General features: G+C 39.3%; 1 protein-coding gene across 5 annotated transcripts; it reads right to left on the minus strand.

Moving 5' to 3' along the window:
- Nucleotides 1–4939: 4939 nt before the first annotated feature.
- Nucleotides 4940–58603, minus strand: EPSTI1 (epithelial stromal interaction 1). Of its 5 annotated transcripts, XR_009958478.1 has the most exons (14): nucleotides 58330–58603; nucleotides 47585–47643; nucleotides 45480–45563; nucleotides 41623–41696; nucleotides 40907–40990; nucleotides 34463–34536; nucleotides 20530–20623; nucleotides 17171–17254; nucleotides 14194–14267; nucleotides 12594–12703; nucleotides 10946–11038; nucleotides 9676–9729; nucleotides 7736–7776; nucleotides 4940–6204 (listed from the first exon to the last, which is right to left on the minus strand). XR_009958478.1 is itself a non-coding variant. In XM_062576246.1 (11 exons), exons 1-10 carry the CDS (start codon nucleotides 58524–58526, stop codon nucleotides 12634–12636), a joined length of 894 nt encoding a protein of 297 aa, XP_062432230.1. In that variant the 5' UTR covers nucleotides 58527–58603; the 3' UTR covers nucleotides 4941–6204; nucleotides 12594–12633. The 5 variants fall into 5 exon arrangements, 1 of the variants encoding a protein (XP_062432230.1); XR_009958480.1 differs by lacking the exon at nucleotides 9676–9729; XR_009958481.1 differs by lacking the exons at nucleotides 7736–7776; nucleotides 9676–9729.
- Between the last annotated feature and the right edge of the window lie 2345 nt (nucleotides 58604–60948).

Consider the following 60948-nt stretch of genomic DNA (forward strand, 5'->3'; position numbering starts at 1 on the left):
TAAAGGCTAATCTCCAAAATTCTCCAGCCGATCAAGTTGTTACTCTTCGACCTCTTTTCTCTTTGGAGAAAATGAAAAAAAGAGAGTCTTTTTTTCACCATTTTATTTGGAGTCAAAAGAAATTGGGCGCCTTCATAGGTGAAATTTACCTAAGAAATTTCCTCATGTATTACAGCTTAGCAGTTGCTATCAGTTTAGCTTAACCTCCAGTGAAAAGTCTAGATCAGTTCATAGTAATTAGTTTTTTTGATTTATTTAAATAGAGTTGGGGCAAGAGCATGAATGAAGAAGAGCAGTGAAGTTTCTAGGACTGAAAGCTCTAGAGTCTGCTTTGTTGTGCTGGCTAGGGCTACCTTCAGGATGTGCTACAAAAGCATCTGTTCTCCCACACTTTCCACAAAGAAGGTAGAAGTAGTTCAGTTGTCCCCCCCTCAAAAAAAAAATCAAAACAAAACAAATACAAGTCAAGATACAAGGATTCCAATAAGCCTTTTACACATAAAAAAAAAAAAAAAAAAAAAAAGCCAAGAAGAGCAGAATCTGCTCCCAAGAACAGAGCAAATCTAAAATCAAACAAGAATACTCTGTATTAGGAAGGAAACTGTAGTCTCAAGATGTGAAGTGCTTTATTTGTATTAAACAAATGCAATTGAATGAATCAGAAAACTCTGGCTACAACAAAGAAGATGGTAATTAAGAACAGAGCTAGCTGAGAGGTTCTTTTGGACCATACTATTACCCAAACCTTTGAAGTGACAGCTAGAAGAGAACTCTGGTGTCGTGGATATACCAGGACTGTATTTGCCATTTTTCTCTTTTCATAACTTTGTTTTCTCTTTTACAGGCTGGGACCAAACCTTCAGCTTTGGTAGAACAAATACGAATATTTGCTGCTAAAAGCCTAGCTACTGTTAAGAGCAAATTGTGCAAACATGTGGTACCTTGCCTCTCCAGTGGTCACCTGCCAAAGTACCACTGCTTGTATAAACAGACCCACCAGGGATTTCTATAACCTGAGAAGAATTTGGGAATCTTTGGCACTGGAGTATGTCTCCTGTCAAGCAGCCAGTGTCACCTGGGGCTGCTGTTACCAGGTGCCTACTTCCAGAGAAATATCCTAGATCAGGCAGAGAAAGGCAAGAAGCACTGATAGAGAAACCTTCACAGATTAGCTCAGTAATAAAATCACGATAAAGAGGAGGTACTATTACTTTTTTTTTTTTTTTTTTGATAGTAAAATAAATCTTCATTAAGTTTTGGGGAACAGACATATTGCTATTCCCAGTTTAGAATGGGGAAATACATTTCTTTATTCCATCATAGAATCGGTAAGGTTGGAAAGGACCTCTGGAGATCATCTAGTCCAACCCCCCTGCTCAAGCAGGGTCACCTAGAGCATGTTAGACAGGGTTGCATCCAGGCGGGCCTTGAATATCTCCAGAGAAGGAGACTCCACAGTAAAGCAGTAGGTTTCTAAATAGCAACACAGCAGAAAACTTGAACCGCTGTCTTTGATAGTATTGACTGAGGAGACTGTTAAACTATTTTCAAAGTGAGATATTGGGAATGTCCTTTGAGATATAGTGAACGTCCAAAAGATTGAACAGAGAAGACAGGAAACAAATTTTTCAATATTTCAAAAGGATAAAGTGCTGAAAGCGTAACTACAGGTCTATCAGTTTAATGCTTATCCAAGACAAAATCTCAGCAAGGCAAAACAGGATGCGTTCAATAAAGAATTAAGGGACAACAGCACAATTAATACCAGACAACATGACTTAGTGAAAGATAAAACTTTGAAGATAAACAGGAGGTATTTTTGGTGAGATTATTAGTCTGTGTGACAAAATGTTCATATGGTAAAATAGCAGAGTTATATAAAGTCATATGACATTCTTATTAAAAACAAACATAAAACCAAAGAAAAACACCATTCAAATTTCAGATTTCAGGCAAACAAATCAGATTTGTGAGAGTTTAAAATGAAATACTGAATGGAAATGATCTTTCAAAACGAACATTTCTGGTAGCGCTTTCTATCCGAATGTAGTTCAGTGAGTTCATGGAGCAGGCGGGAAGGGAGGAGAAATTGGTGGTAAGGTGGTACTGGCACAAGCTGAGTAAGAGATAAAGACAGATTCTAGACAGGTCCAGACTGCATGAGAATCTGAGCTCACCTGCTTTTAATTAAAGAGCTGGGTGCCAAGATCAAACAACTAGGAACACGGTTTGTGTTCCTAGGGGACTATATGTGAAATAAAAAAATGAATTAATGTTGACAAGAGGAAAAAACTTTTTTAAAGACAGCAGACTGGAGGGAGTTCAGATGAGATGCCTGGAAGAATTTGAAATTTGGAAAGCCTTTAATGAGAGACTGAAGAAATTCAAGTGTATTTTTTTCTCAACTTCATGCTTGCATTACTGCAAAGTCCAAGTCACAGCAAAAGCTTCCCCTCTACCTACAGTGCTGGCTTCTGCCATGTGGGTGCCCATGATTGCTGGGACTGTCCTTCAAGGCTAGGACAAAACAAAGAATTTCTTTCACATAATGAGGAACTTACAAGAGTCCTTCTCCACAGGCAAGGCAGGGAAATGAGCAGGTCAGATCTCAGATGCAATGAAACTGGCATCCAGTGTCTTGCAGACCTACCCTGAAGTGTCTGAGGGAGCAACCAGGGAGAAGGAGGTGGAGGCGGAGGAGAGCCGCTGTGGGCAGAGAGGAACAAGCAACGGGGCTAGCTATTGCTAAGAAGGAAAGAGGTTAAAGACAGAGTGACAATTCCAAGGCATAGCAAAAAAGAAATCATTGAGATTTTGATTAAAATCACTGTCAGATACAGAAACCAAGAATGACTTAAAAATACAGAATTACTTCAAATAAGCTACAAAATGAAAAAGGAAGTTGTTGTTAGTAGTTAAAATAAATTGGAGCATGAACTTTTTCTTTCTGTAAAATCTTTCTTGGATTGTGAGATGAAAGTGGAAAATGTGGATTAAAGAGAAAAATGAGTGAAAGCAAGAGATGAAAATAGCTGTGGACAGTTTAAGGCATGAGGAAGGATGGGTAAGTAGGGGACCTACAACGGAGCAAGGAAATCACATCTCTGAGAAAGGAGAGAAGTGACTGTAAAACAAAAAAGGTAAGTTGAAGCAAAAAATGACAATCATGTTTTATACATTAGCTCTTGGACAAGATGTAGTAGATGACTGCATCAAGAGTGCCAAAAACAATCTATAGATTACAGGCATCTGATTCAATCCAGCTGGTGAAATAGAGATATTTAATGTGAAAGGTGGTTTGACTGAAAAGGAGGAATGCATAGCAAAAAGATTTTTGTGAGAAAGAATATGTTCTCTGGGAGCAGGACTAGAGAAAACAAATATCTGGAGGTAAGTGGAGAAGAGTGAGTGAGCCACAGCTACATAGACATGCCCCTTCTCATGCCCAGAGAACTCTGTTCTTTTGTGTAAAGCAGTGTGTATGTAAAGAGCCACCAGAGCCCAAGCACTGAGAAGTACCATAAGGAGCCCGATAGTTGAAATATTCTCCAAGGTGGGAGACAGGGATTTGCATTTTTTCATGCAACAACACTGTAAATCCTTATATGAATATTGCATTTCTTCCCAGGAAGGTATTTTCTGATTTAGACAGCCCATAAAATCTAGACACAGGAATCTTGCTGTCTGGTTGTATTGGAATTCAAAATAGCTGATCGTAACAGTTTAGCCATTCTGCTGAAATGAATTTGTATCAACATGGATAAAGCAAGGGTGGTTTCTGTCCTAAATCCTAACCCCATACTATTCCTGTTTGTAGTATCTAAGAAAGAAATCTTACTAAGATCATCATTGCAGATCATTTTTTAAATGATTAAAATTAACCTGTTACCTTTATTTATTAAAAAAATCTTTTCTCATATCACTGAACAACAAATAATTAATTTTGGTGGTGCAAGTTTATAGACAAGGGAAAACTATTTATGTTCAAAGACTGTCATCGAAAGCTGTTAGTTCCTAACTGTTGATTGACATGAAGCCAGTTTTCCAGTCTACAGCCAGTCCATTTCATTATAACCCCTTTAAAATGATGTCATACTATCCCTTTACTTTCAAGTTACTATTTAAAGTCTTGGCAGGGTGTGCGTGTGGGAAGGGGGCAATTCTGAGATACTGGAAGTCTTCCAATAGGGTAAGAAAAGCTGTTTCTAGACATTCTTGTAACATCAGTTCATGGATGCACGTAACTTCTTATCATCTCCATTGCAGGCCATGGCTCTCAGAGGTATTGCCCAGGCCACTGATCATATAGAGTTGTTTGTTCTGTTCAGAAAGATAGCATAGGGAAAATTTAGATGCTTTGCCATTAAAAAAGGCTGGAATAGTCAGTGTCTGAAATAGCTAAATGCTGTGGAGAGTATTTCAAATAAGAGATTGAAATGTTGGATAAGGGAAAGCACTTTGAAGGTTGTGATCAAGTTTCATCTTTGAAGATGGTCAAAAGAAAGCAGGCAATCTTAATGGAAGAGGTTGCCCAAGGTGACTTGCCATCACTGTTCCTGAACGTGAAAGTAGCAGGTTAATAAAAAGTTCATTTTTCCCTTTAGGTATAGAAACACAGCAATGTGATCACACTGAATTTTAACTTGTCAGTGACTTCCCCTCCCACTCAGCCTCCTCAGCAGGATGTACAGGTATGGTGCTCCAAGTGTGGAGAAGCTGCAGGTTCACTGCTTCAGAAAGATCACCTGCAAGCCTTAGTCTGATTAGAGTACAAGTACCTGATTAAAACAAAGATACTGCCTTTAAACTATACATGCATGCACGCACATATATCCCACGCAGCAGACACAGGTCTAGACCCTGACATCTATAAAAGGAGGTTGCTGAGGGAAGTCTTGGAGGGAGATGTGAATTTAATTTTCAAAGCAGCATTCAGATAGCACAGTAAAGCACTACTGGTAATACAGTGCCATTCTGTAGGTATGCACAATTTTTCCTGAGTTCCCATTGTCAGATGTTAAAAAAAAAAAAAAGGGGTAAAACACAGAGCATTGTCAAAAACTCTGGTATTTCCAATCAACACCAGCTAGCTACTAACTTGTAAGAGGTAAGAGTAAATCTCTCAGCCAGACATACCTAACGGCAATTATAGAGAGCCCCAGAGGGAAAGCAAACATAGCAATATCCATGCTTCAGAAGAAAACTTAACATCATTCATTATGGAATTGTCATATTGTAACAGTGTTGGAAAAACATCATGGCACATCTGTGGATTGAAAAAACTACTCAGGAAACCTTTAACTTTGCATAAAGTATACTTGTAAATGCAGCAGATTTGTTTTATCTACATGGTTTATGTACCATGTGCTACAGATCTTCCTTTTTCATTAGACATATTTAGGTTGTGCACTGGACTCTTGGAAAGCATTAACATGTTCCTTGCAGAAATAGGGATATAAAATTCAATTCCACGAGACTACAGGGAAAAAGAAAAGTAAGAAACTAAAGCTAAGCTTGCGATAGTATTCCTCACTCATGTAACGGAAGTTACCAAGGTAAAACTGACAAAAGGAAAAACTGGTCTATCACATCACAGAAGATAGGGGAAAGATGAAATAACATTGAAATTTATTCAGTTTTATTTCTCTCATGGATGTTATACCTTTTTAAAAACATTTGAAAGATTCTATCTATAATATATACACTTGCTTCTTGAGCCTTTACTGTTAGATGTAATAGCTGATAAACAACAACATGAATAAAAACAATATTCATTTACTCCCCTCCTCCCTAAAATCATCAGCTACTTCAGTTCAAGTCACTGGAAAATTTTTGCCTGGGTATAGAACAGAAAAAGTACACATTGATATTCCTGCAGCTTCTGTAGGCACTAACGTCTTCTTTTTTTCCGAGATGCCAATAACTGAGATAATTGCATTCTGGAAGAGTCAAAACAATTTATGAAAAAAATGACACATTCACTTATTAAAAATTAAATAGGGCTTTCATAATCAGCTGCTTCAAATATGCGTGAATAATGACAGCTAGAAACCAGTCTCTGGAGATTGCTCGTGTAGTGGGTGTGAAGTTGAAGTCAGAGTAAGGAAAAAAATAAACAAACGCTGTGATAAAAGAGAGCTTTCTTGAAGCTTTTACAAGGTCATTTGGCCAAGGCTGGATAAAAGTGAATATTCCTCCAGTACCCTGTAACAAGAAGAAGAAAACAGAATTTAAAATAATCTTTTGCAGCAAAATAAAAATCAAAGTCACACTGCTCCAAGATTAAGTCCACTGGAAAATAAGTCTCCCTTTTCTTCTGACAGGTTTTAGCTTTTAATTATGTAAAGCACTCATGAAAGGATTTCTATCTTCTTGTAAATTTGATTCACAAAATGTTCTAGTTATCTACAGACATATTAATAACTCTTTGAACAATATATTAATGCAGTAAGCTGAAACATGCTTTTAAAACAACAGCAAAACAAAGCTTAGAAAAACTACACTCATCTATAACTCTTATGCAGTTCACATGTAAATATACAATTGATGTTGTAAATATTGCAGAAAACAGCAAACAAAAAATCCAGTGAGTTGAAGTTCCTTCTACTGGCCCAGGTATACAAAGCTGAACAGTACTGTGTGCTGTGCAAGATGGCTGTTTCTTCCCTCATGGGGAACTGTCTTTGTCTGCTCATTGTCATCTGAATTTAAGTTTATTTTTGATAATACTTTACTCCTCCTAAAACTGAAATGACAGTTCATGAGAGGCCAACAATATTATTTCGATCTCATCTTCAGAATACAACCCTGCTGCAAAAATATTTGTTAATAACAACTATTGGAACAGAAAGCAAGCAAGAAAGAAAAAATTGAGAGTATCTGAATCTGTAGGAAAACGGCTGAAAGGAAGATTTGTTTAAGCTTGATTTTTTTCCAGTTCTTCATAAAATTCTAGCTTTTAAAAAAGAATTGTCAAAGCCACCTCCTAAGGCAAGAATAGCGTGTGTCAGGACCTGCATTTGCTTCAAAATTCCAAGAGCCTAGAAGCAGCAGCTCTACAGAAATTTTAAAATGAAAATTGGGAATTATAGCAGGGAACCCATTTGAGAAAAGGATGTTGGTGCAGTAAGGCTTATGAAAAGGTCATCTGAAAACAGAGGGCCTGATTTCCGTCACTCAATACTGGTGTTTGGCCAAAGGACTCTATCGATAGGAATCCTCCCTTTTCTCTCACAGGAAATAGGCAGAAGAATGTAGGCCAGAACAAAGTCTTTTTCTTTCACTTATGACCACTGGAAGTTTACACTAACAAGTCCTGCATTGCCAGCTCCATTCCTCAGCTGCCTAGGATTTTGGGTCACAGTCTGTGAAAAAGTGAATGTGACCGTACTGAGCTTTTAGCATCAATATCACCATACCTGGAGCAGATGCTTTCAACAGCATCAGCTCTTCTGATAGAAACACACATTGAGCAGTTGTTCTTTAGAAGAGAACACTGTTGTAGCCATTTGGCCTTCAAATACCCAGAAATGAACAGGACCATCTGATAATTTCGGAATTAGTATGTTTATGAGGCTATGTAATGACAGAGTTGGATACCTCTTATTTTAGGATCCCCTTTCATAATACTTGAGGATAAAACCACACAAGCTATCATAATGAAATATCAAACATGAAGTTAAATTAACATCAGCACTAGTATTAAAAGCAACTAAAACAGATTTATTATTCTTACCTTTGGGCAACACCAATCCTTTATTCCGAATAGTTTGACTCCTAGATTAAAAAAAAACAAAAAACAAAGACCGCCTTAATACAGTACAAATAGATTTACAATGACGTATTTATATAAGGAATTATGGCTATCCATATGGGTGGATTTTGTCTCTTAAGTATTTGGTTCCCTTTGCTGTCTTTTGAAAGTCCACCTAAAATAATAATTAAATCCTTCTGCAAGATTCCAGTTCCAGTAATAAATATTTTCCTCTGATTTGAACTGAATGTGAATGAAAGGATGTATAAATTCAAAAGATAAACCTATCTTGGTTTTGCTGAAAAAGTTAATCCAGAAGCATTGCAAATACCTTCAGATGCCTTGATCCTTTCTTGATCTCACACAAACTGAAGAGGCAAAAGGTTTCTTCCTTTCCTCCCCAGGCTCCCCCTATTCTCTTTTAGAATGAGATTTTCAAAAGGAAAGAATGATTGAGCTCAAAGTCAAGTCAGGCAGAACACATCTGCATATGCTGTTTGACTGGCTTTTCAGAGGTAAGTTATTAAAGTTAGCTAGAGTATGTCAGGACCCACTCAATTTTGGTCCTTATATCAATGCTTCTGTGGAGCAGCTTTTTATTTTCCTTCATCATTCTGGCAGGAAAGACGAGCACTTTACTCTCAGTAAAAATCCCAGTTTTAAGAAAAAAAAATGATAATCTTTCCAAAACAGATTGTAGCTCGACTAACAAGGTTAAAGCTAAGTTAGCAAAACACGTTCTTTGTTAAAACAAAAATAATCATGGTGGATTGCAATCTGGAGGCTTCTTATATAAATATTTCATTTCTAATGTTCCCATGCTAAATGAAAAGCTTTTTCTTTGTGCTGGGAAACCAGCATTTTCAGTGCAACTCTACACATGCAAAGGCTCATTGAAGTCTCCATTAAAATCTGATTGTGTATGGAAGACTGTGGTATACATGCTGGCCTTGAGACTTCATAATTTTGAGCTATGATTTTTCTTTGTACAACAATAAAATTCATGACATGTTCCCTATCAAACTGTAAGCAAATAATATAAATCCTGTGTTGAGGCTCCAGAGAAACATTCCAATGCAGCAAACTATAAAAACTAAACCAAGTGTTAATCCACTAACCATATTTATTTAAAATAGCTTTTATCTACTATCCACTGAGTTACTGTTCTACACATGGGAAAAAGAATGTGGTTTCCTGTCGCTCTGCACCTGTGTATTCAGGCCATAAGTTGTTTCTCCCTCTAAATATCTGGAATTATGCATCATCTAAAAGAGCAGAGTCAGCACCTGAAAGAGCACTCCTCATTCTTATGCATGACACGCTGTAATGGAGACATGAAACAGGAAGGTGTAATATGTCATACTGCCTTCTAGATCACGGGTTGATTATAGCTCAGAGAGTTTCAACAAGAAAACTAGTATTTCATTAAAGAAGAGTCAACACAAATTCTAGCTATTCGGCATATGACCTCTCTCCATTAATAGAACAGACAAAAGGGTCCTTGACAATGCTCAATTTCCACACACAAAAAAACCCAAGAGCTCTGCTACAAGCTTGCTATGTATTTGCACTTGGTCTCTGCAAATCCCTCAGTACTGGAGCATGGGCAAGTCTCATGAGGGAGTGAATATGTTTTTAACTGTTTAACTACTCCACAATTATTCTTTCATAAAAAATAGAAGTATTTTTATATTTAAATAAAACTGATAATTCATGTCACTACAGTGAACAGAAATTGTCTCAGTTACAGGCTGCAGCTAAGTAAGGATTAAATCCTACTGGTTAAACTTTGATGCTGAAATGAAAACTGTTCCCTTCCTCCCCCCCACTAATCCTAAACAGTTTACACTTATGTTAAAGACAACAGCAGTACAGGGGACATCAAAATTTTCTGTGCAGTCTATAATAAGATGTATGTCTACCTCAGGGGTGCAGTAGTCCACAGACAGAAGTGGAAGTTTATTAATTTGTCTTCCCTTAAAAAAAAAGAAAAAAAGAAAATGACATAACCACCCACAGAGAGCCCTAGCATTTATAACCAAAAAGGGATTACTTCCATGAAGACACTTCTTGAAATAACAGCATATAAATATTCCTAATAAAATACAAGATGTCTGGATGGCAGAACCTGTAAGACCTCATTTCCTATCAAAGGAAAAGCAGACAAAAGGGATGGCAAAGGGGACAAAATGATGGGCTGCGCAACTACTCTTCTCCTTGCTCCTCAAACCTACACAATAAATTCACCTCCCTCCCCCATGTCCTTTACGATATTCTTTTCCCCCTTTTCCTCTCTTAGCCCGCAGGAAAACACCGCCGAGCTGCAGCTGGTCTGGAGCCGTGCCCGTGCTGATCGGCCAGATGGCAGCTGCCCGACGGCACGCCAAGCGCTCCGTCTTTCCCACCTTCCCATGGAGGGGGGCACTGAGTTGCTGTCTCTCTCCTCTGCCCGGCCACTGCTTTTAACAAAGGACATAGAAACCTATTTATCTTTAGGACTTACACACCCTTGCAAATTCAGCAAATTGCATTGGTCAGCAGGCTGAAAAACCTTACTGCAACACAGACAGACAGTGCAATCATAAAAACTTCATTCTCTTAGGAAACCAGGCTAATATGAGTAATATATATATATATATATATATATTTAAAAAACAGCAGGTATATGGATAGCACAGTACAACATTTAGTCTCTGAAGTTTGAGGTCACAGAAGGAAAGGGCTCAAAATACTTGCAGGTCTTAACTTTGGGAACATCTTTCATTTCATTTAATCTGACCTGTTTCCATTAACCTCTTTGCAAAGACCATGCTGCAGACTATGTGACTTCTAAGCCCCACCTGGAGTTCAAGTCTTTTTGTTTAAAAACGCAAGGAAGAACTTCAATATAATCAAAGACACTGAAGTTGCAGCCTCCAGGCTATCTTTTGCGAGATATTTTTCTTTCTTGCTCTTGTTACTAATAGTCATTTTTAATTTTGCTCGATGATGTATTTTTTCATGCTTTATTCTTTCCTTGCTTTGTTTGGGCGCCTCATCTCAATTTACGGCATACAGGTAAAACAGATAATTTAGTATTATCCAAACAGAAGGCAAGTTCCCTGGAAACCATTAAGTAAACACCCAGAGTGGGAAATTTATCACTACTCTGACACAGAGGGTTTTGTTGCAGTTGTTCTGGTGCATTCTTACCATAGTTTAAAAAAGACAGATTGATTGTGTTCAGCATAGAGCTATCTGTTATTGAAACTGTGTCTGTGTCCAGCACACGCATTTGGTGGTGTCCTGTGGAAGAAGATGTATGGCATCTGATTAAAGACAAAGCTCCATTTCAACTGCACATAAAAGCAAAGTTTCCAGTTCTGGTTGAGATGCCGAAGTTTAGGATATTGGGGATCCTGGCTGTTTCAGGGTTTCTCAGGAAATAGTTTACAGATTGGGATAAAGGACACAAAATGAAATAAAAGGAGCCCTTGCTGGTCTTGTTTACCAGGCTCCATCCAGCAGATCTTACCTTTTCCTCCTTCCTAGGTACAGGTTAGCTCTACCCTTCCTGAAGTCTCTAATACTGCTGTCTACAGACACATCATCTTTTCGTTTCTGCTATACAGACCACTCTAGCTCACTCCTTTACAAGCCTGGATATCACTAGCCTGGCTTCCAGCAACTACTGGATTGCCTGGCATGCAATACTGCAGGCTGTTCCGTAAAGCCCCAGCCAACTGGTTTGCCCAGTGGCTACCACCAGACCCTATGGGACCTTCTGCTGGCAGGTCGGGAGAGCTTGCCTGAAGTTTGTAGTGATTAAGAGAATCTTTATCCAGTTCCAGTGCCTGGAAAACTCCAGCAGTAATAATACCTGCTTTTCCATCATGCCTTTTATGTTCAGGACCTAGTAGGAGATTGAGCCCAAGTTCTCCTGTCATTCATCTGCCAAGATACAAATCCACACTCCCGTGAATGTTTACATTACATGAATTAGATGGCTACTTTCACATATGATTAGGCAGATTTATACGTCTTCAGGACAGGGCCTCAAGTGGACAAACAATTCAACCAGTCCAACTCAAAAGTCCTTCTGGTTTCCAACTAAACATTTTTCTCTGTATTGACACATTCACTATGTTTTCTTAGATTCACATCCCTTTAAGACATCCTTTTTAAGGCTTTCACTTCTGCACTACTGTCCCCCTGGCAACGCAATTTCATCCTAATGGAATTTTCCACAATGACAATACTACAAAATATTTCTAAATCACTAAAAGAGTGCAATTATAAATATCAACAACCACATTTATGCCTCATAAAAACAGTGGAAAAAATCTAGTATCTAGGACTGCTTAATATGTTAGAGTCAAGATACCTTTTCTTCAAAAAAAATCTTGCAAGTGTTATATATTTTAAATGGATGCAGTTGGGTCTTTCTAGTCACAACTTTATACGGGAAAAAATGAACAGCTGTATCTTTTATGTGTTTTTCTCTCATTCACTTGCTGTATCATATTAAAATGTTCTTAGCAATTCCAAGCATCTTTCATTTAAAAAACTTTCAAAAATTCCTTAAAATTTTATGATCCTTGTTCCAAACTCAAGGAAGGACCTTGGATGCAGTACCTTGCATAGAAAGCAATATGCTTCTGCTGCTGTTACTCCCTCCCCCTGCATATGAAGGGCTTAAACTTAAGGCAGGATTTATTTTTAAAAGCTATTGCAGACAGCCAGTCAGGACTGTAAGTTCTACCACGCAGACTAAATGCATACAACCACATAATAGTATTGAGTGAAAAAATTAACTTTTAAACAATCTTATTTCTTTCATGTTCTGGACCCAGAAACTTACCCGGCAGCTGTTACTGAAGGAGTCCGTCCCGACTCCTACTTCATTCAAGTTGGTAGAGGCTATTAGCTTGCGTTTTGTCCAGTAGTCGGTCCAGAAAAGCATTATTTACCCTTAAAAACAATGAAACGGTAGCTGACTATGGGGATTTAGCATTCTGTGAGTAGCTTCCCCTATTCTAGGTTAAACACACACCTTTCTGTCTTTTAAGCCTGTGTTGAGTAACTAGAGACTGGCATAAGACAGGGTGGATTTCATTTTCAGTTCATCAGGTTTATTCCTACCCTGTGATCAATTTTTCATGATTAAAAAGCATCCTGGGGCTGCTGTGAGAAATGCACCAAAACCCTCAGCAGAAAGTCTATGTGCATAGCACTCACATTCCCAGTGAATCCAGCTTTTTAGAAAATCCACCTGAAGCAGTCTTTCAACCCTCAGTACACAAGGAGAATTTCTAGAAGTACAGATTTCATAATGCCAATGAAAAAGCCACTCTGATTTGTTAATAATAGAGACAAGTTGTGCAGCTGTCAACTTTCCCTACCCTCCAGCTCAGAAAGCACCTCCAGCATTTTCTTGTACTGCTTTATCAATTCTGGAACACATACAAACACACTTTCCCTCAGCCTGTTTTAAATATTTTCAAATTGGCTGAAAGTTGCATCTTTTTTCCCCCTTATTAATGCCTAGAACTGACAATACACGCTTAGAAATGACAGTCAGGTTTTACAATACTTTTCGTAAAATGGATGTAAAATGAAACATCCCAGATTATTTCTATCTAGGGAAACAGCGATGGACTCAGTCTACAATACTTCATTAATTTCTATGGCTAATTATCTCAATGTCTTTGCTGCAAAAAAATCCTCAAGAAATTAAAACAGTATGGAGAACGGTTGCCCAAAGAATTCCTTCATTTATTTATTTATTTTTTAATTTCTAATTCCTTGATGATAGAACAATTTCCCAAAATGAGGGGCTTTTATTATTGAGACTGAGAGGTGTTTCTTTTTACCTGCTGAAAATAAAGCTGAGAATAAAGCTATGCTTCAGAATAACAAAAAATTAGTGATAGAACTGTTAGATTAAAACCACAAAATACAGATATGGGACACCAGTGGGGTGCACTCTGGGACATGAAACAGCACAACTACAGAACTACTGCACTGTAGTTTATATCTGTAAGTTTATATCTGTATAAATACCTAAAATTCAGGTATAGCTCTGCCTGTTAGCTTCAGTGACAATGCAAGAAGTTGCATGGATAAAGCAGCCCATTACAAAATACATTTGTATACACACACACACATATATTTATATATGTATGCATATATGGGTATGTATGTATGTATTCGGCTAGTTTTCAAAGGTTCAGCTTAACACTGGCAGAACAAATAAAACGAAAAAGGCACTCTGTCACATTGCCTACTGTGAGCAGTTATAATGCTGGATATTAGTGGCTCATCTGAAGGCAAAGTTAATCTAGAGGCTAGGTCAGGGATCCTCATTGCAGTAGTTTTCTAACACAGTAATGGTGGCAATTTAGAGACCCTTTCTAGACAGGAATTCAAATAAAGCATATTCTCATTGTTTTGAATCCTACCTCCTCTGTTCATTTTGGTGTTCTCTTGTTCGGGCTTCCTCTCTCCGCTTTTGCTTAAACTCCATCAACTCAGCCTGGGAATGATAAAAATCAAAAAGCAAGCTTTTTTAATTAACGTGCCTATATTGAAAACCCATTTAATTCCACACGATGTTAACTTCAACCAGAACAACATGCCATTTCCCTCAACAGCATTTTATTTACATGACAGCACTACATTAAAAACTGAGCTCAGTTTTCTGTTCAGGGTTGCACTTGATGAGATATATCTGTGCCCAAAAGGTAGGAAACAAAAGAACTTGGGCAGCTGCATCAGTACATTTAAAGGGATATGCCAGACACCAATCCACACGCACTGTTCCAGTCAAGCCCCTAGCTTCCAGACTCTGCTCCTTCATGCCCTCAGCACCCCGAGCTCCAGATTGCCAAGCAGTACGATGGAGAAATGTGCAAAACCTTCAGCTTGAGACCTTCAGCATCCTCCCGCTCCAACCCAGAGGTTGGAATAACCCTGTAAGCAGGAAGGTGAAGACGATCGAAGTCCCTTCACAGGAGCCAACGGAGCCCAATGTGACCTCTGCAGGTGTGAAGGAGATAGGTCCTTTGCCTCCTGCCTCTGAGAAGCGTTTCAGAAAGCACATCTACTGCATCTTTCCCTCTTTTGCCCACTTCCCCAGATTTCTGCCCAATAGAAAACCTCCTCCAAAAGCATTATTCCAGTTGAGAACCGTAACAAAACAATCACACTTATACCCTATGTACAGTGATCTTGCTGTATCTGTGGATTTCTCTTCCCCTGTCAAGCTAAAAATTTTAGGATTGAAGCCTACAAACTTTACATAATGTAACATTAAGGTATATAAATAGTTTCAAAGGGACTTCTCTCAAGAAGAGAAATTGCCTATGCATTTTCAGGCTGGACTGGTAATGTGAAATACAGCTTATGACTGTGCTATGTATGTGTACTTGTTTGTTTGTCTCTTACTCCCTGCAACGCATCCAAGAATTGAAGATGCAGATTTTTCTGCAAAGAGAATTTGGCTTTCAGGGGGGAGGGGAAATGGATAAGGACAGATCCATCTTTCACATTTTCCATAGCAACTGCATAGCAGTAGGAATAGCAGGTAAAATAGAATGATGCAGTTAGATAAAAGCTTCAATAACTGAATGAAACTATGAAAGTTAAAAAAAAAGAATCAATTTAAGTAGAACATTAATAAAAACTATGCAATAAATGTATGCAAAAAAAATCAATAACTGCAAATGTGTTGTGTATCAATATTTGTCTAGCCCTAAAAGAAGAAAAAGGATTAAGAAATAAAGAAGTCACCCTTAATTTTCACTGTTTTAAATAACTATTCAACCTGAAAATTAAAATCCAGTATCTGACTTTCCAATATGCTGAGTCCCTCTCCTGGAGTAATGTTCTGAAATATATTGTGTGTATAGGATGCAGTGTTTAAAGTGTACTGAAAATTTTTAAATCAAGCAATACATACTAAAACCTGCTCTAAAAAAAAATGCAACTGACAATACCTATACGTTTTATAGCAACACTGTACTAGAAGGTGCACACCAGACAGAATTTACAATTACTATAATACATATTAGTTTGAAACAGAAATGAGCCAACATAAATCCGAGGGACAATCATTGGGCCTTTAAAATACTTATTATTTACGGTAGGTTTGTAAGTAGTACATTACTCTGTGCAATAGGTAACAGCAAATATAAAGGCAAGGAGCACTCTGGAATGGCACACCAATAAAGAATGTCCTTGGAACCAGTCAACACCTTCTTAACCTATGTTAACCGGTGAAGAGTGTAAGCTCTACACAAGTCTCTTAACCCTAACTTACAGGGCACAGGCATGCTAATTCACATTTGTATTTATTTTGTCTATTGTAGAAATATGCACAGTACAACAGTTGCAGGCCGTGTGCTTCCCATGACTAACTTTCAAGGATTTTTCGTGTATACGGTTCCTGACAGTAAGTACACATCTGAGAGGAAAGCAGTTAAGACTCTCTGGGTTGTTTTATTTTTTTCTTTTGTTTCTAGTATTCTAGTTACTACAAAAAGAGTACAGTTATCCCCAGCATTTAATGAAAGGCATCTGTGAGGGGATGAAGTAATTGTATGGGATTTGTTGAGCTACCTAAGATTCTACTATGGAAGTAGTTTAACATCAATTTGGATATAAGTAACAGCACAGACATAACACAAGGTTTAGTACTTGCCAGTGTTTCTTGAGTGATTTGCAGCTAATGTTGCTCTCCTCATACTCGCACAGTTAAAACTGGAGCCGAGATAGCAGTATAGCACACGGCTGTAGTCCTGTGTAGATTAACTTAACGTGCCTACAGTAGCCAAAATGCTAGAGGGACTGTAGTGGTTAGGACATGTTTTCAGACAACATCTTGCATATGCAGAAGATGGATTTCTCACCTGTAGTAATGGCATACCCACCTATTAGACTACTTAAAAAGATTTTGGTTTATGTGGTTAGCAAGCAAACACAGGAGCAGACAGACTGAATACCAAATTTGAATTCTTCCACACACTCATTTCGGAAGGCAGGGCACACAGGTCTTGATTCTCTAAAAAGAGACTTTATTCATAGTCTGAGATCATCATGAATATCTCAGTAAGATTACTTCTGCCTGAAAAGGAGGAAATTGGTTTCCTTAGAGTATGAAATTGGGCACCATGATCCAGAAAATACTCTGCACAATTGTTCAAATGGGAAGACAAGTAGAAACTTGTCATCTAGATGCAAATAACCATGAACTCAGAAGATAATTCAATCTATATCCAAATCTTACAACTTGGTTCATCTCTCTCAATATTTGAAAACAGTGACCAATCACTTTCCCTAAAGAGAAGCTCTGTGCATAGGCTACAGTAATCAATGTACTTAATTGGTTTCACAGCATGCAAAAATGATACAATATGCAACCTGTTAATGTATAATTACCTTCCTTCGTTGTTCTTGCTTCATTTCCTCTAATCTTCTGTTTTCATCCTCTCGAAGAGCTTTCCTGTAAGTATGGCTTCTAGTCTGTTGTTTAGCAGAGAATATAAAGCATATTGATAGGGAGGGGGGGAACCACATCAAAATCCCAAACCTCATTCCCAAATCATTATGCAAGTAATTAACACAATAGAAATGGTTGAAGGATTCTGGTCACTTAAGAAAATTCAAGTCTTCAAACTAATATAAGCTAGAAGCATTCAAAAAAAAAAAAAAAGTCCATTTATTCATTCAGATTGGCTAAATGTCCTGCACATCACAACAAACCAGCCACAGCAGCACATGTTATTGCTTGTCCTAATGATAAGCATAGAAACACCCTAAATAATCAGAAAATGCTATTGACATATACGATAGTGGGTATAGTGGGATAGATGGGGTATTTGGGGAGGAGAAAGGGCATGGAAGGAGAAAAGGCACGGAAGTATTACTAGGATAACAAAGCAGAAGGGAGACCTGACAAAAGAGGGTAACCCAGGAGTACCTGCATGGAAGTATTGAAAAGGGATATGTGGAGGAAGAGCAAGAAAAGCCAAGAGATCCTGCCTGCTGTTATTTGAGGGGCAACTAAGAGAAGTGAAAATCTGAATCAGACATCACAAATAAGATATTTGACTATGTAGGAGTCCCTTACAATAACTAGTCCAGCTCTTTCATAAGTTGTAGCTATGTGTGAAGTTCTAGACTAGCGTTAAGTCCTTAGGCATTCATACTGTACAGTCTCTCTGAGCCGGGACAGAGCCTATGTGAGGACACTAAATAATAAAACACAAAAAGTGTGCAGGTCTAGCTCATAGTTTGACTTTAGCAACGAATTTGATACAGGTCTACACAATGTTCTTCAAACTTGATATATGTGGTTCAGAATGACACCATTAAAATGACATGCGCATAATCTGCTAAAAGGGCTGAACAGAGAAAGCAATTATTAATAGCTCAATTTTGAGCTGGGAGGAGTTGTTACACGTGTCCAGGGGGACTCATTCTGGGTCCAACATTATTCATGACTCTCAGTAATGGCTTAGAGGATCGCGTGGAGCATATGTTAATCAAGATGGAAGAAAAAAACCTAGATAGGATTGTTAACACTTTGAAAGACAGAATTAAAATTAATTATGAACCTGATTAAATAAGTGGGCCATAAAAAGTCACCAAAGTTACTCAAAAGAAGGCAATTTTTTTCATATGCATTTGAGTAATAATTGACAGTGATATTTGAACTAGCTGTGCTAAATAAGTGTAAGTATCAAAGAAACAATGGGTGTGGGGAAAACAAAACAAAACACACACAATCAACATGACATTGTCCAGAACTTGCTTTAGAACATTAAATTAAAAAAAGTCAACAACAACACAAAACACTTAACATGACTATCAAGCACTTCTTAGATTTACCCTACTTCAGCATTTCAAATATTCAGTTCTAGTTACTCCAAACATGGGACAAATCCAAGATCATATCAAAATTAGGATATGAGTTTCCCCATAGGTTAAAGGATTTGGTATTATGCCAGTTCTATCTGGGCAACACATCATTGGTTATGTGCTTCATCCAAGGGCTGGATGCTCTTTCACAGCGCACAGAGGCTCTGAGTATAGCTAAAGATTATGCTATCCAAATTGGTTGGAAAGACATTTTGATAACTGCATTGCTGCATTACAAGCAAGTGATAAACTGAGTCACAAAGGTATACAAATGCTGTCATGCAATAAGCACATATAAAGTCAGCTGGTACTAATAAAGAACATTACTGATAAACTATGTATTTTATCTACTTGGATACTGGTTAAGCCAAAGATGAACTATGGTATGTGATTTAGCATAGTTTATCAAGAAAATCCTCAAAAACTGCAATGAGAATGGCACAAATAAGTGGATGAAGCGGTGGCAATGACTAAAAACAGGATGTGCCTTGACTGAAAGAATCTACTGTTCTTTCAGGCACCCACCCACTTCTGCACAGATATGCAGACACAGCACTAAAATCCTGAAATGTACATCAGTCCTAGGGACAGGTGCTTGCTTATCTTCTCAGTTCAATGCTCAATGTCCTATCAAAGGGTGAGGAGCAGGGTCTGCTTTAAACAAAGGACCAGCTCCCCACTGTGCTGAATGCAGGCTGCTTCAGAGGAAGGCAGAAGTAATTTCAAGACATCTTTTTTCTTCCCCTTCCCATAGTATTGCTTACTGTCTCCTCAGGACTAAAAAAGACAAAGCCACTCTCTTACTTCAGTATGCCAAACGTTGCTGGGCAGAATTTGGTTGCTTCAAGCAATAAATCTTCCTACAATACGCTAAGATTTCTTTAAATTTTTCAAAGACACAATATGACCTGAAGAATCAAAGGGGAAAGAAACCTACTTTCAGTATCATCTTCTCCTTTCATACAACTGAGACACAGGAAGAGATACTAGAGCAAGACAATAGACCTCATATATTGTTGTGATAATTTCTATACATGGAAATGTGCCAGACTTTCTCCCATTGCTCCTGAGAAAATATGTAAAAGAATAATCTTTTCTTCCCTTTCCCAAGTGTTGATGTTCAAGGCTCCATATAACAGAAGGCTGCCCAGGTTAGATATTTCTAAGTTTCTGCTGATCCAGGACTATTGTCTATAACAATAATTTCTGTTCATATAGCTGTCTTCTGCAGGTTTGCCCCTACTTAGAACTCCCCCTAAAAGAGAAAATTTCTGTCTCAGGGTTAATATGTGTCACTGCAGGTTTTTCCATCAGTGGGAAAGCTTGGTATAGACATGAAGAGACTAACCATATATGAAAAAGCCCTTTTGAAACAATTAGAATAATTAGAACTTAAGCATTACTTCACATCTTTCCTAATTACACTGACACTTACCAGGCTCATTCAAACAGGGACAAAGTCCCCATGCAGCCTATGAAATCACTTTTATGACACACAAAAATAAGCTTCTCTTCTGACTAGATTTTCAATGCAGTACAGCATCCACTGACATGAGCCAGCTGAGATTTCATAAAAGCATGCTACCAACCGATGGGTACAGACACATTTAAGATTCTGATCTGAACTTAGAATATAAATCTGCCTCTTAGTTATGAGAGAGAGAGAGATTGGTGAGTAATAAAGGTTGTCCCCTGCTATGTAGGATACTCTGCCAGTGTATAACAGAAAATGCAATCTCATTCACTCAGAAAGAATCCTTGCTATTCACTGAATTATGTCTGGGCAATTAAGCTCAATTAGAATACTCTAATATTACACTATTGACAGTATCTGGAAAATTGACAGAAAATATTTCACATTCCATGGTTTTACTTACCCATGCTGTAGCTTCTGGGCCATGATTCGCAATCTGACAGGAATCACTCTTTGGCAAACCCAAGTCCAATCTGTTCAATAATTCATTGGTTTTGCTATAAAGAAATCCAATCCAAATAGAATTGTTAGTGCTTTCATTAAAAAAAAAAAAAATACAGCTTTTTATTCCATCCTTGGAATCTAGCCTAGACATTTTATCATGCGACTACTGAAAAACATCACAGGTGGAACAAAAGGTTATGGAGATAGACAGAATGAAATGGGACAGCTGAAACAGAAGCTATATTGTGGATAAGACATTTGTTGGGAGGATTTTTAGGTAAACAATTATTGTCATTTCTGTGTTAGAGGTCCGTAGTGGCTGTGCTTTCTTTGCTCATTGTCAAGCTCCTCAAATACACACCACTTACACACCACTAGACTCCATCGGAATGCAATTACTTCACTGAATTTTTGCAAATCTTTATTAGATCCATAAATCTCAGATAAGTAATATAAAAGATTATTTTAAGGTATTTTCCTTCACGGTTAATGCAATGCCTGCTTACATTGGATTTCTTAAGTAACAAAACTTTGAAGCATTTTGTAGCATGAAAATTAACTCTCTTGTCTTTAGTTGAAACGGGACTGTACAACGTTGTCATTTCTCATTCAGGCAAGGACAACTTTATTTTTCTACTCATATCCCTTAAAAAACAGATTTTCAAAGTGGTATCAGTTCATTCACAGTTCAATCAAGTACAGTTTAATAAAGGCATAACAGTAACATTTAAACAAAAAACATTTAAACTAAAAACAGGAGTTGTGGTGCAGTGATCAAGAATCTGAGTTTCCTAATCTGCAGACCAAGGTGCATCTATTCTACCCTTCACTCATTCAGAGGAGCTGAGTTGGAGGAAAGAGGCAATTGTATTTCTGTACACAGCTTTCGATATAGTAGTTCACTGCCAGTTTGAAGAAAGCATGAAAGTACTGAAGTGAGAGCACAAAGAGTGCTTCAAAAGGAATTCAACACAAAAAGACTTACTTTGCCTACAACCAGCGAACTCTGTGGGGAGAAGAGGCCAATACTAAAGGCATCTTAACCCTGGAGAAAAACCCTAGGCAGACATCATCACTGCTTGGCAAACTGCTGAAACAGACTATTAAGCTTGGTTTTATCTTTCACTCCACGTCTTCAAATAGAAAGTAGATGCATTTTTGGAAAAATGTCCTGCTGGTCAGTATGTGCACTGAGGAGGGGAGGAGGGGGAGATTTAAAAAACAAAACAAAACCCCCAAATTCTCCTGTGTTCATTCTTCCTTTTCTTCATTACGGGGGGGGGGGGGGGGGAATTAACATAGATGTCAGCGATGCACAATGCAGAAAGAACCAAATGAAACGTAATATTCCCTGCTATACAGAAAGCCAGGTTAAATGAACTAATGATCTCGTCTTACCTAACCTTTAAGAATACAAAACTTCTTCATGAAAAGAAAAAACAGTGGATGAGCAGTGACATTAAACAGAGTAATTTCAGAAATTTTTACATTTAAGATTTCATATTTTTTAGTTATGCCAAGAACAATTTATTTCTATACCAGAAAGACTATGTACTTTTACGGAGAACTTGGAATACATTTGAGAAATCTGTTGCTCCATAAAGAAATATTTTGCACCCTCAGTAAGTTCTCAGATACCAGACTGGGAGGAGTGGCTGATACACCAGGTGGTTGCACTGACATTCAGAGGGACCTCAACAGGCTGGAGAAGACTAACCTCAAGCAGGAGGCCGACCTGTTGGAGAGCAGCTTTGCAGAGAAGGTTCCAAGTAGAGAAGTGAGTCAGCAATGTGCCCTGTGGCAAGGAAGGCCAATGGCATTCCAGGCCACATGGAGAAGAGCATTGCCAGCAGGTTGAGGGAGGTGATCCTACCTCTCTGCTCATCATTGGTAAGGCCACACCTGGAGTACTGGATCCAGTACTGAGCTCCCCAGTATAACAGACATGGGTTTACTGGAGCAAGACAGCAAAGGACCACAAGGATGATTAAGGGATGGAGCATCTCTTACATGAGGAGAGGCTAAGAGAGCTGTTTGGCCTGGAGCCTTAGTGAGAGCTCTGGGGAGGATCTTATCCATGTTTATAAATATCTGATAGGAGGGTGTAAAGAGGGTGGGACCAGATTCTTCTCAGGGGTGCTCAGTGACAGGATGAGAGGCAACGGGTACAAATTGAAACACAAGAAATTCCACTTTAATGCAAGAAAACACTTCACTGTGAGTGACTGAACATTGCAACACATTGCCTAAAGAGACTGTAGAGTCTCCATCGCTGGAGATATTCAAAACTTGACTGGATATGATCTTGAGTAACCTGCTCTAGCTGACCTTACTTGAGCCAGGGGGATGGACCAGGTGATCTCCAGAAGTCCGTCTAACCCCAGCTATCATGTAATTCTGTTATTTGGCAACTTGGGGTATAGCCTAATAGTCCTAATAGCTTACAGATGACAAAAGCATGACATAGGAAAGATGGAAATTCTCATTATTGGCATAGGAAGGGGTGGAGGGTTAAGACACCACCTTCCCCAGAATCGCTCACTGATATGTGAAAAGCTAACCCAGTTTCAGTACTAGAAACTATGATTGCAAGAGTGGAAATAAATCAAGTTTCTCAGCAAGACCGCATGCTGCCTTTGAACATATTTAGACATCCTACTACACCACACCAAGTAATACATTTATAGGATTCCTTTTGCAAGAAAGGAGCTCAGATTTCTGAATCTAACCAAAGATGGACATTGTCAAGTCAGTCATACATGTTAATACATTGAGCGCCATCTCTGTGGAAACCCAGCAATGCATCTTCAATTGCCAGACTATCAAAGAGCTGTCTGCATAGTACTTTTCACAATATTTATCCTAAAGTCGTAACAATGCACAGCATAATGCAAGTTATATGGCTTGAAAAGAGGGAAGTCAGAGAGATGACAGCTCAATTAACATCTTAGACAGGCAAGTGTCATCTCCAGAAGCAAATAAGCGTAATAAAATGTTCTATAGGTGTTCTACATGCAGACAGTGCACTATCTCACTCGCACAAAAATTCAAGGGCTATCAGAGATGCCAGTAAAACATGTTCCCCTAAAATAATTGGTATTAAGGAAAGAAGAGCAAGAGCTGAAGAACCAGAATGAATCTGCATACATTAGCAACCTGATATCCTTCACAAATCGTTAGACAGAGGGAGATCTTGAATTTAGACAAACCAAGAGGATGGCACCCTCTTCTTGCTGAGCTCTTATCAGCATGGGGAAGCCTCAGGCTCCCTCTGAAGCAGTGGACTGAAGAGAATAATTGAGAAGTATAGTTTAAATTGGAATATTCTTATGAGGGTATTTTGTAACCCTGCTTCCCATTACACGCTTGGGAACAACACCTTTTGCTTTGCTAATAACAACGTCTGCTATGTTTAATAGCACTAGGCAATACTCTTAATAGAGGAATTCAGCCATCTACCTATACTGTTAGAACAATCACTGGCATAGTTTTGACCTACTCCAAATAGCACTTTAACATATGCACAAATAACTCTTGGCTGTTGTCCAGTAATTAATATTAGCCATGAATAAATCTCATTTTGGATGCAACTGCCCTATTTTAGGAAGTAAAAAAGTTTGCTAGCAATGGATGCAGGCAGTTTTAGTCCTGCTGAACTCAAAGGTAACTTAGCCACTAACACTGTTTAATTTATGAACATAGATGCAGCAATAGTTGATCAAAGTACAGGGTGAATTTTGGGGCTGAAGATATTCAACACTTGACTGGATATGATCCTAAGCAACCTGTTCTAGCTGACCCTACTTAAGCCTGGGAATGGACCAGATGATCTCCAGAAGCCCCTCCAATCCCAACTATTATGTGATTCTGTGATCTTGGAGCTGAAATTGTCAACAGCTTTCATTGAATCTGTTGCCAGGATCATTGAGTAGGTGGGGGAGTAACCTCATGATAAGCAGGGACAGTGCCTGATTGCAGAAGTCAGTCCATGTTGCAGATATACAGAGAGGTTTTCTGTGGGTTCTTAGATATATGGCTCTTTGTTTTGCATCTGTTCTCTAAGCTGAGTCCTTTCTTGCATTTCTAAAAAATTTTTACTTAAAAATATATATACTTCAAGTCCAGTGAGTATGTGTAAAATGCAGAAACATGAATGTCTGTTTTGTGTTCCACTGAGAATGATGTAATTTAGGGATTTACAGTTGGCATCCTGCTACAGTTGTCACTCACAAGCAACCTCTAGACCACGGAATCTACAAGCATTTCATATTTGGGGGAAAAACGCATGTCATGCTTATGTCAGCCAAGGTTTCTATGGCTTAGATAGGGTTTAAGAGGGTCCCCAGCCTTGAAAACTAAGAAGTTAGAAGTGCCACTGCTGACTCCCGCAGGTTATTGTGGAAGATCTGAAGACCTACACTGACCTCACTGCAGACTTAAGGTCTAAAGTCCTATGCAGAATAAAAGCTTTGACTGCTTGTATCATTTGGGCCTTAACACCCATCTAATTTACTATCGAAAATACATGTCTAAAAGGTGAAGAGAAGACCCCAGTCCCCAAAAGGATTTCATCCTAAGGACATGAATACAGGATGTGGACCCAGTTCTTAGAGTCTTCCTCCACCCAAGATTTGTGCTATGAAGCTTAAGCTTTTTATTTGATATAGTTCTTACTCCTCCTCCAAATGAAAATATAAATCAAAGATTTTTTCCTACATACAAATAAAGTTCTTGACTTTTTTGAATCTGTTTTTGCAGACTAACATTAAAAGTGCATATATTAAAAAGACTGCTTGTAATCTTCATTACTGCTTCCCAATGAAACTGGTGGCAGTTAATGCTTTTGCTGTAATTGATGGATATTGAAATGTCAGAGTAAAGAAAAATATATTGGCTTTAATACTAGTACTTTAAAAAAGTATATTACTTTTGAATATATCAAATCTATTTATTTCTCTTGACAATTTTTAACAGAATCTTCAACATTACAATGCTACTTTAACCAAATGTTCACAAGCAAGCTAAGAGCCATCCAAACAAAGCAATACAAAATAAACAAGCCCAGTCCAGGTGAATCATCACAGTCATTTCACACAGGAAAGAATGTGACTAAGTGGACAAAAGCAGCATCTAGTGATGAATGACAGGGTTCATTCTTAGTGAGCTATGCAAAAGTAATAGTCCACCATTTTCATCAAGTTCATCTAAAGTAGTAAAATCCATGCATGCATAGTGTTAGTTTCATAGATCTGCACAGAAGTTTTGTGATGACTTTTAAAAAAGTAATGAGACTTCCCTTCTCCAATAAAAAAGTTCATTTCAGACATCTTTTCACAGCATTAACAAGTTATTTGTACACTTCTTCCCAACTCAACATATTTAACTGGCCAAGCATAACATCTTCCTCTGCTTTTGCAGAAATTGAGATGCATTGTTTAACACCAAAGTCTACCAGCAAGAAAAGCTGCCCTTCATTTCAGTAATGTCCACAGAGGCTGTGTTCTTACCACAGCCCTAAAATTAGGCTGGATTAGCCCAGGCCCTGATAGTCAGTAGACTTAATGGAAGTTAATTTTGTGTTTTATTTCTTGTTCTTGTTCCCTCCTCATCCAGAGCTCTATCTTGCCCATTACCACATGCAATCTAGTCATTCTCTTTTTATGACTCAGCCAGCTTGGCTTGTCATTCTAAGGCTCTTCCTCCTCTATCACACAACTCAACACAGGCCATTAAAATGAAATGTTAAAAAAGAATAAAATTTCAGAAGTCTACACAAAGGTAGATGGGATGACTCTTGATCTATGCAGATTTTGTGTATATTCTATGTTGGGAGATGGAGAAAAAGACTCCAGATGGAGCTGTAGTTGGGATTTTCACATGTGAAAATCATTTGCTGAAGTGAGAACGAAATTGGAGGGTATTACTAAGACTTACAGGAAAAAAATCCAAAGGCACCTATTTTTTAAAGTTAACCCATTAAGAAAGGTAAAGTAATCTCAGCGAAGATTCCAAAAGTCTTTTTGATCGTGTACTGTCCATACATGCCTCCTCCCACATTTATTCCTTTGTAGCTGTGATAAACTTCTGTAAAAGAAGTTTAAAAGGTTGCAAGGAACTGCCATGTTTCTCATGGCTGGGCCATGACAAGGGGCAAAGTAGTAAAACCACTGACATCCCTTGGCAACAGATATGCCCTCTGCTTCTACTCAGGTGCTCACTTTTTTCTCTACCTCAATTCTAATGGATGCTTGCAGGACAGGTCCACTTTTAGATAAAAAGAGAAGTGAGCCATATACAAAGTTGTCAGCATGAACTAATGTACATTTTTTTCATTGGAAGAGTCATCTTTTCCTGGAAGCTATTAAGTGAAAGAGCCTAATACTTAACCCATTAGATTCCTGTATGATTCAACAACTTCCTCCCAATGGCCTTTACTAGGAAGAAAATTACTGTTTTGGGTATTCATCTCACTTACCTTCTCGCTTACCTCTCTCTTAAAGGAGTTCAACTCCTTTAAGTAGACACATAGTAAGCTAAAGCACAGCATTCACAGACTTCACTGGGAGCCAGGCACAGGCATGCAAGAAAGATTGGACAAATCTAATATTAATTATCAAAACTGTGCTACCTTTGGCTGGCAGCACATTCCTGTCTGCAAGTCCTTGAACATGAGTTCTTATTCTTGTGGAAAAGAACAAAGGCTTGAAGAAAATATAAAAATAGGTTAAAAGAACACAGCAACTTTCTCAGCAGACTTATTTTCTTCACTTCCCACCCACACCTGAAACTAATTTTTCCTGTCAACCCACTTGCTTTTTTTTTTGTTTTCCTGACTGGATGAAATAATACTGCTAGACTATTCTTTCCTCCCACCAACTCATCCAATATTCTAGGAAGTTATTTTAGACATTAAGTTTCATTTATTTTCTGAAGTAATAAGCATAAATCCAGTTTTAAGAAAAATGCAGTTTTGCATAGGTCTATTGCATACATCTTCTATTCTGTGCTCCATCTGCATGTGCAATCTGCTTCTGTATTTTCAGCCAGCTTGCATGGGCAGATTAATGTGTACAATTAGAAAGCAACCTCACAGGCGTTCAATAAACTGCCTTCATTATTACACTCAAGAGAGTCCCTTTGGATGTCTGTAAAAGCCTAGTTTTCTGCCTGTTAGCTAAATAATTGACAACGCTTAAAATAATCAGGAACAAAATGAAGACCATCGCAGTGAAAGGAAGCTAACAAAAGATTCTCAAGGCTGCAACCTTTTTGTGTGGTTCCTGCAAGCCCTCTTTCACTCTCTTTGGCAACCTATATTAAAAGTCTGGTCAGGTTTACATTTGCACTTCTGTGGGGAAAATTTGCTACCAGCCTGCTGTTTGAACCACACATCATAGAGGACTGAAAACTGGCAAGGACACTAGAATTTATCCTGTAAAAAAACAGATAAATAAATAAAAATTCTGTTTTGATTCAAGTTTTATTTTCTTGCATTTTATGACTTTTGAAAAGACTGCTTTGGCAGGCAAGCATATATCAGCTTGGTTGGGTGAGACTCCTGCATTGTATTTGGAATATTCACTTAGTGGCACTCTAACGAGTTCTGTTTCAAGCTCCAAATTCCGAGCAAAATATACTGAGTGCACACATGGACCAGAGTGCAATAGTGCCAAAAATATTTACAGGAATGTAACCTTCACAAAAGCAAAGACACAAAAATGTAGCAAAAGGAGGAATTAAGTGATAAAACAAACATTATGTAATACCTGTCCCCTCGCCAAAACCCCCAACCCTATGTGCTAGACTACTTTCCCTATTACACAAACAGGTGGGCCTATTCTATAAGCACGTAGATGGCTATTAGAAACAAAGTCGACTGCATTCAACACTACAGTTCCTGGGAAGTCAAATTCAAATTAAATAAAAGCACTTTATCAGAGAGCTGAGCTAAAACCTTGTAATAAGATACCTGACAGTTCAGGTTCAGATTCATGCAGTTTGCACAGCAAGTCACAGAGAAAGGCAATTTATAATGTGGCCATCCCTCATTACAGTTTCAATGATGATTTCTGTGTCCTAAATAAAGGTGAACTTCCAGGAGGGTCTTGGGCAAGTCACTTAATCTCTTCTTTATTCCTGCTCAAAAAGATGGATGCTCACTCTTTTCATCAGAAGAATTAGCAGTTGGAAATTTAGGACTACAAAAGTATCTTTTAACTCAGTCTGATAGACCTCTACACAGTCTCTAGTGCAGGGTATTAACAAATATAAAATGCATCCAAGACATAATTACTCAGAAGAAAGGACTGTTTCACATACAACAGTTTCCAGTAGACAAGTGTGCATGTATGTCTCATCTTCCTCATCCAATGTCTGTACAGTCAGGACCACAGAATGCTGCCACCAACAAATCCTCCAAGTGCTTCTCCTCTGTAGCAACCATAGCAATCCTGCAGTGCAGCAACTCCTCCAGCACAAAGTCTGCTTCTATGAGCTATTCAGGCTTTTTATACAGAGCTACCTTAGGACATAACTAGTGGGTTTTGTCCATTTAGATGCCTAACAGAGCCTAAGTCCACCCAAGTCAGCAGAGCTGCTGACCCCAAGAGAGAGACTTGGAGTCTTTTCCACACCTCCGCATGCAAGTCAAGACCTCATTTCCACAGAACATCAAGAGTTAAGCAACTCTCATAGTAGATACTGTCCACTTTTAAGAGACATTTGTACATAAAGGAGCTAACAAGCTCTGAAGAGTTAGGAAATAACTGTATTAACTAAAAATAAATAGCATTTTATCAGAGAGCTGAGCTAAAACCTTAGGTGAAGTTAGGAGATAACTGCACCTAGGGAGAAATAACCCTACGCAACAGTACAAGCTGGGTGGGTGGCCTTCTAGAGAGCAGCTCTGCAGAGAAGGACTTGGGAGTGCTGGTGGATGACAAGTTGACCATGAGCCACCAATGTGCCCTTGTGGCCAAGAAAGCCAATGGTCTCCTGGGGTGCATTAGGAAGAGTGTTGGCAGGAGGTTGAGGGAGGTGATCCTGACCCTCTACTCAGCCCTAGGGAGGCCTTATCTCGAGTACTGTGTCCAGTTCTGGGCTCCCCAGTACAAGAGAGACATGGAGCTACTGGAGAGAGTCCAGCGGAGGGCTAAAAAGATGGTCAGAGGGCTGGAGCACTTGCCCTATGAGGAACAGCTGCGAGAGCTGGGCCTCTTCAGCCTGGGGAAGAGAAGACTGAGGGGGGATCTTATCAATGTGTATAAGTACCTGAAGGGAGGGTGTCAAGGGGACAGGGACAAACTCTTTTCAGCTGTCCCGTGTGACAGGACAAGAGGCAATGGGCAGAAATTGAAGCACGGGAAGTTCCGCCTGAGCGTGAGGGGGAATTTCTTCCCTGTGAGAGTGACGGAGCACTGGACCAGGTTGCCCAGAGAGGTTGTGGAGTCTCCTTCTCTGGAGATCTTCAAGGCCCGCCTGGATGCAGCCCTGTCTGCCATGCTCTAGGTGACCCTGCTGAGCAGGGAGGTTGGCCTAGATGATCTCCAGAGGTCCCTTCTGACCTTACTGATCCTATGATTCTATGACTACCTGGAAAATGGACAAGGTTGCAGTCAATTTTTCCTTCTATCAATTGTTCACTTAATATTTCACAGAAATCCCCCTTCAGAGGGTGTAAAGTTCCTGTTTTTAACAGTGATAGGATTTATTCAGAACCGAGGAACTTCTGTGCACTGCTGTGCTTTATCAGTATAGGATGTTAATGACCCAAGAGTCTTAGATGATTTTCCATATCAAATAGAAGAGGAATTTCATACAAGAGAAGGCTCTGATTGGGCTCTACCCTGTGCAGGAAGATAGAGCTGAAGGAAGTGATCAATTTTAAAAGGTTTCCCTGCTAATGAGACCACTGGTAGGCACTGATCTCTTAAAGAAAAGAGTGACGTTGCAGAGAGGACAGACTAAAAGGAAGGCTTATCTTTTGAAATGATTTTGCAGACGGATGTAGCACATGACTTTCCCTTCCCCTTCTCCCAATAAGCAGGGAAGGGTAAAATATGCTAATAGAGACAGGGATTAAAGGGGCAAAACCTCACATTTATTCTTTTCACCTCTAGACATGACTCTGCAATGATGGGAGTGACAAGTCACTCATTACGCAGTATGCAAACAGCACTGTGTTAAACACCAAGCACTCCTCAGTGGACATGTCTGTAATAATGAGTAGTACATCGTCAGAGTTATTTTACAAGACCTGAGATGTCACACAACATCTTCCCATAACTGCTGGATGTTGTGTTCCACCTCAACAACATCCAAAGGTAAATTCATTACTGCCCAAAACACTCCTCCTCAGTCCACTGGAAGATTTCTTCAGAGCTGAGAAGGCACTAGTGTTACACTGTACAGTATTAGAGGTTTTTGGATGACCAGATTTGTATTTGCTATATATAGGTTTTCAACTCACTTTCTCCAGGTACAATACCCATTAGACCCTCCTAGTATGTTTAGTACATTGAGTACATAAAATAAGTCATTGGACAGTTATATATAATCGTTGCTGTAACACAACTTGACAGTTCAAAACTTCACATTAAGCTTCATTACATTTGGTTTCCTAAGATGAACCAAACTGAACAAGGCTCTCCTAAATCAGCAGACAGAATAAGCACCCAACCAGTTTCCTCCTCAGTGCCAAGCCAGCCTGAGCTCCTACACCACTTGGGGCTGCTCACAAGAGGGTGTTATAGGCCCCCTTTTGACTGGGCCATACCTACTCTTAACAGGAAAAAAAATGCCAAATGGCAGAATTCACTTCACTGTAAGGAAAGACAGACAAGGAAGGCAGGGGAAGGGAGGAGCTATGCCTTCATTCGTACTAAATCAACTGAATAAGCTGTTAAGTCAGATTAAATGGAAAGATAAGAACCTTGAGAATCCCCTCAGGAAAAAAGCAAGCCACGTAACTGAGGACACAATACTAAAAATATTTGATGAGGCTGTCATCAAGTTAAGTTCAGAGAGCACAAGTCACAGAATCACTAGGACTGTCAGGGATCACTGGAGATCATTTAGTCCACCCTACTGCTCAAGCAGGGTCAGCTACAGCAAGCTGCCCAGAACTGTGACTAGTTGAGACCTGAATATTTCCAAGGATAGAGATTCCACAGTTTCTCTAGGCAATCTGTTCCAAATGTTCAACCACCCTCACAGCAAAAAAAGTTCTTTTTGTTGTTTTTTTGTTTTAATCTTCAGACAGAATTTCCTGTGTTTCAATCTGCATCCATTGCCAAATGAAATGAAGATGCCTAGTCTATCAGAAATAGAGATTTAAAGCTATACTAAGTCCTCAGAAGTCCTGAGGAATCAAGGAAGGTGGGGGCATAAAATCCACATTGAATGAGACAAGAGGACAAAAATACTAATATCCATGAGACAGACTTTGGCAATATGTTTAAGGGAAGACCTAAAGCCAAAAAAGAAAAACAGAACAGTAGGAAAAAAAGGTGGGAGGATGAAAGAGGCTGAGTGAGAAAACACTGCCTATACACTAGGAAAAAAAAAAGTCTGAGCAGGAAATGAAGGATCTGGAACTACTAGCATAGGACACAGTTGGCTCTTAAAAGTCAGAAGGATACAGCAATCAATCATACTGGGAACACAGGTGAGCTATTTCAAGAATTAAAGCGAGAAAAGGTAAAGGTAACAGTATTGTGTGTTAATCATATGATACAATTGGTTTGGATCAGTTAAAAAATAAATACTTAAATACTTCAGGGTAGAGTCAATTGGTAAGGCAGGAACTTCACTGCCAATGGAATCAATTATCTCAGGAGTTTATTCATATCTAATTCCCAAGAATACTTCTTTATTCCCAGATTTAGGTCTTCCCAGTAGGCTAAATTCCCACATCTAAATTGTAGAACCGTGCTAAATATAGACCATCTCATTATTTTCATGTGGGTTAGATTTCTATACCAGTCACTAAAATAAACAGGTGGAGATATAATTTAGATCCTGTTTTGATAATTAATCTTGTATTGAATGATCACATATTAATTCATTTAGACAAAGAAAGCACAAAGTCAGTCTCTGACTCACAGTTTGTATTTCAAAGCGTATCTTTTGAGAATTTAAAAGAAATCTACTGGTCAAATGAGCTCACAGAATGAACTATGATGGAGGCTGGTATTACTTCAAGTCAAAAAGTGGAAAAAAAAAAAAAAAAAAAAAAAAAAAAAAAAAAAAAAACAAACACCTCTGTTCCTTACCAAAAATAATTATTGAGGAGATGAGAAAAAGTAATAGTGGGTACCACACTCATTGGAAAGCATTTCAAATTTCAAACATTATTTACTAATGTTTTTACTTGATTTACATACTAGTTAAAAAGGAATGGAAGATGCATATTGATCAAACAGCAGTTTCTCAGATATCAATAAATTAAGCAAAAAGTGCTAGAAGTCTGGAAAGCATAGCTCAGCTAAAGCAGCAAAAAGCTCTTCAGTCTTACAAATGCATAGATGACAGGAGAAAAGTAGTACAGCTGCATGCAGAAAAGCTGGCTGAAAAACACCACCAAGTAGGCTCCTGAAGTGAACAGTTAGTTATCAGAAGAAAGAGAGTGTGCTGAAGAAGAAAAAGGTATTCAGCAGGCATCCTCTCTCGTTTTCCAGTCAGTGCCTCTCACAGAAGGAAAGCAGCAGCTCCTCTTTAAAAGGGGAAGGAAGAAAGTCATGTAACAGCGATTTTGGTCAGCTCCCATGCCTGCCTCAAAATTATTTTATTTAGTTTTAAACGATACAGGAAAGGAAGAGAGAGCAGCACTTTCTTTGAAAACCAGTTATTATTAAAGTGAAAATTACTGTGTGGACAGTTACTCTGTCCAGCAGAAACTGGATTCTTCTCATGTACTTTAGAAGAGACCGCTGAAGTTAATTGTCCAGTCTCTCTCTATGGTCAATAGAGGTAAACTTCTAGAGGATGATTCATGTTCTTTCTACTAGACATTATTTTAGGATGGCAGAAATTACTCCCTACGAGGGACTCTATATGCTCATAGAAAAGACACACTTGTTTGGGACTCAGCGTATAACGCTAAGCGAGTTGAATCCCTCCTAAAACATGAGGTCTTGCCTCTGATAATCTGATGGAGGAGAAAGAAGAGAAAAGAAAAAAAAGTCTCCTGGCTGTTACAGTTAGCTGGGGATGGTGAAGAGAAAACTATGTAGAGACAGCTAAAGCTTTGTTTTTGTTTTCAAATGTAAAAAGAGAAATATACAGAGATAAAATCTGCAAGTAATACGTAGAGAAGATTGTTCTTTAATAGTAACTGTGGTTTTAAATGACGTTGTTGCAACATGGCAACACATGACTATTTTTCCCCCAATTTAGCAGTGTGCCCACCAACATAATAACCACTGTATCCTCTTGCAAGACTTCCATTTTCAAAGAAATAAAACCCAAGCACTACCTCTATAAAAGAGCAGAGCACTCTAGATACAGTCTTTCCTCTTATAGTTCTTTACATTTTTTTATAAAAATATTGCGATCTTTAAGTTAGTTTTTGAGACCAAAAATACGAAGTTGGCCCATTCTTCCCTATCTAACCACACACACCCAGCTTCTCAAACAAAAGGAATTCCAAAAAGTTAAACATTTAAGAGGAAAACATTACTAAAGAAGGGAAAAACAGATTACCCTAGCCAGTAAAGCCTAATGGTGTGACAGATAATTCAGAATTACAGTTCAGTAGTTTGGAGCCAATGGACCAGATGCCCCTGCTGGAAGAATCCCCAAAGACACCAGTTTTTGTACAGATACAAATTGTAACTACAAGTTTCAGATAACAAGCAAACAAAGACTAGTAGTCAGATTCAAATTTTACTTACTAATATTGATCTTCAAAGTACATCTCTCCACTCTGCATTTCTTCTTGTCTTTTCTTAGCTTCAAGCCTCTCTGCCTACAGCATTAAAAACAGGAAAACATTCTTGAAATTTCTGATAATCAAGGAACAAATCATTTCAGTATTCTGGTTTTCAAAATAACAATAGCAGTATTTTGGTACAAAATGACTCAATCTCAAATTAAAGAGTATTTAAGTATATGACCAGGAGTCAGATAACTTAGTAAATTTGTCAAGAGACCAATCTGAAACACAAAACCCTGCTGCTTTCCTGGCAGACACGCATACCCTCACAGAGGGCCTCATAAGGCTTCACTGTTCCCAAGCCGTAATATTAAGGCCATCTCTAGGATTAATTGACGCAGCTTAATGGGACCCATACATGAGTGATGATATGGGTTACTCTGAGATGTGGAAGCATTTGCAATTGTAATTGCTGCCCAAGCAGCAGCAATGTGTACAGGTCTGCGTGTAGATCCGTAGCCTTCAGAAGCTTTAGGTCCTGACTAGTGCGAAGATGAAGAAGATAGAATAGGAGATATATCTACACTTATCAAATCCTATTTCAGATACCAAGCCCAGTGCTAGAGTCAGCCAAAGTTTTGACACACACAACTCCTGTGGGTATCTGGATTACACAGAAATTACACAGAAGTAATGAGACCCTTCAACATAAAATTGTGCAAGGGTAGTTTAAGCACCTCCCCCCCCCCAAAAAAAAAAAAAAAAAAAAAACAAACAAAAAAACCCCCACCTTCATACAGAATTAAAATGTTAAAATAAAGCAGAAACTAGAGAACTTGCTGCAGCAACAATATTCAGCTCAACTTTAGTTTTCAGTCAAAAGGAAATAGCCAATTTTTTGCTTTTCCTCTAACACACAGGTTTTAGCTAGGTCTTGTGGAAACAGCAGTCAAGAGGCAGATCAGTGTATTACAAGCACAGACCAGAAGTGCCAAATCTTGTTTTAAGGCCTGCTATATTATGAGCACAGGCTCGCACACCACAGTTGGTGAGGGTAACAAGAGCTCCCATTCGAGGTTCAGAACGACTGGTCAAACAGGCACTGGCAACCAGGACGGTCACTCCTTTCATTCCCCACCCTCAAAATAATTAAAATAAAAAAGTTAGCTTAACTGAAGGCAGCAATTTTGGGGTAACCCAGCAACTAACCATTAAATAGAAGGGCCCTGGAAACTTCAGATAAATGTCTTGCAGAGGTGAGAAAGCAGCTGGAGGTGGGAATGGCCCATTGCAGAAGCCCTCATTCCTGCTGACCCGCTGGCTCTCATGCGCCGTGTGTGTTTAAGTGTAAGGGGGGAAAATTATGTTAAAAGTAGAGATGTAAATAAATCCCCCCCGGCCACACACATACCATTTTCTTCTTAGGCTGCAGTCAGAAACATTTTAGAAAAATTATAATTCTAATGGTAGTAACTCAATTACTTTGCCTTCAGTGATTTCAAGGTGGGTATTTTTCAATTGGATAAAGAATGAATGTCTGCAAGAGATCTGCAAAACAAGTGCAAATTTTTCCTCAGCATGTACTGGATTAAAAAAAAAAAAATATCACCAATAAAGAAAAGAACTGTCAGATGCAGATAGGAAAAAAAAGATATTATGGTGTATAATAGTGATAAAGATATTGAAAGGCAAATGACAGAGATTGTCTTTTGGAAGAAGCAATGGAAAAAAAATAAAGAGGAAGAAAGAGCTGAATAAGGTGCCCCCTTGCCCAGTCAGTTGAGATGTTCAGATATTTGTAGAATGTATATACTATCGACGTAATTTAAAAAAACAAAACAAGAAAATCAAAAAGATATACTAAAGTAAGGTATACCAAACCTCTGCATGAGTAATTTTTTTATAGTGTTCAAGGGATATCTTTCCTGCTCCTAACTCCTCTACCTACAGAGATTTCTTTCAGGCAAAGACTCCCACCTATCTGTGCGATTTAACAATTTACATTTCATTTTCTGTTTTCCCCAGGTTTCAGAAACAGGTCTTCCAGCAGCAGGTGATACTCTGCAGATTTGGAAAATGTTCAGGAAGAACCTCAGGACTGGAGAGTTGAGATTTTCAGACCCACTATTCGCTTAACAGTTTTGGTACTAGCGAGGTAATGCCACTAAATAGACTGCAAAGAAAACAGACAGATCCACATCAGAACAGATCCCTATCAGACCTAGCCCTACTCTGGCTAATGAGGAAGAAAGAAAATTTGATGGCATTATTATTGTCAAGGGCGATGCTGACACCCCTAAGACAACAGGGACCGTTCCCAGGCTTTTCGCCACCGCTGCTCAATGCTGACAGTTAACGCTTTCACCTCTGAAAGAGTGTATGGCAAGAGGCTAAAGTTAAAATCCAAAGCTCAACGGAGTTGCCGTGGCCTTGCTCCTAGCTAGGACAGAACAGTGATGTTATATTTGATCAATCTAATCCTTCAATATTACCCCCATCTCCCCACTACATAAAAAAGAAGCAAATATCCCATATCTATTCTACCACCAGAGTGCTGCCAGAAGAAAAATCTAGCATATTGTACTTATTTTCTAAGAGCTGGTATAACTGTTTTCTACTGTGAAAGTTTACCTTGGGACCCTGCTTAGGACACAGGGATATGACAGAAAAAGCAAATGGAATATTCTCTAACTAATGACAATCTATCAATAAGCATTGCCAAAACACTTCACATTTGGCACGGTCTTCAAAAATAAAGCCAAGAGTGGAACAGCTGTGATATTGAAGGTAAACATGTTGAAAAGCATTAGCAGAAGGTCTGTAAAGTGCCTGCTTTTAACAAATTCCCCAAAAAAGGCCATTCATGTTGATTAACACAGTCAAATTAAAGAGCACATGATTTGATAAAGAATAAAATGAAATTACAGCTTAATCTAAATAGAATAGTTTCAGAAGATGGCACAACTGTTACTATGTAATGTAAAAGCAAAAGAAAAGTTAGCTGAATACTAGAATTAACTTGAGCCTTTTCACTTCAATATTTTTGAATCTTTCCACATTTATGCAAATTTTAGAATACCCAGAGGAAATTCTAAATGCAGGATAATAGGAACAGAGATTGAATAACAGAAAACTGAAACATGCAACACACTGAAATTTGCCTTCTTGATCTTTAAGATTTCTGCATGTGTGCTATATGCAAAATAGCACAACTTCAGTGCCACATGCTTATTTTCTTGGAAATATGACTGCCCTCTCATCTGAAAGACTCAAATTAAGTTATGGTTTAGCCCAGAAGAAATTTGTGATGTGAAAGGCTACATAGAAGATAGCAAAGTGCAGATACTTGCTACTAATAAGCAAAGAATAATAATGCTACTTCCCACATATTCTCACACTTTCTGCAGATCAGACACCCATCTCAGCACTAGGGCCAAATATATATAAGAATTTATATATATATGAAAGAATTCACTGCTAACATCAAAGTCTCTTCAAAATTATTTCAGTGAGCACTCAGAAATCACTGCCTTAGGAGAAAAGAAAAGTCAAATTTGTACAGCCCAGGTTACCCTGTGAGCAGCTCGGAGAAGTCACACGACAAGTTGGCTGATGCAGAGCACATGTGATGCCAAATCCCACTCACTGCTACCCACAGAGAACTGAGAGCATCAGTTCATGTGAGCTGGTTCTCTGGAAGACAGGATGAGGAAGAATTACCTTTCTTCTCTCTGGGAGTTGGTGAGAGACATAGTAGATGCCAGGAGTACTGGTATTACAGCCTCTAACTTGATCTTTAGGGAATGACAGAGACAGACAGGCGTCTCCTACCAAGGTAACGCAGACAATCCACATTTGGATACTGGTTTAACAAACACCCATTTTTTTCTTGGTCACAGAGATAAAGAAAGAATGGACACTACCTTTCTCTGCAAAAATAAATATTAAAGCAATATGCAATATTAAAGCAATAACATAAGCAGAGCCTACGTTCCTGGACGGCGTTGGCTTGCAGCGCATCATCCTAATGATCCTGGGAGACCTGAGCTGGGTATCAGCACACTTTCTGGTTATTGCGCACTTTTTTGTAGGGCTTTACAATTCACATTGGATGGCAAAGCAGCTCTCCAGCTGTGAAAGTTTCGGCGCGCCTGCTGACAAAGCTGCCTAGCCATTATCTCCTCTCAGACTGTCAGACAATTTGTTTATATTGAATGAACAATAACCTTGCAAAAGAAGGTCTGCCCAGCAAGAAAGGAAGGCTTGTGAATCTGCAAAAAGACATGCTCCTAGCTGAATCCCTGCTAATTTACCATTTAAAAACAGTTCCTCTTCCAGAGAAACTAGGACCTGACATTGGCCCTACAGTCTTTTAGGATCCCTTTCCTGCCATTGCTACCTCTCAGGGTAGAGGAATTGCATTCCTCTGCAGCAGGGTGAGATAGCCAGATCAACACCCTTTAGTGGCTTTCCAGCATGCTTTTCCTTAAGGTTGATTTTTAAGTATGTTAATATGTTATTCCAAGAAGAAACCTTTACCAGCTCAGTCACTATCGTGGAACACAACCCAAATAAACATATCCAAATTAAGAGATGCCCTTCATCCTCCTCTCTTTCATTTGCTTGCTTGCTTTATAAGTTTATTTATTCAAATTAAACTTTTTGGCAAAGATGTTTGCCATGATACCACGCTCTCCCTTAGAAGAGACTGACAGAATTTTACTATCTACACCACCTATAAACATTTTATAATCTGTGGGTGTGAAGGTTAAGAAATTAAAAGAGCATGAAAACAGAACTGATATATTAATGTATTTTCTAGGTGTAACTATAAATTATGACAGTCTTGCAACATTCTTCTTGTCCAATGCCCACAGGGAAACACCATATATTTAATAGGTGAATAAAACATAATGAACCCCCTTTCTACTGTGATCATCATCACTACTTCTGGAGCTATATATGAGCTGTTAAGTGTTAATGACATTTCCACATGTTACTGTTTATACTCCTGCAGGTTACTGTGTATAGGCTTATCCCCATGGCATACCATTAACTGATAAAAGGCAGGGAACAGACTAACCCTTATCTAGGCATAATTAAGGCTATTTTTGTTTATGTATCTCATTGAATGCAATCCAGTACTGACAATTTGTGAATTAACCCTCAGCCTTCAGGCAGAGGATTATTTTTACTGTTGGGAAGACAAACCTTGAAAAGTCTCAAATCTCCCTTTCTCTTATAACTATCACACACATCATTATCACACCCCACCGCTCCTTTTTTAGTCCCAGGCTACATTCTCAACTGACTGCCAGTTGGTTTCCACCAAGAAGAGCTGAGGACCAAGTGAAAATGACCAAACTTTTCCCAAAGTTTACATAGCACGTACGCATTCCACTAGAAGCGGTAGCATTTTTTTTATTTGTGGAAATAATTGGACGAGACAAACAAACGTGAAATAAAACTGAAGACCAGAAAGTGAGCTATTGTTGGTGGAAATATATGCCCAATACCAGAAAAGAAAATGATCTTACATACTAGCCAATGCTTAGCACTATGACAGGTTTACCAACTTAAAGACCAGAGGTCTACACTAAAGAGTACTATCAGTATCTGGCTATAGGGTTGGAATCGTGTGCTTGAAGTACGCATCGTCACTGCTCTCTCTGCACAGGATCTACAGTGCAGATTTTCTTAAACTGCTCCACTTTCACGGTCACAGCAAAGGGTAATTCTGCAGGCCACACTAGCCCCAGCAGCACCATTCCTAGACTCTCCACGAGCCTGCCAACAGCCGTGAACATATCTGATACACATATCAAACAAAACATTTCTGCCTACCTGACAGAACGAAAGACCTTTCCAAAAGAGACCTTGATCTGCAAGCTATAGGGGAGCTGTGGTGCTTGCCAGCCAGCACCTCAATCTGAGTAGCTGGAAGGGTACTAGAATTTCAGAGTGCATGAGGGCACACTGCAAACAGACTATCATTATCTTTCTATGATTTGAATGCCTTTTCCACCATGACAGGCTGGCTTTTCTTGGATGCTGCCTACACAGCAGGCAACTACAGATTCCTTAAGGTCCTTCTGTCATTTGCCGCAACTAGATCGTACAGAGAAAGTTTATGTCAGAATAAGCTACACAGCCCGTATCACCATTTTCAACATTATTCCTGACCCTAGTGTCTTCTCTTTATTTCTGCTGACTCCTGAGGTCATCTGCAACCACAACTCTGGAGTTCCCAAAGCACCAAAAGAATAGGCAAGCCTAGAAGAATACCAGACCAGATTTCCTTTAATGAACTAATCAAAAAAGAGAAGACTGGATCCTCTAACTCTCTGGTGAAATCCAGGGATACCATTTCATTTAACAAATCTCTCTCATGTAGTTCAGTAAAATAAAGCATCAGGATATATGCTTTGTTATATGGTTCCAGCGCTACAGTAATCACATTTACCTTTTCTCTTTGAATTGCTTTCTTTTTCATGATTTCAGCTTCTTCAGCTGCCTTTTTTGTTCTTATGTATTCTTCTCTCTTGTACTATATGACATAAACATAAAAAAAATACATATGTATGTATAAAGAACACATAAGAACGTACCTTGACTCTTGTACTGCACATCTTTCAAACCTAGAGTGTGTTTGATGAAAATTACTGGAGATTTTTCTTAAAAACTGAGACACTTCATTAAATAAAGCAGGCTATGCACCAGCTACTCTGATATTGGCTTTAAGAAGGCTGAGAAACCTGGTAGTGATAAACTGACACCCTCACAAGGAATCACAAAGCTGACTGATAGCTTGCAAGCATTTATACCAAGAACAATGTTTCTACATAGCGCATTAGATAGTTGGTACACTGATCATTTAGTTGATTTGTAGGCAGCATGCTAGAAGATACAGTGAAGTGTGCAAATGACTTTACCAACTGCACTGGTTGCCATTTTTAGACATGATTTGTGATATGGTTTGCTACATATTTATAGCTAGTTTTCTCATTTTCTTTGGTGCAGAAAATTTGTTTCTAGTTTTCTGCTGCTTCCTTCAGGTTTCATGACTTTCTTTTGCCAAGCAGCTGGGAGTTCATTTTACAGCCATCTGAAATGGGGAGACTTCCTGAAAAGCTTTTTTCTGAGCTAGTTTTTAAAATAAATAAATTTATTCATCCTGACCTTTTGCTGGTACTTAGATCGCATGAGCATCATCTGTTGTTTTTGCCTTACTTGAGCCTCTGATTCCTTTCCACCTAAGGAAAAAAAGAAATAAAGAAAGTATAAATTGTATTTTGCATAAGCATTTTAAGTTCAAGTGCCAATCGTTTCAGAACACAGCAATATAACAGATCGTATGTATGCATATACAGCTACTGTAACTATGAAAAACTTGCTGTCTGACTTTGAAAGGTCTACTGTATGTTTTCTTTAATCTTTTTATCCATCCTCCAGAAGCACTGACTTGTTATTTACAGAGTATCCATTGTATCATCCACTCTGCCAGTAAATATGTTCTTTTGTGGATGATCAGTTTACTGAAAAAAATTATTCAGTTTTCAGAAGATCAGCCATGCTTTACAGATAAGTCTTCATTTCGAGACCTAGATCCGCTGCACCTTTGCTCAGTTTGTCTGTATCACACACACACACATACATTCAGGAAACTCTATTGCCAGAAAGTTTCTGTTCTATCAATTATAAGAGCTCAGAGTTCCTCCTAGCTGTAATAGGATAATTACAATATCTTCTTCCTAGCAGTGTCTTGGGGCTTGAGTTATAATCCCCTTTCTAAAATGGAAATCAAAGACTTTTCAAACAGACCTTACAGTCATACCCAGATAGCAGAAAATGCCCTTTCCAAGGGCACAGGCTCTCCATTGAGAGCATCTAAATGTCTTCCCATATAGATTCAGTCTTCCATTAAAAAAAAAAAAAAAAAAAAAAAAAAAAAAAAAAAAAATACTCCCCACTTGCCCCCACACACATACAGGAAGGGATAGGCATTCTTAAAAGACAGAAGGTAGTAGTACTAGTAGTACGAAAAAAATAATTTATTCCCTGCGTTGTTGGAGTTCAGGGAACAGAGAAAACAACTGCAGGCCCTATTCTGTCGACAAAGGCTATGTATTTGCTTACTGATTTTTTGAGAAGTTCCCCACTACAGGACTGTTAACTCTGCAGTGACAGCTACACTGCTCTGTGCAGGCATCAAGGACCTGACTCACCTCAGCTACTTGAGGTGTCTGACACTGGAGACAACTACCCCCATAGTTGTCCATCCCCCTTGCAGCAAAGGGTATGAATCACCCTTTAGTAAAAATTGCTTTCTCCATTTACTAATGGAAGTTAACTAATCTTTACATGCCTTTGTGAGGCTCAGTGAATGAGAGATCAGTTCCCTAAGTATGGGAACATTTCTATGTGCACAAATAACTCCATAAGAATAAGGATATACGGGATACAAGCAACAAGCTCATGAAAACATTAAGTGTATAGCTGATATTGTATACTGTCTCATCCCCATGTCTAAGAAATGTAAATATTACTAAACACTTTAGAAGCTTGATACTTCTTTCTTTTCATCCTGATATTGGCAACATTTAACACTCTTGTGTTTACTGTAAGTTCCTACAGGTGCTGCTGGGTATCAGCTCTAAACAAGTAGTCAGCCATTACCTACAGCCTTTCATCCAGGTTTAATTCTTTCAGGTTGGCTTGGCTGTAATGTATCTAATGTTTCACACAAGTCAGGCTGGTATGTTATGACTGGCATTCACTTTATATAATATAATCAAAGAAAAGGCCACCGCATTTTTCAGGCATAATTTGTTCTTTACAATCCTGCTCCATTCATGCTTAGAGAGAATGATGAAACTTAGACGATGCGTTGCTCTCATCCGTCCACGGTAACTTTAGAGTTTGCCAGTCAAATAAGTGTTCTGGATTTCAATGCTGTAGTATTTCCCTAAGGAAAGCATGAGTATTAATAAGATTCAACTTGAAGAATTTTCTCGTGATTTGTACTAGATGTGTAGTCTCCTAAAAATCACTCTAAGAAAATAACAGAAGATACTTTTTACCTTAACAAGTACCTGAAGTTGTGAAATTAGAGATGACATATCTTTTTTTCCACTATGAGCTCTCTTCTGTTCCAAATTTGTTCCTGAGGGAATGATAAGATCTAATAATCCTTGCACCTTATGTCCTTTCAGAGACACAACACAGTTTGTGTGTCTCAGTCTCCAGGAGTCTTTCTAAGTAGTAGCTAGAGAGTGACTGAAGAGCTCATATAACCTTCTCAAATTCTTTCAGAAGCCTTCTGATTTTTTAAAAGTTTGCTTCTTTCCCAAGAAAGTTTTTAATGTAATGGAATCAGCAGAATTTAAGACTTCCCACATTCCTAGTCACTGCATGTTTCTCACTACATCCCCAGCCATGCAGCCAGCCTGCCTGCTTTATGAACAGACACCATGCATCAACTCTCTGTTTTCAGATTTCACTTTCTTCAGCAATAAGCTTTGTAGTCCTCTTGAGACAGTAGAGTATTTTCTAGGAACTGCTCACAGGTAGGAAGCAATTAGTATGGATGAACTGATAAAAGAATATGCCTGGCCCCATGACTATACATGTGGTGGAAATACACAGTATCACACTAAATTGCAGAAGTAGGTTCACCACTCCAAGCAATAGGGACTCGGGCAGGAGGGCAAAACAGCATGTGGACTAGTACCACCTTGACCCCAGAAACAAATCTGGCTTTGAGTCAGTTCAAATTCCTTCACAGACCTCTGATCCTCCTCCACCTCCCACCTGGTATCAATTTTTATACACATCACACTGCCTCAAAATAAACCTGTGTAGCATGGTAAAGAACAAACATAATTCCCAAGAGGTCAAGGCAGACAATAGCCTGCATAGTGCACCCCAAATTCTGTGACAGAGAAAGAAGAGGAGTTATAAGTTTACAAAACTAATAAATGTACCATTACAATCCTTTGCGTTCTCATAACGAGTTTTGTTCTATTACTATTAATGCAGTCCCTCAAGGTCATCTCATTCTTTCTGTGCAATATCCTAATCATATTCTGCACAGACAATGCTTTCAAGTTTTGTCTTGCCAGCAAGTTTCATCAGCCCACTCCTACTTTTTGTGCCAAAGATATTAATGAAAGATATTAAAACAAGATAAGTTTGAAGGCTGATAGTTGAAAAGCACTTCTAATAACCTCCCTCTTGTTTCATATTTCTTTGCAGCAAAACCTGCAGACCTATTTTCCTTACAGTTCTATTTTTCCTTTGTTTTCTGTTTCTTTTTTTTAAAGCTAACTTTCAAGTAGCACTACATTAATTGCTTTACAGGTGTTCCATTTAAAGAGATCTACTAGGTTTCCTCTCATTTGTGCAGAAAAAAAAAAATGTTGTTGGTTATCTTATCAAACACACAGTTCAGTTCAGTGCGACTTAAGTCCATGTTGTTTTTATCCTATTTTTCAGCTCATCTCCGTAGCTATTTTTGTTCAGATTGGCTATAGAGAGCTTCATGCACATTTAGTCTGAAGCTGCAGGGATCACTTTTGCCTCTTTAGGAGCCATCAGTCAGGCCCCTAACACAAGGGATTAACACTGGCCCCTAACAAAGAGGAATTTACTTATGAGTAACTGGAGGATCTCTGACACAGGCTGTCTGTCTGCACACTAATGCCAACTGTACATTTCTTCAGAGTCATCAACCACAGGCAGTGCTCCCAGCAGGTGGGTTCATCAACCTCTCGATCTCCAATGTTAGTACAGATTTTCTACACTGATTGTGACAGACTGCTTGAATGATAATCAATGCCACTTTGTTTCAAAAATATCTTCATTGTCAGGATTATCAAAATCCACAAAACATATAAAGCAGGCTCCTATTAGCACTTACTGATGATGAATTTCTTAAATACGCTTATGAAAAGAAGTGAAAAATCTCTCATGTAGTGAGGGATATATACTTATTTAAATATATTTTGCAATTCGTAACAACTCTTTACATTTCTTACCCAGTCTCTGTGGAGTCAACTTAATTGGCCCTGGCTTGTGTTCTTCCTTCCACCTCTCCAGGTCATCTAGCTCTTTCTTAGCAACTGAGGAGGTACAGAAAGAAACAGACATGCAGAGATGAGAGACTACTAAAAAGCAGGCAATATCATTAACTGCATGCAACACTGAAGACCCACCCAAGAATAGACATATCCTTGTTTTCCATGGACGCAGAGAGTCCTCCTAAGACACTCATACATCCACTGGAGGTATCAGCATGTGGGGCAAACACTCTGTCTTGTTCAAGACTGTATGGTGAGCAAACTCTAAGACTCTGTCACCAATTCCAAGAGCAAACTAAAACCAGCTAGTGGGCTGCTTTTTAACTTCTGGAAATCTGTAGGTACATACTACACTATTCATGGCTAAAGCAAGAGTTGTCACATTTAAGATTGCTGCATGCTTATGCATTCCGCATAAGCAGTATGCACTTATGCATTCCACAGTAGAAAAATAAGCAGCCCTCCCTCCCAACTACATGCTCCTGGAATGAAAGCGGGAAGCATGCATGGTTCAGCTTCAAATTAAGACATTTCAACATAAGTGTCCACAAATGAGCTGAGTGTCAAGCTCACACTGCAGTCAGTGGACATCTAGTCAATACAGTCAGTGACACTGCGAGATCTATGTGACCAAGCTATACGCTCTAGGATGATCGGGTTGATTAAACTGCTCTCCAGAATCGACTGAAAAGATAATATCTTTCAATAGCAAGGCCCACAAAACCTATGGAAAGAGAATCCATGTCTCAAAGCGGTACTTGAGTTGCTCTAAGAACTCAGTTCACTCTTACCAATATCAGTAAAAACAACATGAGCCATAGTTTCTAATGGCAGGTTATGACTAACAGATGCTAACACCAATTCTCCTTTAACAAGATAAAGCCAGTCTCTCTGGGCAGGTCTCCAAGGAGGCCCAAGAGAGTCATTCACTTGTGATTTCACCTTTAAACACTTGTTCTTATAGGTTCAATGAATCAGGCTGCATTTCTGCCAGCATCCAAGGTAAAAGTACTTTCCATGCTTGATACTTTGCATGCAGGTGGCATGAAGTGAAATCAGTGCCTTTTTTAAAGCAGCAGCATCTACGCTCTTGGAGTCAGAGTCGACTCTCAGCTGATCTGCTTTTCTTTTTCTTTCCAAACAATTAAGGTTTGGTTCAGAGAAAGTCCATTTTATTTCTTGCACTTCAACATGAGCTCACAATATTTGAGAATAAACATTTTAACCGCACAATTTCCCAGAGGGCTCTGAACTTGAGGAATGCTGACTGATGCTACTTCAGCTGTCCTGATTCTGTGCAAATAAGCAGCCAGGAGTTCATGACTGCAGCATTTGGTCACTTCTGCATACAGGATTTCCTTCACAACTCCTTTGTTAAGGATTTTGCCAAAGAAAGCTTTTTAACACGTCTAAGCATTCTGGTATAGGTTCAGGGTGGGTTTTTTTTGCTTAGCTACCTTCACTAGCAAGACTTGAAGCCAAGGAAAAGTGAACTTGTATAATCAAAGATGTTTTATCATCTAGAATGGTCTTTTCCAACTTCATTAAAAGACCCATCTACACTCTTTAAAAGGACATTCAAGAACCAATATGCAGTGTGGTTCTAGTTACTCTATTTTCCACAGGAAAGTACTTTCAAAATATTTCTTACTTATCTTATTCTCTTCTTCCTTCCCCTAACCTAAAGAAGGTTCAAAGTTGGGTTCTCCAATCTAAATACAAGGCAAGGAAAACACTTGCTGTAGGAGCAAAGTACAGCTAATTCCAGGTAATTCTTGTAGAAGCAAGTTTGAGCATCTTTAACACTACATATAGCACCCATAAGCTTTTCCTGAATAAGACCAACTGATCTCTGGGTGAAGTTTAGTCAAATAAGAAGTTTTTTTTTTTTAAAAAAAAATATGATTATGGAGAATGCTCATAGTACTCATTTTACTGTGAAAGCTACACATATAAAAGCACTGCAAAAATAAGGATAAAGATTGCAAAGGTGATAAATCACGCAAAAGCCTAACCTTTTTCAAGTTGAAATAATTATTATAACATTTGACAACCAAGCTTACTTTGCTGCAACTGGTTTCTTCTTGCTTCATTAGGAGTTATCAAGACATATGGGCTGACACTGAAATGAAAGACAAGACTGTTATTTTTTCCTGTCTACAGAAAAAACAAGACTGGAAGGGGTTCTCTTGTTCATTAAGGCCACTCTTCTGCTACTGTAGCCAATAAGCACAAAAACTAGCATTTATTTTGATTCAGTTCTTTAGAATTTTTTTAGTAAATATTCTGAAAAGAGCTCTTACATTTGGAGTTAAGCTTTAAAAATTAAGGGTAACATTTTCAGAAACTCTTAGCACTGTCTTTACTCTTCTTATTTAAGTCTCACTTTAGACTGCCAACTTCAAATCTCAGCAGTTTCAAATCCAATAACTTCCTCAGATCAAAGAGCTCCATGTGGCAGATAACTATTCCCACAGACTGGCTGTCAGTGTTTTATAGCTCAGTTTGTTCAGGTGCAGAGGAAGAACACCATCTTTTGGGAAGAGTATGGGTGCTGGCAATCCCACCCTATGCTTCAAGGGCACCACACACCTCAGAGGATTTAGGCAATCTGCTGAAGAGTTGCCCAAGGACTGCACAAAAATCATACTGTCTGTCCTGGATTCATTTGACCTGCTCTCCTCCTGAGCCTCAGTTTCCTTGTTAGCCAGGCACTTGCAATGCCTCGAGCATATTTATTTTGCTGTCATGTTTACGGTGCAACTCACTAAATCAGGACAGAGGCCCTGTTTTGCTAGACTTAATCCAAAACACAGTTGCTGGCTCAAAGAGCTATCAATCTAATACGACAGCAAAGAAACAGGACAGAGTTCAGTGTGTTTTAGAGACTTGGAGCGATCAAAAGAATGATGAAAACATGTCAGTTCCACTTGGAGAAAACAAAGGTTTTTATCTACACAGTATATTGTGCGGGTATGAGCTTACACTGCTTGCACTCCACATCAGCAGCAGGGATGCAGGCTTACTAGAAATGCACTTAGCAGTGGTCGGCTCCAAATATCAGAGTAAACTCTTATCTCTCTGCAGTATTCAGTGTGGTTTTATCTGCACACGTGTACGGATATTTTATCTGACTTCCTCATGGGGGACATCGAAGGAGAAGAACAGAAAACAAAGAATAATGAGGGATGAAGACTGAGACTTTTGAAGGAAGAAAGGGCCACAGGGAACGGCTAGAGGACAAGCCAGCAGGCAGAAGGTACACAGTTGGCTGCAGAAAAGTAATGAGGGGACGAGGCCCGAGACTACAGCTAAAAAGGAGAGAGAAAACCATGCTAATGGATCAAAGTGCAAAAAGTTGCCTGCTGCTGTATCACTGTAAGTCAGAATTTGGGAAGGAAAGTATTTATATCCAATTACCTCTTTCTCTTTGAAGACTTATTGTTGGAGGATGTGGATTAATTTATAAGATTAAACTAGTAAAGATAGAGCTGCTAGCTTTAATGGTGCCAATTAATACAATCCTTCCCCTTCCTGTCAGTGGGACTAGGCAACACTCCTCCAGCATTTGCCACACAACCAAAGAAAGTTTTGACAATCTACCTTCCTTTCATGGTGTATCATAAGCTTCTTGATCACTGATCATTTTGCAGATTTTTAAATGCTACTACTCAATCAAATAAAGGAAATTTATCTCAAACTGTCCTTGACTGAACTACTCTACAATTTCACTGTTACAACTTTTGTTTTCAGCATTTTCTGTTAGCTGTTTCAGATATTAGTGCTTATTTCTCCCAAGTTCATACATACAAATTGTTACTTAATGCCTTTTTTTTTTTTTTCTTAAAAAAAAAAAAATGTCCTCTCTTTGTCAGTGGACAAAATAGCTGGAATTGTAAGTTGCGTAGCTATATATTTTTCCTCTAACAAATATGAGTGCATCTCGGGGACCCTACCGATTCACAGCATAAGAGAACAGAAGAGTTTTTATATCCTCAGTGTGCTTCACCGAGTTTTTTTTATTTATTCAGATTCCAATTAAGAAGAAAGCGTGCGTGTGCATGTGCATTGTATCAAAGGCTCTGAGCCTACAAGGCTAGACGGGCCACTCTTCTGACATCTGACTGCGGTCATTACCTAGTAATTCAGAAAGATGGCACATGAAATACAGCAATGATCAATCAGTTTATGAAAGGGATAGATAGAGGTGAGACCAGCAATAACAGAGAATTAGACTCACTTCTACAGACAGCTCAGCTGTCTTGTCTAATCAGCAGCTTCAGACTCCCTATGCTTAAAAATGTGCTTGTTTAAAGGCCAGTTTGGTTTCCATGTTACTGAAGGAAAGGGGAAGTTAAGATTTGAAATTCTTGTTTTCCTATTCTCTTAAGGGAGAACAGGACACCAATTTTTGGTTCTGTTTTACTTGGTGCTTATGCTACATGATTTTAGTCCAAGTTCAAAAATAGAAGACAAGAGTATTATTGAGTTTATGTAGTTTCCTATGAGTGTGCACTATGAACACGCTTAGGTAAACCAAGGGATGTCCTTTCCACTTCTAATCACAAAGAAGCAGTCATGCATACTTGACACTCTTAACTTTGGTCTCCCTGAAGTACTCAAATGTGAGAGTGCAATTTTGGATATTAGAATCAGGGAAAGGAAGAGCAAGCATGTGGTGAACCTCTTGTGGTATTGGCAAAAGTCAGGATATAAAACCCACAGCCAAGAGAGAAGCCAGGTGAGTCTTCTCCAGAGAGACTTCTACTGCCTTAGCAGTTCTAATGCTAAAATTCAATTTAATAACTACCGCCCCTCATTTTCTTGAGATCTCTCTATTAAGAGCTTTCTTTCCTTAAAAAGGTGTGTGTACACATATTTTTCACTTTGTAGTTTAGCCAGATTGTAGGATATAGCATGGTATTTCTTTGATCAGAGAAATCATCTCACATCCTCTGACCCAGTAAAGCCTATAAAACCCACTACAGCCCTGTCAATTTAATATTCTAGTCAGTTCCTAAGTTGCCACAGTAGCCATATATTTGGAGCAAATCATCCTGCTTGACTAGGTGGCAATTAAGAAACTATTCTAATAGGAAGATTAAGTTATCAGTGGTATACAAACTTTTTGTATTTTATACTGAAATATATAGGGCTAAAAAATCCACAACTAGAAATAACAACAATGAATTTGACTTTTCAGGTTCTCTAATAATGATTCTTATTGATATACGACTTAAGTAAGTCCATCACTGAGGTTGAGTTGTTTTACAAATAAGAATACAGAAGTCACTGGGGTGGGAGGAACACTTATCCAGTTTATAGTTCTTCATAAAAGAGAAGCAAATCCTCTTCCACCTTTATAAATCATATTAATAAGATTTTTTTAAAAAGTTTGTTTTATCTACAGAAAAGGGAAATAGATTGGTTGATTACTTGGACTGAACAAACATTAATGAGACTAAAGAAGTTATAACCCAGTAAGATAAGGAGTCTGTACTAAAATAAAAACAATCTCATGAGTTTTCAAGTAGACAGCATGAAATGTTACAGAAGTTCAGTGAGATGATAAAAATAACTATGTAGCTATATGTATGTATATGCATACACACGTGTATTGCACACACAGAAATATTTAAATCAGAAGGAATGCAGTATCCCCTCATAAAAACATCAGAAAAGATATTTTACTGCTTGAATTATCAGCTTCACAAGGCACATTGTGTGTGCAATTTTCAAATCTTAAGCCTGTGTGTAGCTCTACTCATTTACCTAGCATTACTCAAGGACTAGTTTTCAATGCTTTCAGGATAGAGACCATAGAAACCTTTGTTCTCCCTTCTTCTAGGTACGTGCAAAATAGATGATATGTAAAAACTGAACAAACACATAAGAACTACCGTTCATAACTAATGTTTTTTTCCAGAGCTGTGCCCTTCAATTTTTCCTCAAGCCCACTCCAGCCAGCTACCACTGGGGAGCCTTCCAGATGAAGTGTGAAATAGTTTAAAGTTACAAAAGTAATGGCTATTATAAGCTATTTCCACTTCCACTGTGTTTAATAGGGCATTCACCCCCCCCCCCCCGCCCCCATCGGCACAGGAATACCATATAAAGCAGGAAGTTAAATAGTTTGCTCCCTAGGGCAATGGAATTTCTGCATTCAGTCAGAGGCAGAAATTGAAGAGAACTCAGTGCAGAGCAGCACAAATGAATAAAGCTTTGGAAGTAGACCTGGGCAGGTCCAGTCCAGAGAAAAGAGAGTACCTATCTGTATGTGTATAATTTCTTTCTATAGAAAGAAAAGGAATTCCTTATATTCAGCAATCAGTGCAGAGAGAGGTACGAGGGGAAAAAAATGCATGAACGTGTATGTGTATTTGCAAACATATTTATTTTTTGTACCTGTGGGTATATGTGTGCATATTATTCCCCCTTTGCTTAATATCTAATATATGGCCCAAGCTTTGAAAGAGAAGACTTAGGTAAAACAGCGTATTAAATAATAGGTCAACAAGGGCAAGTGCAGGGTCCTGCACCTAGGGAGAAATAACCCTAGGCACCAGTACAAGCTGGGGGCTGGCCTGATGGACAGCAGCTTTGCAGAGAAAGACCTGGGAGTGCTGGTGGATGACAAGTTGACCATGAGCCACCAATGTGCCCTTGTGGCCAAGAAGGCCAATGGTCTCCTGGGGTGCATTGGGAAGAGTGTTGGCAGCAGGTCGAGGGAGGTGATCCTGCCCCTCTACCCAGCCGTGGGGAGGCCTCATCTCGAGTACTGTGTCCAGTTCTGGGCTCCCCAGCAGAAGAGAGACCTGGAGCTACTGGAGAGAGTCCAGCGGAGGGCTACAAGGATGATCAGAGGGCTGGAGCACCTGCCCGATGAGGAACGGCTGCGAGAGCTGGGCCTCTTCAGCCTGGGGAGGAGAAGACTGAGGGGGGATCTTATCAACGTGTACAAGTACCTGAAGGGAGGGTGTCAAGGGGACAGGGACAAACTCTTCTCAGTTGTCCCATGTGACAGGACAAGAGACAAATGGGCAGAAACTGAAGCACAGGAAGTTCCACCTGAGCGTGAGGGGGAATTTCTTCCCTGTGAGAGTGACGGAGCACTGGCACAGGTTGCCCAGAGAGGTTGTGGAGTCTCCTTCTCTGGAGATCTTCAAGGCCTGCCTGGATGCAACCCTGTCTAACATGCTCTAGGTGATCCTGCTTGAGCAGGGAGGTTGGCCTAGATGGTCTCCAGAGGTCCCTTCTGACCTTACTGATTCTATGATTCTATCTTAAGACTAGTTAATTTTAAAAGAAAAAAAAAAGAAAAGAATAAACTACCAAGGACAATTATAGAATCATCTTCAAAGATACGACAAGCTGAACTTAGCATTCAATTATCAGAAATTGTTTAAGACCAATCAAGTCAATCTCACCACAAAATATAATTTTCACCAAGGCTCTTATGCCTGATGTAGCAGCCGTATGCTGTTAAGTACCATGGAAGCTGCCAGATCAGAGTGAGCAGACAGCAACTATCCTGCAGGTATCTATTTTTCACAGTGCACCATGGCTAACGATAACTGACAGCCACAGTTTAGACCTGCGTCTTGCCATATGGTCTATACCCAGGCAGCACCATAAACAGAGATAAAGAGAGACTTGAGCGGATATAAAAATCCCATATACAGGTTTGGGGCTCTCACGTTCCATCTTTATCAGTAGCAGTATCTTACCACTTTACAGCTCAGACACAAAAGAATTTCTGGAGCTTGGCATCGCACATCGTCCGAGTCATCCTAGCTGTGTGCGTGCTCTTAACATGAGAGGCAGAAAATAAACTGTGCTAGCTGAAAATGTCTATCGCTTAAAGTTTGCATTCATGGATTTTGTCCTGTGTTTGCCACAGGCTAAGAGTGTACTTAATGACTAAAACTCAAATGATATTTGGGAGCTTATTAAGCCAGGGTAACTTGCTTGTCTGTCTGGGCTCTCTGTTTAGTCAAAGCATCTATTACAGCAACCAGCATTTTTGCCAGAGTGAGGCCTGAAGGCAAAACAAAGAGTTAAATTCTGGAGTGAATTTGCACAAGGAAAGAAGGATTCCTAGAAAAGGGAAATAGCAGCAGAGAAAAGCCCAGAAGAAGGTATAATTCAAAAACAAGCAGTAAAGCAACAGACCTGCTGTTCTGCTGTTGGCACCCAAATCTCAAATCTCTGATACCCAAGCTTAGAGAGAAAAGTTAGAATATGATCCAAAGAGTAAAACTGGAATTCAGAACTGAATTTCCAAGAGTTAAGAAGGGGTTCAAATTCAGCAGGTTGGTTTGGCTCAGCACACAACAGCACAGCTGAAAGAATGACAGGTGCTTTAAAACAGACCTTTTTGGTGCAGTAAACACTGTAGGCAGCAGTGAGCAAGGACTGCAGAGCATCTATTCCTGTAACACAGGCCAAGTACTGGGCTTGGCAAAACTTGTGCTGAGCCAGGCTGCCTCTTGCAGCACCATCCACATGTTGCAAGCCACACTCGTCACCATCCCTGGAGAGCTGGGCAGATCAGACTACACAAAGATTAAGACCTAAGCTTGTGGTATGTTCATCTCCGCTTCTTCCTCCTTGTTTTCAACAACCTATCTCCTCCTCTTGTCCCTTCAACCGTTTGTTGTCCTTTTATTGCCCCTGCCCAAACACAGTACCCTCCCATATGTTCCTTTTTGCTTTTCTTGCCACAGTTCCTCATCATGCTAAGCACAGAGGGAACATATCTGACCTCGTGTAATTCAAGTTCTTCTTAGAAAGTCTTTTCATATAGGAATTAGAATCCTTCTCCCCTACACACACACATTATGGGGTAAACAGAAACTCCCATAATTCAAATTAATGGAAATCTTACTGTAGAACATTTACATAAATGTGCATGCTGTATAGTTATCTTCTTACACTGACACAGCCACTGAACACTCAGCTGAAGACAGAGGTGGCTACCGATCACACTGGAACTAGACATCTTTGAGTTGCCTCCCTGGGCTGTAAAGATTAGTGTATCACCCTGAAAGGTATAGAGATGGGAGATTTTTTCCTGTGTAGTGAGTACAGAGTTCAACCCTAAACAAATTGTCCATAATTCAAATTGCACTTCTGCAACTCCTATCAGTTGCAGGGCGGTCATCAAAACGAACATTTTGATAAGAATTCTCCTGTTTAATAGCCTGATTTAGCAAATTTAAAAGGGGGGGGGAACCCTAGTTGTCAAAGGGACAATAAAGTTTTCAGAAGAACTGTAAAAACACTCTATCGGCAAAGGATTGAGAGGTGCCACAGCATTACAGTTCCCTCCCCCGCCCCCGGTTCAGGATTAAAATTAGAAAAGGAAGGAAAAAAAAGACATGATGGATTTGGCTACTGAAGTCAAAGAACATGATTTCTCAAGTCAAGTATTCTAATAACTCCGATCTCCTTTCACATTAGGTGATGAGGGACTGTTCCCAGTTGTGGAAAAATATATCTTCAGATTTTATTATTTTGATTAAAAAAATAAAAGATTTTTTTTTTTATCAGAAACAATATTATTTTTGCCAGGTTTAGAGATGCCAAGGACAGGTTGTTGAATGAGGGTGGAGACGATCATGACTTTTCTCTTTTCAGGCCTGCCATTCAGCTTCTAATTTCCCTACTTCCCTGTACCTTTCTTCTGTGTGGACTTTTGTTTCTGAATAGTTATGAGCAGGTGCAATTTGGGAATTCCCTTTCTACAAGATAATTTCATGGCACTTAACAGACTTGACAAGAACTTAAATGCAAGCTTATTATTATTAGCAGATCCAAGCACTTTTTATCCTGGTGGTTTTCTCTCCATAGCCTGAAACGGCATTCTACAGAAAACTAGGCGTGGCGTGTGCAAAGTTGCATATCAGTTTTGGATTTGAACAAGTATTTTTCCTATTTAATTGCTACCAGTTTTAACATCTATTTTCAGTCCCAACACAGAAAAACTTTCCCAAAGCAAGAGAAGAATTACCACCTAATACCAGTTTGCACTATGTTTTCCAGAGGCACAAGGAGCCTCATGGTAGGTTCAGTCACAGTACATCTAGGCCAGAAACAGCTTCCTCCATTTATCTGGTTTCATTCAACTGAGGGCCTAGAAACGAGTCAACATGGACTGAACACCACAATTCAGACATTTTCCATTTGCATTGCTAGCATTAGCTAGGGTTCAGGTTGCCCATGCTGCACTTGAAAACAGTCAAGTTTGGATGAGGCTATAACATTCCTGCTCCCACAAACATCTGATGTGTCCCAGCAGCATGAAGGGACACTCGATCTCATGCTAAGATGCTGTTGAAGACCAGAGATTTCCCACTTCCTAGTGCTCAGAAGCACAGCCTGAGACTCAGAGTCTACACAAAAAACATGCACGTACATGTGCGCACCCACAGGCCATTCACATGTAGGCTTGAAATGAGACTCAGACTCTGGCCTGACCAGTAGCAAAAGCATATCCTGGCTGTTTCTAGAAAACAGCATGTAGCATGCAAATTGGAACAGAGCCACTTCTTGGCACAGAGGTATCCTACTTGGGCTCCTCATGATGCTCTCCTCTACTACTCACATCCTGGAAAGTTTTCTTGGTTAATGCTATTCTAAAGATTTTTTATTTAACTGACACTCAGTGACATTAGCTCTCAAACTGCGCCATACAAGCTTTGGATATCCCAGAGCCTGAAAAACTGGGCTGTTCTGAGACTATCCTAGTATTTTGGTTTTAACAATCATCTTAAAGGGACTGAGTGCTGAAAGACTAAGATTTACCATTACCAAAACAATATTTTAATCTGAGGTCTTACTAGAACGATAACTTGCAGCAACATAACAAGGAGATGAGGATAAATACAATAGTTAATTATTGTTTTAAGAATAAAGATCTCCCCTTGTCTGCTTCACCACCTCAGACATTTTCTACCACTTTCATCTGGGTCAGTTAAGGGAATCTCGTTCTATAAGGATTCATCTCATTCAAACTGAATGTTGCCCCCCCCCCCCCTCCAAGGGTAGAGAAAAAACTCAAGCTTGCCTACTTCCTTCTTAAGAGCACTTCTTTCCCAGTTGTATCACCTGGTACTGCTTGAACTTACCTTTCCCTCATTCTTCCTTCTCATCAGCTACACACTACTGGATTCTGTAACACTGCTGGATTAAGAATGAATTCTTTGTCACAATTTTCTGAAGACACATGGGTAAAATCTTTTGTATTGCACAGTGAAAAGTATTAAGTGCACAGTCCTTGTACTGGATTTCAACTGTTTTGTTGCTGCAAGTATCAAATCAAGATGAAACAAGGAAAAAAAAAATTCTTTCCCCAAAGCATATTTAGTTTTACATCATCTGGTCTGAATCTATGTGGGAACTTTAATCTAGCCTTAATTCTGTGGGGAGTTCAGGCTAACCAACTGATCAAGTACTCACATGAGATTTACTAGAGATTTTGTACCCCATACCATGCTCTGTGCAAACACAGCTATACCAAAGAGAGGGCACTCCCCCCCCCCAAAAAAAAATGCACATACTATAAGGATCTAAGCCAAATAAGGCTGCTCTCACTGTACTGTGGATATATGGCAGCCTGAGGGAAGGCAAGACAGAGGGTCTTTCATGTTTGGAAGTCGCAGAAAATAAACATGGATTGCAAGTCAGGAACAGCTGTTCGTTCTCCTGAAAGCACATCATTAGAAAGCTCATGGATTTCCAGGCTACTCATCCTCAAATTGTCCGTGTATAATTACCACCTAGTGGCAGCCTTTTAAGGGTTACGGCACAAAGCTTCTGGTTGAGGCTTATGACCTGCAGTCATAAAGCAGTCTGCCACTGCTTTTCCAACATGGCTCCATCTTCTTCCAGAAGGCAAAGAAAGGAAACTGAAACAGCTCTTCAAAAGTGGAACTGATTTCCATCAGTGGCACTTTGAAAGAAGGGGGAAAAAACAAGCTAAGCAACGCATATTAACAGTGTTACATGCACTGTAACAGCGCATGAAAAGTATATTTGGAAGAAAGAACTGTAAACAATTAGTTTGCATCAGGTAAACATGCATACATTACGCACGCGTGTATAAAATACCCACACACACCACTGTCAACTTCTACACTGTGTCATATCTGCATGTTAGGGCTTATACAAACTAGACAAGCTAAGAACAGACATCCAGAAAAAGAGATGGACAGAGCACAGATCCCAATAAAGCTTGAAATGAAATTCAAGCCTGAAGTTTGGCTTCAGTTCTGCCAGCATCAAGTTGTTCAAGGTTGTGCTGTATGCTGGATTGCATTCAGATCACTTGTGGAACGCAGCCTATATCCACTTCTTAAGCCAAAAGTATTTTTAGATTTGGGATGAAATATTAGGAGAGAAAAAACACAGAGGTAGCACTGGACTTGAAACTCGAGTTAGAAAAGGATTCCAAGAAACAGGCACCACATAGAGCAATATCAAATGTACAAAGTCTACTGCTATTATTGCACACAGCACTGTCACTGCCTGCATACGCATACAGCACATTTGAGCAGTCCCAGCTGTAAGGCATGAGATCAAAGTCTGTCAGAAAAATACAGGTCTCATTTAGGAAGCGTCATCAGTAGCTTTGCTTCACACTGACAGCAGGTAGCTCTGAGAGCATGAGGACATGCTGCTAATATGCCCTGTCCTGCTCACAGATTGGCTATAAAAGTATTTTTACCTCTAGAAGTAACAGCTAGATGAAGAATAGGCATCTGATACAAGCAACACCACTGTTTTGGCCAGACTCCTTGCTACTTACAACTGCTCTTGCTGTTGTTGGTGGACTGCTGCTTGGCCCCCTTGCTCCTCTTCAGGTATCATCAGCTTCTGTGGTTTTTCAGACCCCTCTCTTTTTTCACAGTCTTCCCTGAGGTATCGCCGAGAGGACAAAGAGTTACTGAAGAAAGCAGCCATCCCGTTCCTGCTTTCCTCTCTGCCTTCTCCAACCCTAGACATCACCACAGTCTTGTCTCCTTAGAAGTGAGTAGTGCAGCTAAGGCTAGGAAACCTCAGTTCTAACAAGTTAGTTTCAGTTCCTCAGAAGACACACCCCTAATGAGATTCCCTCAGCTGTAATACTGCAAATCCACTTACTGGTTTCTGGGTCATCCTCCAGCTGAAGGTCAGGCTAATCACCTGACTTATACAGCACCAGTAAGGCTGGGGCTAGATTCATGGGCCCATAGCAAAGCTGATCTATTGCTCTTACAAATAAAACAGAGGAGTAATAGTTTGTGCAGTCTTGCAATAGACTACTCTGGAATAAGCAAAGTGAAGTCTGGCTAAAAGCTAAATTTCTGACAATTTTTGACTCCAGCACTACAAATTTCCATATGAGAAAGCAGAACAACTAAAAGTTTTTGTTTAGTTGTTTGCTTATTTATTGCACTGTGACTGACCAATGAACCTCTATAATGGAAGAAGGCTCAGAGAGATAGGCAAGGATGAGGTGGCCATGAAGCTCAGGAATACTGCAGGGTGGGACTCATGAACCACACTGTGGCACAGGAAGCTGACTTTAACTCAACCCTAAGGGGACTGGAGGGTGCCCTTTGTTTTAGATAAACAGCTGTGTCAGTTGAGTGGAGTGACTGGTGTGCAAACAGTCCTTCCTGAGTTTTAATAAAAGAGTGCAAGTGTCTCCCTGAGTTAGCCAGAGCAGTGTGGAGGGAGCCCAGTGTAGAGAATAAAACCCAAACAACTAACAGAAGTATTTCAAAGAGAGCAATGGGCTTGAGCTGGCTTCAACCCATGTATTCCTTCCCAGCAACTGGGGATCTTCAGTGTCATGATGGTGAGCATGTTATAGAGACTGGTAATGGGAATCACATTGGTATTGTGGTTGAAGTGTACACTGCAATTGCTTTATTTTGCCAAGTGTATCCACTTGTATTGTGATTTCAGTATATTGCTGTATCACTCTGCTAAATCAAAAATCCCATGTAATATTAAGTATCTTCAAAGTAAACTTTTATATAAAACATTGCATTCTCCATGTGTGGAATCAACACATAGATAAACACATAGATAAAAAGAAGCTGGTCAGAGAGTACTGGACTCTGACATGCAGGTGTGCATGCAGATAGAAGGAAGCGAAATTAGAAAGAAACCCTCTGACAAATAGTTAGGTAATGCTCCTGTGAAACTCCAGTTCTGCCTTTGAATTCTGCTCAGGTCGAGATTTTTCCTTACTTCAACTTTTCTAATTCTACCCTATGAATAGTGAACAAATACATGATCCTTTGAAATAAAAACAACCTCCTTCACTGAGCACAGCTGACCAGTGGTGCTGTATCTATCTGATCAGATAGTGCAGAAACTGCAGGGCTAGGGAAAACTAAGAACTTTCTTAACATCACTAGAAAAATAAAGAAGTTTGGAAGCTCCTAACCCCCCCCCAAAAAAAGAGTATGAATAATGAAACTCAGATTTATACAGAAGAGCTGGGGAAATCCAGCTCCATATAGGCAGATCCTGTCACTTTCTGTCCCCAGTCGCTCAAGCTGCGCTTACACCACGTTCTTTAAGGAATGCCTTTGTGGCCAGATTTCCTGACTAGCCAGGCTGTGCACACCTCACATACGCTAGGAAAACAGCAAGATAAAATGCCACATGGTGAATCTCAGACTAACTGGTGTGCATGGCGCTCCATGGACCTTGTCATCAGAAGCACACCTCCCGCTGCCACATCCAAGAGCACATACTTCTGAGCGCTGCCCCGCAGAGGCAGCTCCAGTGCTCCCTCCTGCCAGGGTCCCCTCTATGTGCTCTGAAGCATGAACAGAGAACCCAGTTTTTCATGTCCCGCACTCCAGAGAAACAACTCTCACTGAAGAAAGATTATGACCAGAACTGGAACCAGGGGGATTGTGGGGACTCTGCTCCAACACTACCAGGTGAGTACCACAACAGGCTTCTGCCCAGTATAAATGTCTAGCTATGAGTCCTGGCAGCCTGTCACAAGACTTACATACCTGTCGCTGCTGTACCACTCAACAGCTATTATATCCAGGTCCTGCTCAACTCTCTTCTCTATAGATCCCTTCTAGAGAGCAGAGGCTACTCTAGTCACTCTCTCACTTCTCAACAGGGCCAGCGTGGCTAGCTACAGATTTTCTAAGCAGGCAGTGCATGGGCATATGAATACACAGGTTGACAGAGATAGGGAAGACAAGCAGGGATGCTCTTTACTTCTATACAAATCATTCTGCACAGATTCCGGAGTGCAGTGCCAGTGTGTTGCAAAGGATGAAATGGTGCATAGTCTCTCACATCCTTCACAGAACTGTCCCATTTTTGGGCCATGACCTGTCTAGCATGATCTTGCAGCACATAGGAACAGTGGGAGAGCTCAGTATGATCACTTCTTGGAAACAGA

This window comes from Rhea pennata, chromosome 1 (assembly GCF_028389875.1).
Source record: "Rhea pennata isolate bPtePen1 chromosome 1, bPtePen1.pri, whole genome shotgun sequence".
In the NCBI taxonomy this organism is placed as follows: Eukaryota; Metazoa; Chordata; class Aves; order Rheiformes; family Rheidae; genus Rhea; species Rhea pennata.

Bases quoted from the DNA above. Each gene is read 5' to 3' on its own strand.
- EPSTI1 (XM_062576246.1), bottom strand. From the start codon at position 58,526: ATGTCTAGGGTTGGAGAAGGCAGAGAGGAAAGCAGGAACGGGATGGCT. The intron at 40,991-41,622 runs GTCAGGATGAAT...TATGTCATATAG, and splicing joins GATCTAAGTACCAGCAAAAG to TACAAGAGAGAAGAATACAT. The intron at 17,255-20,529 runs GTAAGTAAAACC...GCTAAACAACAG, and splicing joins GCCCAGAAGCTACAGCATGG to ACTAGAAGCCATACTTACAG.